At 41.2% G+C, this 72,089-nt stretch overlaps 3 protein-coding genes across 3 annotated transcripts; all 3 read left to right on the plus strand.

Moving 5' to 3' along the window:
• The first annotated feature begins 12,194 nt into the window (after positions 1 to 12,194).
• LOC125141061 (mucin-2-like) lies at positions 12,195 to 22,152 on the plus strand. Its single transcript, XM_047812604.1, has 2 exons — positions 12,195 to 14,309; positions 22,140 to 22,152. Exons 1-2 carry the CDS (start codon positions 12,616 to 12,618, stop codon positions 22,150 to 22,152), a joined length of 1,707 nt encoding a protein of 568 aa, XP_047668560.1. The 5' UTR covers positions 12,195 to 12,615.
• A 310-nt stretch (positions 22,153 to 22,462) lies between these two features.
• On the plus strand, positions 22,463 to 28,515 carry LOC113635236. The gene is made up of 14 exons (XM_047812605.1): positions 22,463 to 22,587; positions 23,082 to 23,236; positions 23,348 to 23,469; positions 24,118 to 24,179; positions 24,278 to 24,385; positions 24,568 to 24,722; positions 24,827 to 24,948; positions 25,597 to 25,658; positions 25,759 to 25,866; positions 26,067 to 26,221; positions 26,326 to 26,447; positions 27,967 to 28,028; positions 28,129 to 28,236; positions 28,437 to 28,515. Exons 1-14 carry the CDS (start codon positions 22,463 to 22,465, stop codon positions 28,513 to 28,515), a joined length of 1,545 nt encoding a protein of 514 aa, XP_047668561.1.
• A 3,163-nt stretch (positions 28,516 to 31,678) lies between these two features.
• On the plus strand, positions 31,679 to 42,408 carry LOC113646504. Its single transcript, XM_047812606.1, has 9 exons — positions 31,679 to 31,818; positions 31,923 to 32,044; positions 34,272 to 34,333; positions 34,434 to 34,529; positions 34,746 to 34,924; positions 35,017 to 35,138; positions 35,221 to 35,282; positions 41,796 to 42,097; positions 42,296 to 42,408. The coding sequence occupies exons 1-9, from the start codon at positions 31,692 to 31,694 to the stop codon at positions 42,406 to 42,408; spliced, it is 1,185 nt and encodes a 394-aa protein (XP_047668562.1). The 5' UTR covers positions 31,679 to 31,691.
• Positions 42,409 to 72,089: the final 29,681 nt, after the last annotated feature.

Raw genomic sequence — 72,089 nt, forward strand, 5'->3', positions numbered from 1 at the left:
ACAACAGAAACAACTGCAGTGACAACTACTGTTAACCCAAGCACAATTGCAGAAATAACCACTGCTACAACCTTGACATCTACAACAACACCAACAACTAGCACTGCAACAAGCACAATTCCCGAGACAACCACTGCTACAACTGAAGCATCCACTACAACACCAAAAACAGTATCTGACACCACAACTTTATACACAACACAAGCTAATACAAGCACAGCAACAACAGCAGCAGAAACAACTGGAGAGACAAGTACTATCACCCCAGCAAGTAAAATTCAGAGTTCAGAGACAACAATTGCTGCAACTGAAGCATCCACTACAAAACCAACAACAGAAACAACTGCAGTGACAACTACATTGACAATAACTAGCACTGCAACAAGTACAATTCCAGAGACAACCACAGCTACATCTGAAGCATCCACTACAAAACCAATAGAAACAACTGCAGTAACAACTACTGTTAACCCAAGTACAATTGCAGAAATAACCACTACTACAACCTTGACATCTACAACACCACCAACAACAGCAGAAACAACTGCACAGACAACAACTAGCACTGCAACAAGTACAATTCCAGAGACAACCACAGCTACAACTGAAGCATCCACTACAAAACCAACAACAGAAACAACTGCAGTGACAAGTACATTTTTAGAAACAACTGCACAGACAACAACTAACACCCCAACAAGTACAATTACTGAAACAACCACATCGGAAGAAATAAACAATGCTACAGCTGTCTCATCCACTACATTGACAACTAGCACTGCAACAAGTACAATTCCAGAGACAACCACTGCTACAACTGAAGCATCCACTACAACACCAACAACAGTACCTGACAGCACAATTTTATACACAACACAAGCTAATACAAGCACAGCAACAACGGCAGCAGAAACAACTGGAGAGACAACTACTGTCACCCCAGCAAGTACAATTCAGAGTTCAGAGAGAACAAGTGCTGCAACTGAGGCATCCACTACAAAACCAACAACAGAAACAACTGCAGTGACAACTACTGTTAACCCAAGTAGAATTCCAGAAATGACCACTGCTACAACCTTGACATCTACAACACCACCACCAACAGCAGAAACAACTGCACAGACAACAACTAGCACTGCAACAAGTACAATTCCAGAGACAACCACTGCTGCAACTGAAGCAGCCACTACAAAACCAACAACAGAAACAACTGCAGTGACAACAACTAACACCCCAACAAGTATAATTTCTGAAACAACCACAACGGAAGAAGTAACCAGTGCTACAGCTGTATCATCGACTACATTGACAACTAGCACTGCAACAAGTACAATTCCAGAGACAACCACTGCTACAACTGAAGCATCCACTGCAACACCAAAAACAGTATCTGACACCATAAATTTATACACAACACAAGCTAATACAAGCACAGCAACAACAGCAGCAGAAACAACTGGAGAGACAACTACTATCACGCCAGCAAGTACAATTCAGAGTTCAGAGACAACAAGTGCTGCAACTGAAGCATCCACTACAAAACCAACAACAGAAACAACTGCAGGAACAACTACTGTTAACCCAAATACAATTGCAGAAAAAACTGCACAGACAACAACTAACACCCCAACAAGTACAATTACTGAAATAACCACAACGGAAGAAATAACCAATGCTACAGCTGTATCATCCACTACATTGACAACTAGCACTGCAACAAGTACAATTCCAGAGACAACCACTGCTACAACTGAAGCATCCACTACAAAACCAACAAGAACAACTGCAGTGACAACTACTGTTAACCCAAGTACAATTGCAGAAATAACCACTACTACAACCTTGACATCTACAACACCACCAACAACTAGCACTGCAACAAGTACAATTCCAGAGACAACCACAGCTACAACTGAAGCATCCACTACAAAACCAACAACAGAAACAACTGCAGTGACTACTACTGTTAACCCAAGTACAATTGCAGAAATAACCACTACTACAACCTTGACATCTACAACACCACCAACAACTAGGTCTGCAACAAGTACAATTCCAGAGACAACCACAGCTACAACTGAAGCATCCACTACAACTCCAAAAACAGTATCTGACACCATAAATTTATACACAACACAAGCTAATACAAGCACAGCAACAACAGCAGCAGAAACAACTGGAGAGACAACTACTATCAACCCAGCAAGTACAATTCAGATTTCAGAGACAACAAGTGCTGCAACCGAAGCATCCACTACAAAACCAACACCACCTCCAACAGCAGGAACAACTACATTGACAATAACTAGCACTGCAACAAGTACAATTCCAGAGACAACCACAGCTACATCTGAAGCATCCACTACAAAACCAATAGAAACAACTGCAGTGACAACTACTGTTAACCCAAGCACAATTGACGAAATGACCACTGCTACAACCTTGACATCTACAACACCACCAACAACAGCAGAAACAACTGCACAGACAACAACTAACACGCCAACAAGTACAATTACTGAAACAACCACGACAGAAGAAAGAACCAATGCTACAGCTGTATCATCCACTACATTGACAATTAGCACTGCAACAAGTACAATTCCAGAGACAACCACTGCTACAACTGAAGCATCCACTACAAAACCAACAACAGAAACAACTGCAGTGACAACTACTGTTAACCCAAGTACAATTGCAGAAATGACCACTGCTACAACCTTGACATCTACAACACCACCAATAACACCAGAAACAACAACCACATTGACAACAACTAGCACTGCAACAAGTACAATACCAGAGACAACCACTGCTACATCTGAAGCATCCACTACAAAACCAACACCATCACCAACAGCAGGAACAACTACATTGACAATAACTAGCACTGCAACAAGTACAATTCCAGAGACAACCACTGCTACAACTGAAGCATCCACTACAAAACCAAACACAAAAACAACTGCAGTGACAACTACTGTTAACCCAAGTACAATTGCAGAAATGACCACTGCTACAACCTTGACATCTACAACACCACCAACAACTAGCACTGCAACAAGTGCAATTCCAGAGACAACCACTGCTACAACTGAAGCATCCACTACAACATCAAAAACAGTATCTGACACCACAATTTTATACACAACACAAGCTAATACAAGCACAGCAACAACAGCAGCAGAAACAACTGGGGAGACAACTACTATCACCCCAGCAAGTACAATTCAGAGTTCAGAGGCAACAATTGCTGCAACTGAAGCATCCACTACAAAAGCAACAACAGAAGCAACTGCAGTGACAACTACTGTTAACCCAAGTACAATTGCAGAAACAACTGCACAGACAACAACTAACACCCCAACAAGTATAATTACTGAAACAACCACAACGGAAGAAATAACCAATTCTACAGCTGTATCATCCACTACATTGACAACTAGCACTGCAACAAGTACAATTCCAGAGACAACCACTGCTTCAACTGAAGCATCCACTACAACACCAACAACAGTATCTGACACCACAACTTTAATCACAACAACTGGAGAGACAACTACTATCACCCCAGCAAGTACAATTCAGAGTTCAGAGACAATAAGTGCTGCGACTGAAGCATCCACTACAAAACCAACAACAGAAACAACTGCAGTGACAACTACTATTAACCCAAGTACAATTGCAGAAATGACCACTGCTACAACCTTGACATCTACAACACCACCAATAACACCAGAAACAACAACCACATTGACAACAACTAGCACTGCAACAAGTACAATTCCAGAGACAACCACTGCTACATCTGAAGCATCCACTACAACACCAAAAACAGTATCTGACACCACAATTTTATACATAACACAAGCTAATACAAGCACAGCAACAACAGCAGCAGAAACAACTGGAGAGACAACTACTATCACTCCAGCAAGTACAATTCAGATTTCAGAGACAACAAGTGCTGCAACTGAAGCATCCACTACAAAACCAACTACAGAAACAACTGCTCTGACAACTACTGTTAGCCCAAGTACAATTGCAGAAATGACCACTGCTACAACCTTGACATCTACACCACCACCAACAACAGCAGAAACAACTGCACAGACAAAAACTAGCACTGCAACAAGTACAATTCCAGAGACAACCACTGCTGCAACTGAAGCATCCACTACAAAACCAACAACAGAAACAACTGCACAGACAACTAACACCCCAACAAGTACAATTTCTGAAACAACCACAAAGGAAGAAAGAACCAATGCTACAGCTGTATCATCCACTACATTGACAATTAGCACTGCAACAAGTACAATTCCAGAGACAACCACAGCTACAACTGAAGCATCCACTACAAAACCAACAACAGAAACAACTGCAGTGACAACTACTGTTAACCCAAGTACAATTGCAGAAACAACTGCACAGACAACAACTAACACCCCAACAAGTACAATTACTGAAACAACAACAACGGAAGAAATAACCAATGCTACAGCTGTCTCATCCACTACATTGACAATTAGCACTGCAACAAGTACAATTCCAGAGACAACCACAGATACAACTGAAGCATCCACTACAAAACCAACAACAGAAACAAATGCACAGACAACTAACACCCCAACAAGTACAATTTCTGAAACAACCACAACGGAAGAAAGAACCAATGCTACAGCTGTATCATCCACTACAACACCAACAACAGAAAGTGAAATCTCCACTTTGTACACATCACAACCAACAACAGCAGAAACAACCACGTTTACAACAACTAGACCTGCAACAAGTTCAATTCCAGAGACAACCACAGCTACAACTGAAGCATCCACTACAAATCCAACAACAGAAAGAACTGCAGTGACAACTACTGTTAACTCAAGTACAATTGCAGAAACAACTGCACAGACAACAACTAACACCCCAACAAGTATAATCACTGAAACAACCACAATGGAAGAAATAACCAATGCTACAGCTGTATCATCCACTACATTGACAACTAGCACTGCAACAAGTACAATTCCAGAGACAACCACTGCTTCAACTGAAGCATCCACTACAACACCAACAACAGTATCTGACACCACAACTTTAACCACAACAACTGGAGAGACAACTACTATCACCCCAGCAAGTACAATTCAGAGTTCAGAGACAATAAGTGCTGCGACTGAAGCATCCACTACAAAACCAACAACAGAAACAACTGCAGTGACAACTACTGTTAACCCAAGTACAATTGCAGAAATGACCACTGCTACAACCTTGACATCTACAACACCACCAATAAAACCAGTAACAACAACCACATTGACAACAACTAGCACTGCAACAAGTACAATTCCAGAGACAACCACTGCTACATCTGAAGCATCCACTACAACACCAAAAACAGTATCTGACACCACAATTTTATACACAACACAAGCTAATACAAGCACAGCAACAACAGCGGGAGAAACAACTGGAGAGACAACTACTATCACCCCAGCAAGTACAATTCAGAGTTCAGAGACAACAAGTATTGCAACTGAAGCATCCACTACAAAACCAACACCACCACCAACAGCAGGAACAACTACATTGACAATAACTAGCACTGCAACAAGTACAATTCCAGAGACAACCACAGCTACAACTGAAGCATCTACTACAAAACCAACAACAGAAACAACTGCAGTGACAACTACTGTTAACCCAAGTACAATTGCAGAAATAACCACTGCTACAACCTTGACATCTACAACACCACCAACAACTAGCACTGCAACAAGTACAATTCCAGAGACAACTACAACTACAACGGAAGCATCCACTGCAAAACCAACAACAGAAACAACTGCAGTGACAACTACTGTTAACCCAAGTACAATTGCAGAAATAACCACTGCTACAACCTTGACATCTACAACACCACCAACAACTAGCACTGCAACAAGCACAATTCCCGAGACAACCACTGCTACAACTGAAGCATCCACTACAACACCAAAAACAGTATCTGACACCACAATTTTATACACAACACAAGCTAATACAAGCACAGCAACAACAGCAGCAGAATCAACTGGAGAGACAAGTACTATCACCCCAGCAAGTACAATTCAGAGATCAGAGACAACAATTGCTGCAACTGAAGCATCCACTACAAAACCAACAACAGAAACAACTGCAGTGACAACTACATTGACAATAACTAGCACTGCACCAAGTACAATTCCAGAGACAACCACAGCTACATCTGAAGCATCCACTACAAAACCAATAGAAACAACTGCAGTAACAACTACTGTTAACCCAAGTACAATTGTAGAAATAACCACTACTACAACCTTGACATCTACAACACCACCAACAACAGCAGAAACAACTGCACAGACAACAACTAGCACTGCAACAAGTACAATTCCAGAGACAACCACAGCTACAACTGAAGCATCCACTACAAAACCAACAACAGAAACAACTGCAGTGACAAGTACATTTTTAGAAACAACTGCACAGACAACAACTAACACTCCAACAAGTACAATTACTGAAACAACCACATCGGAAGAAATAAACAATGCTACAGCTGTCTCATCCACTACATTGACAACTAGCACTGCAACAAGTACAATTCCAGAGACAACCACTGCTACAACTGAAGCATCCACTACAACACCAACAACAGTACCTGACACCACAATTTTATACACAACACAAGCTAATACAAGCACAGCAACAACGGCAGCAGAAACAACTGGAGAGACAACTACTGTCACCCCAGCAAGTACAATTCAGAGTTCAGAGACAACAAGTGCTGCAACTGAAGCATCCACTACAAAACCAACACCACCACCAACAGCAGGAACAACTACATTGACAATAACTAGCACTGCAACAAGTACAACTGAAGCATCTACTACAAAACCAACAACAGAAACAACTGCAGTGACAACTACTGTTAACCCAAGTACAATTGCAGAAATAACCACTGCTACAACCTTGACATCTACAACACCACCAACAACTAGCACTGCAACAAGTACAATTCCAGAGACAACCACTGCTTCAACTGAAGCATCCACTACAACACCAACAACAGTATCTGACACCACAACTTTAACCACAACAACTGGAGAGACAACTACTATCACCCCAGCAAGTACATTTCAGAGTTCAGAGACAATAAGTGCTGCGACTGAAGAATCCACTACAAAACCAACAACAGAATCAACTGCAGTGACAACTACTGTTAACCCAAGTACAATTGCAGAAATGACCTCTGCTACAACCTTGACATCTACAACACCACCAACAACAGCAGAAACAAAAACCACATTGACAACATCTAGCTCTGCAACAAGTACAATTCCAGAGACAACCACTGCTACAACTGAAGCATCCACTACAACACCAACAACAGTATCTGACACCACAACTTTATACACAACACAAGCTAATACAAGCACAGCAACAACAGCGGGAGAAACAACTGGAGAGACAACTACTATCACCCCAGCAAGTACAATTCAGAGTTCAGAGACAACAAGTGCTGCAACTGAAGCATCCACTACAAAACCAACAACAGAAACAACTGCAGGAACAACTACTGTTAACCCAAATACAATTGCAGAAACAACTGCACAGACAACAACTAACACCCCAACAAGTACAATTACTGAAATAACCACAACGGAAGAAATAACCAATGCTACAGCTGTATCATCCACTACATTGACAACTAGCACTGCAACAAGTACAATTCCAGAGACAACCACTGCTACAACTGAAGCATCCACTACAAAACCAACAAGAACAACTGCAGTGGCAACTACTGTTAACCCAAGTACAATTGCAGAAATAACCACTACTACAACCTTGACATCTACAACACCACCAACAACTAGCACTGCAACAAGTACAATTCCAGAGACAACCACAGCTACAACTGAAGCATCCACTACAAAACCAACAACAGAAACAACTGCAGTGACAACTACTGTTAACCCAAGTACAATTGCAGAAATAACCACTACTACAACCTTGACATCTACAACACCACCAACAACTAGGTCTGCAACAAGTACAATTCCAGAGACAACCACAGCTACAACTGAAGCATCCACTACAACTCCAAAAACAGTATCTGACACCATAAATTTATACACAACACAAGCTAATACAAGCACAGCAACAACAGCAGCAGAAACAACTGGAGAGACAACTACTATCAACCCAGCAAGTACAATTCAGATTTCAGAGACAACAAGTGCTGCAACCGAAGCATCCACTACAAAACCAACACCACCTCCAACAGCAGGAACAACTACATTGACAATAACTAGCACTGCAACAAGTACAATTCCAGAGACAACCACAGCTACATCTGAAGCATCCACTACAAAACCAATAGAAACAACTGCAGTGACAACTACTGTTAACCCAAGCACAATTGCAGAAATGACCACTGCTACAACCTTGACATCTACAACACCACCAACAACAGCAGAAACAACTGCACAGACAACAACTAACACGCCAACAAGTACAATTACTGAAACAACCACGACAGAAGAAAGAACCAATGCTACAGCTGTATCATCCACTACATTGACAATTAGCACTGCAACAAGTACAATTCCAGAGACAACCACTGCTACAACTGAAGCATCCACTACAAAACCAACAACAGAAACAACTGCAGTGACAACTACTGTTAACCCAAGTACAATTGCAGAAATGACCACTGCTACAACCTTGCCATCTACAAGACCACCAACAACAGCAGAAACAACTGCACAGACAACAACTAGCACTGCAACAAGTACAATTCCAGAGACAACCACAGCTACATCTGAAGCATCCAATACAAAACCAATAGAAACTGCAGTAACAACTACTGTTAACCCAAGTACAATTTTAGAAACAACTGCACAGACAACAACTAAGACCCCAACAAGTACAATTACTGAAACAACCACAATGGAAGAAAGAACCAATGCTACAGCTGTATCATCCACTACATTGACAATTAGCACTGCAACAAGTACAATTCCAGAGACAACCACTGCTACAACTGAAGCATCCACTACAAAACCAACAACAGAAACAACTGCAGTGACAACTACTGTTAACCCAAGTACAATTGCAGAAATGACCACTGCTACAACCTTGACATCTACAACACCACCAATAACACCAGAAACAACAACCACATTGACAACAACTAGCACTGCAACAAGTACAATACCAGAGACAACCACTGCTACATCTGAAGCATCCACTACAAAACCAACACCATCACCAACAGCAGGAACAACTACATTGACAATAACTAGCACTGCAACAAGTACAATTCCAGAGACAACCACTGCTACAACTGAAGCATCCACTACAAAACCAAACACAAAAACAACTGCAGTGACAACTACTGTTAACCCAAGTACAATTGCAGAAATGACCACTGCTACAACCTTGACATCTACAACACCACCAACAACTAGCACTGCAACAAGTGCAATTCCAGAGACAACCACTGCTACAACTGAAGCATCCACTACAACATCAAAAACAGTATCTGACACCACAATTTTATACACAACACAAGCTAATACAAGCACAGCAACAACAGCAGCAGAAACAACTGGGGAGACAACTACTATCACCCCAGCAAGTACAATTCAGAGTTCAGAGACAACAATTGCTGCAACTGAAGCATCCACTACAAAACCAACAACAGAAACAACTGCAGTGACAACTACTGTTAACCCAAGTAGAATTGCAGAAATGACCACTGCTACAACCTTGACATCTACAACACCACCACCAACAGCAGAAACAACTGCACAGACAACAACTAGCACTGCAACAAGTACAATTCCAGAGACAACCACTGCTACAACTGAAGCATCCACTACAACACCAACAACAGTATCTGACACCACAACTTTATACACAACACAAGCTAATACAAGCACAGCAACAACAGCGGGAGAAACAACTGGAGAGACAACTACTATCACCCCAGCAAGTACAATTCAGAGTTCAGAGACAACAAGTGCTGCAACTGAAGCATCCACTACAAAACCAACACCACCACCAACAGCAGGAACAACTACATTGACAATAACTAGCACTGCAACAAGTACAATTCCAGAGACAACCACAGCTACAACTGAAGCATCTACTACAAAACCAACAACAGAAACAACTGCAGTGACAACTACTGTTAACCCAAGCACAATTGCAGAAATAACCACTGCTACAACCTTGACATCTACAACAACACCAACAACTAGCACTGCAACAAGCACAATTCCCGAGACAACCACTGCTACAACTGAAGCATCCACTACAACACCAAAAACAGTATCTGACACCACAATTTTATACACAACACAAGCTAATACAAGCACAGCAACAACAGCAGCAGAAACAACTGGAGAGACAAGTACTATCACCCCAGCAAGTAAAATTCAGAGTTCAGAGACAACAATTGCTGCAACTGAAGCATCCACTACAAAACCAACAACAGAAACAACTGCAGTGACAACTACATTGACAATAACTAGCACTGCAACAAGTACAATTCCAGAGACAACCACAGCTACATCTGAAGCATCCACTACAAAACCAATAGAAACAACTGCAGTAACAACTACTGTTAACCCAAGTACAATTGCAGAAATAACCACTACTACAACCTTGACATCTACAACACCACCAACAACAGCAGAAACAACTGCACAGACAACAACTAGCACTGCAACAAGTACAATTCCAGAGACAACCACAGCTACAACTGAAGCATCCACTACAAAACCAACAACAGAAACAACTGCAGTGACAAGTAAATTTTTAGAAACAACTGCACAGACAACAACTAACACCCCAACAAGTACAATTACTGAAACAACCACATCGGAAGAAATAAACAATGCTACAGCTGTCTCATCCACTACATTGACAACTAGCACTGCAACAAGTACAATTCCAGAGACAACCACTGCTACAACTGAAGCATCCACTACAACACCAACAACAGTACCTGACAGCACAATTTTATACACAACACAAGCTAATACAAGCACAGCAACAACGGCAGCAGAAACAACTGGAGAGACAACTACTGTCACCCCAGCAAGTACAATTCAGAGTTCAGAGAGAACAAGTGCTGCAACTGAGGCATCCACTACAAAACCAACAACAGAAACAACTGCAGTGACAACTACTGTTAACCCAAGTAGAATTGCAGAAATGACCACTGCTACAACCTTGACATCTACAACACCACCACCAACAGCAGAAACAACTGCACAGACAACAACTAGCACTGCAACAAGTACAATTCCAGAGACAACCACTGCTGCAACTGAAGCAGCCACTACAAAACCAACAACAGAAACAACTGCAGTGACAACAACTAACACCCCAACAAGTATAATTTCTGAAACAACCACAACGGAAGAAGTAACCAGTGCTACAGCTGTATCATCCACTACATTGACAACTAGCACTGCAACAAGTACAATTCCAGAGACAACCACTGCTACAACTGAAGCATCCACTGCAACACCAAAAACAGTATCTGACACCATAAATTTATACACAACACAAGCTAATACAAGCACAGCAACAACAGCAGCAGAAACAACTGGAGAGACAACTACTATCACGCCAGCAAGTACAATTCAGAGTTCAGAGACAACAAGTGCTGCAACTGAAGCATCCACTACAAAACCAACAACAGAAACAACTGCAGGAACAACTACTGTTAACCCAAATACAATTGCAGAAAAAACTGCACAGACAACAACTAACACCCCAACAAGTACAATTACTGAAATAACCACAACGGAAGAAATAACCAATGCTACAGCTGTATCATCCACTACATTGACAACTAGCACTGCAACAAGTACAATTCCAGAGACAACCACTGCTACAACTGAAGCATCCACTACAAAACCAACAAGAACAACTGCAGTGACAACTACTGTTAACCCAAGTACAATTGCAGAAATAACCACTACTACAACCTTGACATCTACAACACCACCAACAACTAGCACTGCAACAAGTACAATTCCAGAGACAACCACAGCTACAACTGAAGCATCCACTACAAAACCAACAACAGAAACAACTGCAGTGACTACTACTGTTAACCCAAGTACAATTGCAGAAATAACCACTACTACAACCTTGACATCTACAACACCACCAACAACTAGGTCTGCAACAAGTACAATTCCAGAGACAACCACAGCTACAACTGAAGCATCCACTACAACTCCAAAAACAGTATCTGACACCATAAATTTATACACAACACAAGCTAATACAAGCACAGCAACAACAGCAGCAGAAACAACTGGAGAGACAACTACTATCAACCCAGCAAGTACAATTCAGATTTCAGAGACAACAAGTGCTGCAACCGAAGCATCCACTACAAAACCAACACCACCTCCAACAGCAGGAACAACTACATTGACAATAACTAGCACTGCAACAAGTACAATTCCAGAGACAACCACAGCTACATCTGAAGCATCCACTACAAAACCAATAGAAACAACTGCAGTGACAACTACTGTTAACCCAAGCACAATTGCAGAAATGACCACTGCTACAACCTTGACATCTACAACACCACCAACAACAGCAGAAACAACTGCACAGACAACAACTAACACGCCAACAAGTACAATTACTGAAACAACCACGACAGAAGAAAGAACCAATGCTACAGCTGTATCATCCACTACATTGACAATTAGCACTGCAACAAGTACAATTCCAGAGACAACCACTGCTACAACTGAAGCATCCACTACAAAACCAACAACAGAAACAACTGCAGTGACAACTACTGTTAACCCAAGTACAATTGCAGAAATGACCACTGCTACAACCTTGACATCTACAACACCACCAATAACACCAGAAACAACAACCACATTGACAACAACTAGCACTGCAACAAGTACAATACCAGAGACAACCACTGCTACATCTGAAGCATCCACTACAAAACCAACACCATCACCAACAGCAGGAACAACTACATTGACAATAACTAGCACTGCAACAAGTACAATTCCAGAGACAACCACTGCTACAACTGAAGCATCCACTACAAAACCAAACACAAAAACAACTGCAGTGACAACTACTGTTAACCCAAGTACAATTGCAGAAATGACCACTGCTACAACCTTGACATCTACAACACCACCAACAACTAGCACTGCAACAAGTGCAATTCCAGAGACAACCACTGCTACAACTGAAGCATCCACTACAACATCAAAAACAGTATCTGACACCACAATTTTATACACAACACAAGCTAATACAAGCACAGCAACAACAGCAGCAGAAACAACTGGGGAGACAACTACTATCACCCCAGCAAGTACAATTCAGAGTTCAGAGGCAACAATTGCTGCAACTGAAGCATCCACTACAAAAGCAACAACAGAAGCAACTGCAGTGACAACTACTGTTAACCCAAGTACAATTGCAGAAACAACTGCACAGACAACAACTAACACCCCAACAAGTATAATTACTGAAACAACCACAACGGAAGAAATAACCAATTCTACAGCTGTATCATCCACTACATTGACAACTAGCACTGCAACAAGTACAATTCCAGAGACAACCACTGCTTCAACTGAAGCATCCACTACAACACCAACAACAGTATCTGACACCACAACTTTAATCACAACAACTGGAGAGACAACTACTATCACCCCAGCAAGTACAATTCAGAGTTCAGAGACAATAAGTGCTGCGACTGAAGCATCCACTACAAAACCAACAACAGAAACAACTGCAGTGACAACTACTATTAACCCAAGTACAATTGCAGAAATGACCACTGCTACAACCTTGACATCTACAACACCACCAATAACACCAGAAACAACAACCACATTGACAACAACTAGCACTGCAACAAGTACAATTCCAGAGACAACCACTGCTACATCTGAAGCATCCACTACAACACCAAAAACAGTATCTGACACCACAATTTTATACATAACACAAGCTAATACAAGCACAGCAACAACAGCAGCAGAAACAACTGGAGAGACAACTACTATCACTCCAGCAAGTACAATTCAGATTTCAGAGACAACAAGTGCTGCAACTGAAGCATCCACTACAAAACCAACTACAGAAACAACTGCTCTGACAACTACTGTTAGCCCAAGTACAATTGCAGAAATGACCACTGCTACAACCTTGACATCTACACCACCACCAACAACAGCAGAAACAACTGCACAGACAAAAACTAGCACTGCAACAAGTACAATTCCAGAGACAACCACTGCTGCAACTGAAGCATCCACTACAAAACCAACAACAGAAACAACTGCACAGACAACTAACACCCCAACAAGTACAATTTCTGAAACAACCACAAAGGAAGAAAGAACCAATGCTACAGCTGTATCATCCACTACATTGACAATTAGCACTGCAACAAGTACAATTCCAGAGACAACCACAGCTACAACTGAAGCATCCACTACAAAACCAACAACAGAAACAACTGCAGTGACAACTACTGTTAACCCAAGTACAATTGCAGAAACAACTGCACAGACAACAACTAACACCCCAACAAGTACAATTACTGAAACAACAACAACGGAAGAAATAACCAATGCTACAGCTGTCTCATCCACTACATTGACAATTAGCACTGCAACAAGTACAATTCCAGAGACAACCACAGATACAACTGAAGCATCCACTACAAAACCAACAACAGAAACAAATGCACAGACAACTAACACCCCAACAAGTACAATTTCTGAAACAACCACAACGGAAGAAAGAACCAATGCTACAGCTGTATCATCCACTACAACACCAACAACAGAAAGTGAAATCTCCACTTTGTACACATCACAACCAACAACAGCAGAAACAACCACGTTTACAACAACTAGACCTGCAACAAGTTCAATTCCAGAGACAACCACAGCTACAACTGAAGCATCCACTACAAATCCAACAACAGAAAGAACTGCAGTGACAACTACTGTTAACTCAAGTACAATTGCAGAAACAACTGCACAGACAACAACTAACACCCCAACAAGTATAATCACTGAAACAACCACAATGGAAGAAATAACCAATGCTACAGCTGTATCATCCACTACATTGACAACTAGCACTGCAACAAGTACAATTCCAGAGACAACCACTGCTTCAACTGAAGCATCCACTACAACACCAACAACAGTATCTGACACCACAACTTTAACCACAACAACTGGAGAGACAACTACTATCACCCCAGCAAGTACAATTCAGAGTTCAGAGACAATAAGTGCTGCGACTGAAGCATCCACTACAAAACCAACAACAGAAACAACTGCAGTGACAACTACTGTTAACCCAAGTACAATTGCAGAAATGACCACTGCTACAACCTTGACATCTACAACACCACCAATAAAACCAGTAACAACAACCACATTGACAACAACTAGCACTGCAACAAGTACAATTCCAGAGACAACCACTGCTACATCTGAAGCATCCACTACAACACCAAAAACAGTATCTGACACCACAATTTTATACACAACACAAGCTAATACAAGCACAGCAACAACAGCGGGAGAAACAACTGGAGAGACAACTACTATCACCCCAGCAAGTACAATTCAGAGTTCAGAGACAACAAGTATTGCAACTGAAGCATCCACTACAAAACCAACACCACCACCAACAGCAGGAACAACTACATTGACAATAACTAGCACTGCAACAAGTACAATTCCAGAGACAACCACAGCTACAACTGAAGCATCTACTACAAAACCAACAACAGAAACAACTGCAGTGACAACTACTGTTAACCCAAGTACAATTGCAGAAATAACCACTGCTACAACCTTGACATCTACAACACCACCAACAACTAGCACTGCAACAAGTACAATTCCAGAGACAACTACAACTACAACGGAAGCATCCACTGCAAAACCAACAACAGAAACAACTGCAGTGACAACTACTGTTAACCCAAGTACAATTGCAGAAATAACCACTGCTACAACCTTGACATCTACAACACCACCAACAACTAGCACTGCAACAAGCACAATTCCCGAGACAACCACTGCTACAACTGAAGCATCCACTACAACACCAAAAACAGTATCTGACACCACAATTTTATACACAACACAAGCTAATACAAGCACAGCAACAACAGCAGCAGAATCAACTGGAGAGACAAGTACTATCACCCCAGCAAGTACAATTCAGAGATCAGAGACAACAATTGCTGCAACTGAAGCATCCACTACAAAACCAACAACAGAAACAACTGCAGTGACAACTACATTGACAATAACTAGCACTGCACCAAGTACAATTCCAGAGACAACCACAGCTACATCTGAAGCATCCACTACAAAACCAATAGAAACAACTGCAGTAACAACTACTGTTAACCCAAGTACAATTGTAGAAATAACCACTACTACAACCTTGACATCTACAACACCACCAACAACAGCAGAAACAACTGCACAGACAACAACTAGCACTGCAACAAGTACAATTCCAGAGACAACCACAGCTACAACTGAAGCATCCACTACAAAACCAACAACAGAAACAACTGCAGTGACAACTACTGTTAACCCAAGTACATTTTTAGAAACAACTGCACAGACAACAACTAACACCCCAACAAGTACAATTACTGAAACAACCACATCGGAAGAAATAACCAATGCTACAGCTGTCTCATCCACTACATTGACAACTAGCACTGCAACAAGTACAATTCCAGAGACAACCACTGCTACAACTGAAGCATCCACTACAACACCAACAAGAGTACCTGACACCACAATTTTATACACAACACAAGCTAATACAAGCACAGCAACAACGGCAGCAGAAACAACTGGAGAGACAACTACTGTCACCCCAGCAAGTACAATTCAGTGTTCAGAGAGAACAAGTGCTGCAACTGAGGCATCCACTACAAAACAAACAACAGAAACAACTGCAGTGACAACTACTGTTAACCCAAGTAGAATTGCAGAAATGACCACTGCTACAACCTTGACATCTACAACACCACCACCAACAGCAGAAACAACTGCACAGACAACAACTAGCACTGCAACAAGTACAATTCCAGAGACAACCACTGCTGCAACTGAAGCAGCCACTACAAAACCAACAACAGAAACAACTGCAGTGACAACAACTTACACCCCAACAAGTATAATTTCTGAAACAACCACAACGGAAGAAGTAACCAGTGCTACAGCTGTATCATCCACTACATTGACAACTAGCACTGCAACAAGTACAATTCCAGAGACAACCACTGCTACAACTGAAGCATCCACTACAACACCAAAAACAAAATCTGACACCATAAATTTATACACAACACAAGCTAATACAAGCACAGCAACAACAGCAGCAGAAACAACTGGAGAGACAACTACTATCACGCCAGCAAGTACAATTCAGAGTTCAGAGACAACAAGTGCTGCAACTGAAGCATCCACTACAAAACCACCACCACCACCAACAGCAGGAACAACTACATTGACAATAACTAGCACTGCAACAAGTACAATTCCAGAGACAACCACAGCTACATCTGAAGCATCCACTACAAACCCAACAACAGAAACAACTGCAGTAACAACTACTGTTAACCCAAGTACACTTGCAGAAATAACCACTACTACAACCTTGACATCTACAACACCACCAACAACAGCAGAAACAACTGCACAGACAACAACTAGCGCTGCAACAAGTACAATTCCAGAGACAACCACAGCTACAACTGAAGCATCCACTACAAAACCAACAACAGAAACAACTGTAGTGACAACTACTGTTAACCCAGGTACAATTTTAGAAACAACTGCACAGACAACAACTAACACCCCAACAAGTACAATTATTGAAACAACCACATCGGAAGAAATAACCAATGCTACAGCTGTCTCATCCACTACATTGACAACTAGCACTGCAACAAGTACAATTCCAGAGACAACCACTGCTACAACTGAAGCATCCACTACATCACCAACAACAGTACCTGACACCACAATTTTATACACAACACAAGCTAATACAAGCACAGCAACAACGGCAGCAGAAACAACTGGAGAGACAACTACTATCACCCCAGCAAGTACAATTCAGAGTTCAGAGACAACAAGTGCTGCAACTGAAGCATCCACTACAAAACCAACAGCACCACCAACAGCAGTAACAACTACATTGACAATAACTAGCACTGCATCAAGTACAATTCCAGAGCCAACCACAGCTACATCTGAAGCATCCACTACAAAACCAACAACAGAAACAACTGCAGTGACAACTACATTGACAATAACTAGGACTGCAACAAGTACAATTCCAGAGACAACCACAGCTACAACTGAAGCATCCACTACAAAACCAACAACAGAAACAACTGCACAGACAACAACTAACACCCCAACAAGTACAATTTCTGAAACAACCACAACGGAAGAAAGAACCAATGCTACAGCTGTATCATCCACTACAACACCAACAACAGAAAGTGAAATCTCCACTTTGTACACATCACAACCAACAACAGCAGAAACAACCACGTTGACAACAACTAGACCTGCAACAAGTACAATTCCAGAGACAACCACTCCTACAACTGAAGCATCCACTACAAATCCAACAACAGAAACAACTGCAGTGACAACTACTGTTAACCCAAGTACAATTGCAGAAATGACCACTGCTACAACCTTGCCATCTACAACACCACCAACAACAGCAGAAACAACTGCACAGACAACAACTAGCACTGCAACAAGTACAATTCCAGAGACAACCACAGCTACAACTGAAGCATCCACTACAAAACCAACAACAGAAACAACTGCAGGAACAACTACATTGACAATAACTAGGACTGCAACAAGTACAATTCCAGAGACAACCACAGCTACAACTGAAGCATCCACTACAAAACCAACAACAGAAACAACTGCAGTGACAACTACTGTTAACCCAAGTACAATTGCAGAAATGACCACTGCTACAACCTTGACATCTACAACACCACCAACAACAGCAGAAACAACAACGACGTTGACAACAACTAGCCCTGCAACAAGTACAATTCCAGAGACAACCACTGCTACAACTGAAGCATCCAATACAACACCAACAACAATATCTGACACCACAATTTCATACACATCAGAAGCTAATACAATCAGAGCAACAACAGCAGCAGAAACAACTGCATTGACAACTACTGTTAACCCAAGTACAATTTTAGGAATGACCACTACTACAACCTTGACATCTACAACACTACCAACAACAGCAGAAACAACTACATTGACAATAACTAGCACTGCAACAAGTACAATTCCAGAGACAACCACTGCTACAACTGAAGCATCCACTACAACACCAACAACAGAAACAACTGCAGTGACAAATACTGTTAACCCAAATACAACAGCAGAAACAACTGCACAGACAACAACTAACACCCCAACAAGTACAATTTCCGAAACAACCACAACGGAAGAACTAACCAATGCTACAGCTGTATCATCCACTACAACACCAACAACAGAAATTGAAATCACCACTTTGTACACATCACAACCAAAAACAGAAACAACTGTAGTGTCAACTACTGTTAACCCAAGTACAATTTTAGAAATGACCACTGCTACAATCTTGACATCTACAACACCACCACCAATGGCAGAAACAATTGCACAGACAACTAATACCCCAACAAGTACAATTTCTGAAACAACCACAACGGAAGAAATAACCAGTGGTACACCTGTACCATCCACTACAACACCAACAACAGAAATTGAAATCACCACTTTGTACAGATCACAACCAACAACAGCAGAAACAACCACTGTTAACGCAAGTACAATTTTAGAAATGACCACTGCTACATCCTTGACACCTAGAACACCACCACCAACAGCAGAAACAACTACATTGACAACAACTAGCACTCCAACAAGTACAATTCCAGAGACAACGACTGCTACATCTGCACTATCCACTACAACACCGACAACGGGATTTGAAACCACAATTTTATCCACAACAAAAGCTACAGCAAGCACAGCAACAACAACTGCAGAACTAACTCGAGTGGCAACCGCTAGCAACCCAAGTACTTTGGAAACAATTACAATTGAAGAAATAACCACTCCTACAACTATACCATCCACTTCAACACCAACACCAGAAATAACCACTTCAACATTATACACAACTATATTGACTACTACTAACACCCCAACAAGTACTATTTCCGAAATAATAACCGCTACAACATTGACATCAACTACACCACCAACAACAGATTTTACCACCCCTACTTTAGACACAACAGAAGATACAACCATGGCATCATCAACAGCAGAATCAACTATAGTGACAACTATTACCACTGCATTAAGTAAAACATTAGAGCCAACAATAACAGAGGAAACAGAACCAACTACACAAGCACCCTCAGTAATGTATGTTAATGAAGTTTCTATAAGTATATATTCTATGTATTTTACATCTATGCATCATATATATATATATATATATATATATATATATATATATATATATATATATATATATATATATATATATATATAATTTAATCTAGCCACAGTGGTTGTAAAATACAGTGAGTTCTCTGCTGGTCTAAAGTGATTTCTGTGCTGTATAAATATAGATGGCTGCATCAGAAATTACATCTGGTCTAAAATGTGGCAAATATAAACATTGGCTATATTTAACACTTATTTTCAGAAGAGAGAGGAACATAGAGTTACAAATAAAAGTGGGGGTGGGAGTATGCATGTAGAGTACATTCTTTATAGATGAGGCAATCTGAGAGAGATTAGTGACTGCAAAGTGCTGGTAGAAGTAAGTGGAACCAGACATCATCGGATGTTGATGTGTAAGATGGCTCTGGTGGTCAGGAAGAAGAGGAGAGGAAAGATGAAAAGAAGACCAAGTAGTGGACGTTGAAAAAGGACAAGGTTTGGGTGGTCAGGAAGAGCTTTCAGATGACTGGGAAACTACTGCAGAAGTGGTCAGGGTATGAGGGTGTGTCTTCTGGAAGGAGAAAAGTAGATAAGGAAACATGGTAGTGGAACAAGCATTCAGAGGCTTACTAAAAAAAGAAGTGGGACATAGAAAGGACTGAAGAGAGTAGACATGTTTACAAGGAATTGCAGCACAGAGTGAATAGGGACATGAAGTGAGGGATGTGAAGGCCAAACAGAAAGCATACAAAGAGTTGTATGACAGGTTAGGTGAATCAAGAGTGGAGAGTCTGTTGGTCCAGATGACATACCTGTAGAGGTGTGCAAGTGTTCTAGTGCCGATCTTTAAGAGCAAGGGTGATGTGCAACTACAGAGGTATAAAGTCGATAATCCACACAATGAAACTATGGGACAGAGTAGAGGAAGATAGACTAAGAAAGTGGATATTTGTCTTTGTGAATTTAGAGAAAGCGTATAAGAGGGTGCTGACAGAAGAACAATGGTACTGTATGAGGATGTCAGGAGAGTCTGAGAAGTACATCAGATAAGTTCAGGATATTTATGAGAGGAGTATGACAGCAGTGAGATGTGCTGTAGATCAGACAGGGGAGTTCAAGGTGGAGGTGGGGCTACATCAAGGATTAGCTTTGAGTCCATCCTTGTTTGCTATGGTTATGGACACGATGACAGATGAAGTCAGACAGGAATCGCCATGTATAATTGTTTGACATTGTGTTCTGTAATGAGAGTAGGGAGCAGGTGGATGAACACCTGGAAAGGTGGATGTAAGGAATTCTCATCCGTCACTTGGACAGGTTAACCCTCTTTCATCTGCGCCTGGGCAGGAGAGCCTAAAATTCAGCCTGTCGTTCCTCTGCTCGGTTTCTGTTCTCCACAAGGCCTTGGGGAAGTCTCAATGAAACACACACGCGTCAGTCTTTCAAGAAGTTCCAAGAGGGAGGGTGTAGTGAGTGTGTGTGTGTGTTGGTATGTGTGTGTGCATCTGTGTTTAAGTGACCTCTCAGTTACCCCAATTAAGTCATATCTTATCAGGGAAGTGAACCTATACTTCCCTTAGTTCCCATGGTTGGTAACATAAAGAATGATTATGGCAGGGCCATCTGTGGTAAGGCTAATTATGGTAGGGACAAGAGTGTGTCTGTCTGTGTGTGTGAGGGGGGTGTATGTCTCTGTGTGTGTGTATGTGAGAGAGAGACAAAGAACAATGTGCTCTTTACAGACAGTCTATAACATTACCAGAAAAGATTGTTTTATGCAACTATTCTCACAGTGGAGGTCTGCTTTGGAAAGAGGAGGAATGAAAGTCAGTCATAGTAAGACAGAATACATGTGTCTGAATGAGAGGGAGGGCAGTAAAACAGTGAGGATACAGAGGGCTAAGACGGTGCAGGAGTTTAAGGATTTGGGGTCAACCATCCAGTGTGACGGGGAGTGTGTAAAAGAGGTTAAGAGGTGAGTGCAAGTGCATTGGAGTGGGTCTAGAAAAATGTCAGGAGTGTTGTGTGAGAGAAGATTTTCAGAAAGAATCAAAGGAAAGGTGTACAAGACAGTAGTGAGTGCAGCTCTGCTGTATGGGTTCAAGACTGTAGAAGTGAAGAAAAAACATGAGGCAGAGATGAAGGAGTGACAAGGATGGACAGGATTAGGAACGAGCACATCAAAAGGACAGCTCAGGTTGGCTGTTTTGGGTACAAGGTCAGAGAGACTAGATCGAGATGGTTTGGACATGTACAGAGGAGGGATATGGTTATATTGGTAAAAGGATGTTAGAGATGGAGCTGCCAGGTAAGAGGTCAAGAGGAAGAACAAAGAGATATATGGGTGTATTAAATGAGGATATGAAAGAGTGCAAGAGTAGAGGATGCTGAGGATGATTCATTGTGGTTTGTTCCAGACATTTGTTTTTAACTGTAAAAAATATTCACCATACTGCTTTATTTCATCAGATCTGGTTCAGCTGTGGTTCAGACTAGGATGGTCTTCAATTCCTCCTCTCCTGTTCCCAGTGAAAGTTTGGTCCTCAGTGTAATCCAGACTCTTCTGAGTGCTCGACTCAAAAACCTCACTGACTCTGTAAAAGTGCTGAACTTTACCTATGAGAGTATGTATTAATTTCTAATAACACAATCACATACTATATAAAACTGTATCAGGCTCTTAATTTTTTTTACCATCATCAGTGATTCTAAAGCACATTTGATTTGTTCCATAGAAACATCAAACACCAACTATGCAGTCATCTTCATATTCAACATCAGCAACATCAACATATCAGAGAACCCTGACTTCAGGAACAACACTTACATCATATTAGCGGGCATCATCAATAACGCTGTGGGTGTATATGAGCAAATGCTCAACAATATGTCTATAAAAGGTGTTGGATTACTGAGGTGAACTCTTTGTCACTGCATAAGGCATTCCACTCATAAACAAATGGATTATTTTATCACCACAAAACTGTTATTAGAGTAATAATTGGGACAAAGTTGGGTTTCTGTGTGGTTCGTATCTTAACCCTGAGTTTAGTTGCTGGTGAGCAGGGAGTTTTTAAATGGGAGCGGTATCACCACCACTTCACATTTATCCACAATAACAGTGATACAGAGAAAAAACAGACAGCACAGCTGCAACTAGATAATGATCACTTAATCCTAGTAGGCTAGATCTAAAAAAAAAAACCCTCGTGAAACACCTTCATATGAGACATTACCCACTACTGGTGAGTGTGACATCACATAAATTTAATGCTAAACACAGACAACACCAAACCTGATTAAATATTATTAATTTGTTAGTACTAATAAAATATTATTAATAATATTATAACAGATTCATTATTAAATATAAAATGATGTCTGAAAATCCTGTTGTTTCAATAAAATTATGTATATTACTTTGAAAGATGCAATCATTATACAAACAGAACAGTGAGATACTTGTATATTCATTTAAGATGATTCTTTATCTTTCTGTCTTCAGCTAAATACACTTCTAAATATACCTGGTGCAGAACCGTTCAAACCCTATAGTATTTCTTTCACGTAAGTTAATAGCACTATTCATTTATCCTTTCAAAAATATTTTTTGTAATTCTCGTTATACAACAAATTGTATTCTGACTTTATTCTACTATTAACAGGAGTTCACAAAACCAGGTGGATGGTTACATGAATTACATCTTCAAAGATGGAGACACCAAAACACCAGCAGCGTTCCTCAATAAGCTTAAAGCACAAAGCACACCTATGTAAGTGTCCTGATATTAATTTCAGAAGTTTACATTCAGTCAGTGTGTTCTTACCCTCTGTTTGTAAAGTCTGTTCTTTTATATATAATTAATAATATTCTTTCGAACATTTGAATTTTACAGAGAATTAAATCAGCAGTCTGACTGTAAAAAATAATCACCATAATGTTTTATTTCATAAGATCTGGTTCAGCCGTGGTTCAGACCACGATGGTCTTCAATTCCTCCTCTCCTGTTCCCAGTGAGAGTTTGGTCCTCAGTGTAATCCAGACTCTTCTGAGTGCTCGACTCACAAACCTTACTGACTCTGTAAAAGTGCTGAACTTCACCTATGAGAGTATGTTTGTTTTACTGATAACACAAATATGTATTACACAAATTATTCTTTCATCTCTATGATGTCTTTATCTGTATTTCAAAGTCATCTGATTTGTTCCACAGAAACTTCAGACACCCGCTATGCGGTAAAATTCACATTCCAGATCAGTAACATCAGCATTTCACAGAACCCTGAATTAGTGAATGATACCTACAACCAAGTGGAGAGCATCATCAACAATGTTGTGAGTGTACATCACTATGTGCTTAATGATATTCTCACAAATATCCAGAGATGACGTTGGATCCAGTTGCTCAGATGAATAAAAACAGTTTAATAGTTAGTTTAAAAGTCACCAGATCAACCCAGGGTTATCTGAGGAAGTACAGACTCACAGTGGGGTAAATCAGGGAAAGGTCAAAATACAGCAAAATGTAGATACAATAGTTAAAACTCTGCAGAAATCTGCAAGAGGATCATAAACAATAATCGAATAGAGGACTGCAATGGGGGAATTTAAAAGGGTCAGATATGTCTCACAGAAATAGTAGAAAGACTTTGCAATGGCAGACATCAAACATATTCCATATGTAGGGACATAAATGAAGTGAATTCCCTCAGGGATGCAAAGCAGTTCAGAACTCAGGTAACAGTGACACCTGTGGTCAGTGCGAGAAGTACAGGTCTAACCTTTCTGTGTTTAAAATGTATGATGTTCAAAGAGACAGGGAGGTGTTGGTCTCTCTGCTCACTCTGGTGCTGGATCAAGCAGTTTAGGGAATGAAGGGATGGATAGATCATGTCTGTATATTCTGTTGAAAGCAAACAGGAAAAAAAATCATCTGTTCTTTCGTCAAACACAAAAACTGACTAATTATTTCTCTTTCTACAGTTAAGCACACTTCTAAATGAACCTGCTGCCAAACCGTTCGAACCCCAGAGCTCTCTCTTCACGTAAGATCACAGCAGTGTTCTTTCCACTCTCAAAGAACAGTGTGTTAATTGTTATTGTTCAGTCAATTGTATTGTGACTTTTGTCTTCTACTGCTAACAGGAGTTCAGGAAACCAGGTTAATGGTGACATGACATACCACTTCCAAGATGGAGACACTATAACACCAGCATCTTTCCTGAATGAGCTTAAAGCACAATGCACACCTATGTAAGTGTCCTGATGTTAATTTCAGAAGTTTACATTCAGTCAGTGTGTTCTTACATTCTGTTTGTAAAGTCTGTTCATTTATATATAATTAATAATATTCTTTCAAACATTTGAATTTTACAGAGAATTAAATCAGCAGTCTGACTCTCAAAAAATAATCACGCTTAATAATCATTAATAATAATGCTTTATTTCATCAGATCTGGTTCAGCTGTGGTTCAGACCACGATGGTCTTCAATTCCTCCTCTCCTGTTCCCAGTGAGAGTTCTGTCCTCAGTGTAATCCAGACTCTTCTGAATGCTCGACTCACAAACCTCACTGACTCTGTAAAAGTGCTGAACTTCACCTATGAGAGTATGTTTGTTTTACTGATAACACAAATATGTACTACACAAATTATTCTTTCATCTCTATGACTTCTTTATCTGCATTTCAATGTTATCTGATTTGTTTCACAGAAACTTCAGACACCCGCTATGCGGTAAAATTCACATTCCAGATCAGTAACATCAGCATTTCACAGAACCCTGAATTAGTGAATGATACCTACAACCAAGTGGAGAGCATCATCAACAATGTTGTGAGTGTACATCACTATGTGCTTAATGATATTCTCACAAATATCCACAGATGACTTTGGATCCAGTGGCACAGATTAATAAAAACTGTTTAATAGTTAGTCTAAAAGTCAACAGATCAACACAGGGTTATCTGAGGAAGTACAGACTCACAGTGAGGTAAATCAGGGAAAGGTCAAAATACAGCAAAATGTAGATTCAGTAGTTAAAACTGCACAGAAATCTGCAACAGGATCATAAACAATATTCGAATAGAGGACTGCAATGGGGGAATTTAAAAGGGTCAGATATGTCTCACAGAAATAGTAGAAAGACTTTGCAATGGCAGACATCAAACATATTCCATATGTAGGGACATAAATGAAGTGAATTCTTTCAGGGATGCAAAGCAGTTCAGAACTCAGGTAACAGTGACTCCTGTGGTCAGTGGGAGAAGTACAGGTAGTGACTCTAACCTTTCTGTGTTTAAAATGTATGATGTTGAAAGAGACAGGGAGGTGTTGGTCTCTCTGCTCACTCTGGTGCTGGATCAAGCAGTTTAGGGAATGAAGGGATGGATAGATCATGTCTGTATATTCAGTTGAAAACAAACAGAAAAAAAATTAATCTAATATAGTGGTCCCCAACCCCCAGGCCGCGGACTGGTACCGGTCCGTGGATCAAATGGTACCGGGCCAAGCAAGGAACATTAAATTATTTCCATTTTATTTACCGTGGTGTATTTCTCTCGGGTTTGTGCGACTTTCCATGGACCAGAGGTTAACCGGGAGTTGAGAGACGTCACTTAAACACGCACCAATACCGCACATGCGCAAAATATCGTGATATCCGGGCGGTTTTAGTTGACGTCTGGAGCTGAGTGGCTGCAAGCGGTATCTAGCGGAATCTAGCATGTCTGTGCAAGAAGAAGATCAACTGCTGGGGATTGCAAATGACAGCCACCTTTAAACTACGTTCGAGACAACAACTCTGCCGGTGTTCTGGATTAAAGTCATGGTGGAATACCCTGAGATTGCCAACACAGCACTTAAATCCCTATTGCCATTTCCGACATGCTATCTGTGTGAAGTGGGGCTTTCTGCAGTGACAGCAACCAAAATAAAACAACGGAATAAACTGGACATAAGCAACACACTTCGGGTGTCATTGTCTCCTATTACCCCCAGATGGGTCCGTCTCGTTGCAAAGAAACAAGCTCAAGGTTCTCATTGATTTAGCATTCTAGTGAGTTAAAATGTTAAATCACTTATATTCATCTTTGGTGTAACTGTATTTTATTTTGAAGGCATGTTTAAATACATTTAAATTAAAAGTACTAAATCAAAACAATCTAAAATATAAACAATCAACCCCCCCCCCCCCCCCTAGCGGGCCACAGTAATGTTATCAAATGTTGACCAGTCCGCAGCGATAAAAATGTTGGGGACCACTGATCTAAAACAATGAACGATTACAGAAACAATAGAAAGGAATGTTCTTTCGTCAAACATAAAAAGTGATTAATTATCTTTCTTTCTACAGTTAAACACACTTCTAAATGAACCTGCTGCCAAACCGTTCGAACCCCAGAGCTCTCTCTTCACGTAAGATCACAGCAGTGTTCTTTCCACTCTCAAAGAACAGTGTGTTAATTGTTATTGTTCAGTCAATTGTATTGTGACTTTTGTCTTCTACTGCTAACAGGAGTTCAGGAAACCAGGTTAATGGTGACATGACATACCACTTCCAAGATGGAGACACTATAACACCAGCATCTTTCCTGAATGAGCTTAAAGCACAATGCACACCTATGTAAGTGTCCTGATGTTAATTTCAGAAGTTTACATTCAGTCAGTGTGTTCTTACATTCTGTTTGTAAAGTCTGTTCATTTATATATAATTAATAATATTCTTTCAAACATTTGAATTTTACAGAGAATTAAATCAGCAGTCTGACTCTCAAAAAATAATCACGCTTAATAATCATTAATAATAATGCTTTATTTCATCAGATCTGGTTCAGCTGTGGTTCAGACCACGATGGTCTTCAATTCCTCCTCTCCTGTTCCTCCTCACCAGCATCTTTCCTGAATAAGCTTAAAGCACAAAGCACACCTATGTAAGTGTCCTGATATTAATTTCAGAAGTTTACATTCAGTCAGTGTGTTCTTACCCTCTGTTTGTGAAGTCCATCTCCATCTTCTACCGCTTTATCCGGGGCCGGGTCGCGGGAGCAGCCGACTAAGCAGGGATGCCCAGACTTCCCTCTCCCCAGACACTTCCTCCAGCTCTTCCGGGGGAATGCCCAGGCGTTCCCAGGCCAGCCGAGAGACATAGTCCCTCCAGCATGTCCTAGGGCTTCCCCTGGGCCTCCTCCCGGTTAGACATGCCCGGAACACCTCCCTAGGTAGGCGTCCAAGGGGCATCCAAAACAGATGCCCAAGCCACCTCAACTGACTCCTCTCGATGTGGAGGAGCAGCGGCTCTGAGCTACTCCCGAGTGTTCCTCACCCTATCTCTACGGAAGCGCCCAGCCACCCTACGGAGGAAACTCATTTCGGCCGTCTGTATCCGGGATCTTGTCCTTTCGGTCATGACCCAAAGCTCATGACCATAGGTGAGGGTAGGAACGTAGATCGACTGGTAAATAGAGAGCTTCGCCTTGCGGCTCAGCTCTTTCTTCACCACAACAGACCGGTATATCGACCGCATCACTGCAGAAGATATACCAATCCGCCTGACGATCTCCCGCTCCATCCTTCCCTCACTCGTGAACTAGACCCCAAGATACTTAAACTCTTCCACTTGAGGTAGGAGCTCTCCGCCAACCTGAAGGGGACAAGCCACCCTTTTCCGGCTGAGAACCATGGCCACGGACTTGGAGGTGCTGATTCTCATCCCTGCCGCTTCACACTCGGCTACAGACCATCCCAGTGCACACTGAAGGTCCTGATTTGAGGAGGCCAACAGTACAACATCATCTGCAAAAAGCAGAGATGAAATCCTGTGGTCCCCAAAACGGACTCCCTCCGGCCCCTGACTGCACCTAGAAATCCTGTCCATATTAATAATGAACAGGACCGGTGACAAAGGGCAGCCCTGTCGGAGTCCAACATGCACTGGGAACAAGTCTGACTTACTGCCGGCTATGCAAACCAAACTCCTGCTCCGGTCATATACGGACCAGACAGCCCTTAGCAGAGGGCCCCGGACCCCATACTCCCAGAGCACCCCCCACAGGTCACCACGAGAGACACAGTCGAATGCCTTCTCCAAATCCACAAAGCACATTTGGACAGGTTGGGCAAACTCCCATGCACCCTCCAGCAACCTGGCGAGGGTATAGAGATGGTCCACGACCGGGATGAAACCCGCATTGTTCCTCCTGAATCCGAGGTTCGACTATCGGCCGAATTCTCCTCTCCAGTACCCTGTCATAGACTTTTCCGGGGAAGCTGAGGAGTGTGATCCCCCTGTAGTTGGAACACACCCTCCGGTCCCCCTTCTTAAACAGAGGGACCACCACCCCAGTCTGCCAGTCCAGAGGCACTGTCCCCAGGCGCCACACGATGTTGCAGAGGCGTGTCAACCAAGACAGCCCCACAACACAACAGAGACTTGAGGTACTCGGGGCGGATCTCATCCACCCCGGTGCCTTGCCACTGAGGAGCTTCTTAACTACCTCAGTGACCTCAGCTTGGGGGATCGATGAGTCCACAACCGAGCTTTCCCCTCCTGAGGTGCTGGACGGTTTGCCAGAATTTCTTTGAGGCCAACCGATCCTTCTCCGTCCTTCTCCATGGCCTCACCGAACTCCTCCCAGACCCGAGTTTTCGCCTCCGCAACCGCCCAGGCTGAAGCTCGCTTGGCCCTCCGGTATCTATCAGCTGTCTCCGGAGTCCCCCGAGCCAACCAGGCTCGATAGGACTCCTTCTTCAGCTTGACCGCATCCCTTACTTCCGGGGTCCACCACTGGGTACAGGGATTGCCGCCACGACAGGCACCGGAGATCTTACGGCCACAGCTCCGAGCAGCTGCGTCAACAATGGAGGTGGAGAACATGGTCCACTCAGACTCAATGTCTCCAACCTCCCTCGGGATCTGGTTTAAGCTCTGCCGGAGGTGGGAGTTGAAGATCTTTCTGACCGAAGACTCTGCCAAACCTTCCCAGCAGACCCTCACGATACGTTTGGGTCTGCCAAGTCTGTCCAACTTCCTCCCCTGCCATCGGATCCAACTCACCACCAGGTGGTGATCAGTTGACAGCTCCGCCCCACTCTTTACCCGAGTGTCCAAGACATACGGCCGGAGGTCAGATGAAACAACCACAAAGTCGATCATCGACTTCCCCCCAATGACGCCCCTCCAGGCATCACTGTCGCAGCGACCATTGAAGTGACCATTGAAGTCCCCCAGTAGAACGACGGAGTCCCCGGTCGGAGCACTTTCCAGCACCCCTCCCAGAGACCCCAAGAATGTCGGGTACGCTACACTGCCATTTGGCCCATAAGCACAAATAACTGTGAGAGACCTATCCCCGACCCGAAGGCGCAGGGAAACAACCCACTGGTTCACCGGGGTGAACTCCAACACATGGTGACTGACCTGGGGGGCTATGAGCAAGCCCACACCAGCCCGCCTCCTCTCACCACGGGCAACTCCAGAGTAGTAGAGAGTCCAGCCTCTCTCTTGAGGAGTTGGGTTCCAGAGCCCAAGCTGTGCATGGAGGTAAGCCCAACTATCTCTAGTCGGTATCTCTCAGCCTCCTGCACCAGCTTAGGCTCCTTCCCCCCCCAGCGAGGTGACATTCCATGTCCCTAGAGCCAGATTACGTGTCCGGGGATTGGGTTGCCGAGGCCCCTGCCTTCGACTGCCACCCAATCCACAATGCACCGACCCCTTACGATTCCTCCTGCAGGTGGTGGGCCCACGGGAGATCAGCCCCACGTCGCTCCTTCGGGCTGAGCCCGGCCGGGCCCCGTGGGGAAAGACCCGGCCACCAGGCGCTCGCATGCGAGCCCCAACCCCGGGCCTGGCTCCAGGGTGGGGCCCCGGTTGCTTCATACCGGGCGATGTCACGGACCTTGATATTGCTTTCCTCATAAGGGGCTTTTTTGTTTGTGAAGTCTGTTCATTTATATATAATTAATAATATTCTTTTGAACAGTTGAATTTTACAGAGAATTATATTAGCAGTCTAACTGTAAAATATAATCACCATAATGTTTTATTTCATCAGATCTGGTTTAGCTGTGGTTCAGACCACGATGGTCTTCAATTCCTCCTCTCCTGTTCCCAGTGAGAGTTTGGTCCTCAGTGTAATCCAGACTCTTCTGAGTGCTCGACTCACAAACCTCACTGACTCTGTAAAAGTGCTGAACTTCACCTATGAGAGTATGTTTGTTTTACTGATAACACAAATACGTACTACACAAATTATTCTTTCATCTCTATGACTTATTTATCTGTATTTCAAAGTCATCTGATTTGTTCCACAGAAACTTCAGACACCTGCTATGCGGTAAAATTCACATTCCAGATCAGTAACATCAGCATGTCACAGAACCCTGAATTAGTGAATGATACCTACAACCAAGTGGAGAGCATCATCAACAATGCTGTAAGTGTACATCACCATGTCCTTAATGTCATTCTACAGGCATTCCTGATCTTTTTTGTAACATCAGTTAATCATTAGTACTCTTTCGAGGGAATTTGACACTGTGTCAGGGCTGACACTATGGGAACGCTACTTTAAGGAAGTGGTCTCTGAAGCTCTGTGGGCACACATACCAGTTTTACGGCATAGGAAGGACACGTGATGAAGTGATTATGCACAAGTCCATATAATGGCATTTTCCGTCACATTACTTCAGCTTCTTTGTCTTTGCTTTGAACCTGGGAGCTCACTTTTTGCGATTTCTCCCGATCTGACCAAAAAACTATTATCACATATTTTTTTATTTAAGGACTCAATTTAATCAATGAGGAGCTCAATGTAGGAAATGAGGGGCAAGAATGAGTCAAATTGCCACTACATTCTCTGGTGTCGATTAGCTCCAGGAACCGAGCACAGGTGCTGTTATTTAGCTTAGATTAGACTGGTCCTATTAATAGTTAGTGTTGTCCACTCTAAGCTTGACTATTGCTCCTGCTTTCACCTCCATGCAGGCATATTCCATATCCACACACCTCCACACTGTGATGTTGAGGCTGTGGAATGACCCATATTCTGCCTGTTTATTTTCCTCTGCCTTTTAGGAAAGACCTACCTTCTTGTAGGATAAGCTTGTGTGGTGCTGCACACAATCGAAGATTTACAGGCCTACCAAGCTGACCTGCTAAAGGAGCTCATCAGTGGTCAGAAGGAATCCTAATGCCGGAGGGCTAGGGTTTCCACGGATGCCCTTTAATGGCCATCTCCAAAGCTGTCTACCCCACCACCTCATGTGGGGTTCAGCTGTGACCACCCATGCTCCTTACGTGTCATGGCATCCTGGGATAGCCCTTCCAGCTTGCTGTTTCAGGGCGAGGACGGCGAGAGGCTAACACCTCTCTCAGACCTCCTGGCAGCATGGAAGCTTCTGCCAGGTGTGTCACAGTTGGTTTTGGATAACGTGGTAAAAAACACTACAGAATCCAGTCAACATCCTGTCCTCCTCACTTAAGGTTGTGCCCACTGTTGTTGGGACAGACCAAAACTTTGTCGTGGACATTCTGAGGTTTGAGAGATTTAACGTATAATGTATAACACTGGTGGAAGTCTTACTGGATGTTGTTTCTGCCTAATTACTGACAACTCATCTCCAGTCCCCACTCCTCTTGTCATAATCTTAAGAAAACAACTGATGACAATGTCAGTCTCTGGTCAAGGTACAAGGTAAAAGCTTAGCAGGACAAGGCCTTATAAAAATCTTTAGATTCGAAATTTCCACCACACCGGAACCGAGCACAGGTGCTGTTACTTAGCTTAGCTTAGACTGTTCCTATGAAAGGTAAGAATTGTCCATACTGAGCTTGACAATTGCTACGGCTTCCACCTCCATGCAGGCGTCTCCCATTTCCACAGACCTCCACACTGTGCTGTTGAGGCTGTGTAGTGACACATATTCTGCCTGTTAATTTTCCTCTGACTTTTAGGAAAGGCCTACAATCTTGTAGGTTAACCTGGTATGGTGCTGCACACAACCACAGATTTACAGGCTTACCAAGCTGATCTGCTAAAAGAGCTCATCTGTGGTCAGAAGGAATCCTAATGCCCGATGGCTAGGGTTTCCAAGGTTGCCAAACCTCGTTCCTCCAAGAGAAACTTCTCTCATTTTTGAGGAAAGGGGCAAAGAACATGTTCCCCTCCCAGATCAGGACTCCGGCTTTTACAGACGGTATTTGGTGGCAGACCCGTCAGGCGAGAGGAGGCCGTAGGCGTGTCATTTCGGCACGGCGTAATAAGAAGCAATCCTGATGCTTGAGGATTCCTAGGAAGGTCCTTTTCAGGAAGGTTTCCCCTACATCCTGCCCTGCCACCTCTGGTGCTTTGGGGAGCAGTGGGCTACATGCCTGCTCCTCTTCCTTGCACAGATCTGTACCCTGAGATAGCACCTGCCAGTGCACTGTTTTAGAACACCAGGAGGGTTAGGTTTAGGGTTAGAGTTACATGCTGTGGCTTCGTACCCATCTTATGTGTGAAAAAGACTCTGTTTTCTACTACAGTATGAGAGTTAAATGTATCAACTGTTAAATTCTTGTGTAAATTTTCATTTTAATACAATATAATTAAACACATTGTGTATTAGTGAAATGATTTAATGTCTCACATTCATACTGATGAATTATCTTTCCTTATCCAGTTAAACACACTTCTAAATGAAGCTGGTGCAGAACCATTCAACCCACAGAGGTCTTTCTTCACGTGAGTTCAAAGTGGTGTTCTGTGCAGAAAATACTTTCTGTATTTTGAAATGTAAACCAAATTATATTGTGATGTTTGAATATATTTCTACTGTTAACAGGATTTCAGGAACCCAGGTTATAGGAGACATGTTCTACAACTGCCAAGTTGGAGACACTAAAACACCAGCATCTTTCCAGAATGATATTTCACCTGTGTAAGTGTCCTGAAATATAATTTCAAAAGTTATTTGTTCTAACAAAATGTGTTAAATGCCCCCCCATTCAATTATAATTAGTTGCTCACTTTGTTGTTCTATTCTAAACGATCCAGTTTTCATCAGCTATTATTTACTTAATGAGTGTTTAACTGTTCTTTATGTTCTACTTTTTCTTCATGTACTTTACAAGTTATATTTGCTTTCTGATTTCAGATTGGGGAATGTTCTGATATATATTCGTCTAGTTTTTAAGAATTTGACCAAAGTACCTAGTGAGGCTGATGTTCTCAATGCTTCTAATGCTCTGCTGGATGCAAAGATCAGAAGAGCACGAGATCTTGTAACACAAAAACTGAGTGATCCTGTGAGCATACAGGATGTCACCTATCAGAGTGAGTCTAGTTTATTAATCTCCCTAAATTAGAATTAAAATATATTAACTGTAATGTGTTAAATATAATTCTGTTCATTATCTACCTTTTAGAAATTGACAACCACTCATACATTATAAGCTTTGGATTCAAAATCAGCAATGTGACAATCTCCAAGGACACTCAGCTGAGGAATGGAACATATTCTTTAATCCAAAACATCATTAACAGCCTGGTATGTGTTCTGCTCTTGTCCCAAAATTACACCAAAAAATAAATTAAAAAAACAAACATTTAACACTGTTTATCTATTTTAGCTGAACACTATTCTAAATGTCAAAGGTGCTCCTGAATTTGTCTTCCCACAAGCAAACTACATGTAAGTATCTTGATTTTTCATCATGAAGTTTCTTGACCTCATCATGAGTCCTGCTTTACAAAACTGATTCAAAATTCAAACATGCAAGTATACTTGCCTCTTACCCTGAGAGATGGTGGAACCAGTAGAGCAGTGCTGGTAGATCAGAGGGTGTGCGGTGCAGTGCAAGGAGTGAGGAGGGCTTTGAGGTAAGAGGTAGCTGGTCCATCTTTGGCTTTGTAGACAAACATCAGTGTTTTGAATCTGATGCGTGCAGCTACCGGAAGCCAGTGGAGGGATCGCAGCAGCGGGGTGGTATGCAAGAACTTTGGCCGGTTGTACACAAGCTGTGCAGCTGCATTTTGGCAGACCTGAAATGACTGAACAAGTACCTGAGCAGCCTGTGTGGACAAAAATGGCCGAATCCTTCTAATGTTGTAGAGAAGAAAGTGACATGAGTGAGTCACATTAGCAACATGAGAGGAAAAGAACAGTTGATTGTACATGGTTACCCCAAGGTTGTGAGCTGTGACTGAAGGGAAGATCAGATCATTGTGCAAGAATATAGCAAGATCATGACCTGGGGACTAATCACCTTTGATGATCAGCAGTTCAGTTTTGAGAATTTTTATGAGCGTCCTTCCAGGTAGGAAGTAAACCATTCCCAAGCTGATACGCAAATCCCAAGACTCTTGAGGGTGGATAAGAGAGTCTTGTGGTTGATCGTATCAAACGCTGCTGAAAGGTCAAGGAGGATAAGGACGGATGACAGTTTGGCTGATCTAGCAGCATGTAGCTTCTCAGAGACATCCAAAAGGGCTGTCTCTGTGGAATGAGCTGCTTTTAAGAAAGACTGGTTGGGGTCTTGGAGGTTGTTCTGTGAGAGATAGACAGACAGTTGATTATAGACAGTTCAAGAATTTTTGAAAGAAATGAGAGAAGTGATACCGGTCTGTAGTTACTGATGTCTGATGGATCCAGAGCAGGTTTCTTTAGGATGGGAATAACCCTTGCTCTCTTGAAAGTAGTTGGTACCTGACCAGATGCTATGGATCTATTGACGATATTGGAAATGAAGGGCAGAAGGTCTTGCGAGATGGTCTGGAGCATAGTGGAAGGGAGTGGATCCAATGGGCAGGTGGTAGGATTGCAGGACTGGATGAGTTGTAAAATCTCTTCTGCTGCCACAGTTGAGAAATGTGACAACGAAGGTGTAGGGGAATCCATACTCTGAGATGTAAGTGCAGTCGGGGCTGAAGTGAAGGTCCGGCAGATTTCCTCAATCTTCTCCTGGTAGAAAGAAGCAAAGTTTTCTGCAGTCAGGGAGGATGAAGAAGGTGGATCAGGGGTTTGAGCAGAGAAGAGATGATGAAGTCTTGGCAGAAGTCACATCTGAGGAGAACTTGACAAGAAGTGTTTGGTAAGAATCAAGATCTGCATCAAGTTGTGATTTCTTACACTTACCCTCTGATGATCTTAGCTCTCTTCGATTGTTGTGCAGCACATCTGAAAGCCAAGGAGCAGAACAAGAAGTTTTCTTGGGTTTAGTGGACATAGGGCAGAGGAAGTCCATAGTTGTGGAAAGATATGAGAGGAAAGTATCTGTGGCTGAGTCCAAGGTTAGCGAGGAAAAAGACTCAGGATCAAGAAGGGAAGAAAGAGTTCCAGAAGCTACAGAAGAAGGGGAGACAGAGTGAAGGTTGTGGCGGGTAAGAGCGAGGGGGTGAGAGGTAGTTTTAAGTAGGATAGGTAGAGTGATGGTGAAGGATACCAGGTGATGATCAGAGACATGTACTGGGGTAGCAGTCACGTCTGTAGCTGAAGAAGGACAGGTGAAAACCAGGTCCAGGACATTGCCTTCTTTGTGTGTGGGGATGTAGCATGATTTTAAAGTGGTGCAAAAAAAAAAGTGCAAAACACAGGAGAAAATTGACAGTGGTGATTGTTAACACCATATCAGCTGTTTAGTGCAGAAACAGCCACGGGAAAGAAGCTATTTTTCAGTGTATTTGTTCTGGCTCTGAGACAACGGTAGCATCTGCCCAATGGGAGAATTGTTAACAGTCCATGGTTGGAGTGAGAGGGATCTTTGATGAGGCCCCTCGCCCTTTGCAAACAGCATTTTTTGAAAATGTTCTCCAAGGTGGGTAGTTCAATACCGATGATTTGTTGGGCGGTTTTCACCACCCTCTGAAGGGCTTTACGGTCTGAAGCTGTGCAGCTGCTGTACCACACTGAGATGCAGTTTGTGAGGATACTCTCAATGTTACAGCGGTAAAAGTTCTCCAGTATCCTGTTGCACAGAGGAGACTTTAAGTTTCCTCAGAAAATATAGGCGCTGTTGTGCCTTTCTGATCAGAATGGAAGAGTTCAGAGACCAGGTGAGGTCCTCAGAGATGTGTACTCCAAGGTACTTGAAGCTAGGTACATGCTCAACAGCAGTTCTTTTGATGCAAATTAGAGGATGAGTGTGATTGCCAGCATGTCTGAAATCCACAATGACCTCCTTTGTCTTTCTGGTTTTAAGTTCCAGGTTACTGTCCTCACACCATGCTACTAGTTGCTTGATCTCCTCCCTGTAAGCCGTCCCGTCGTTACCTTCAATAAGGCCTATGACTGTGGTGTCGTCTGCAAACTTTATAATGCTGTTTGAGGTATGGACAGGTATGCAGTCATAGGTGAAAAGGGAGTATAGTAGTGGAGACAATACACATCCCTGAGGGACCGCAGTGCTGATGGTGAGACTGGAGGAGGTGACAGTGTTCAGACGAACAGACTGTGATCTGTTCTTTAGGAAGTCCAGAGTCCAATTGCAGAGTTGTGTGCTGATGCCAAGTTGTTCCAGCTTCAGTCTTAGCTTGGAAGGGCTAACTGTATTAAAAGCCTAGCTGAAATCAACAAACAGCATCCTGGCATAGGTGTCAGGTTTATCCAAGTGAGTCAGGGCAGAATGAAGTACAGTGGAAATGGCGTCCTCAGTTGATCTATTTGGGTGATAGGCAAATTGGTAAGGGTCCAGGCTGGGTGGCAGACTTTAAAGGCTTTAAAGTGGGTGAGGACCAGTCTTTCGAAGCACTTAGTGATGACAGTTGTGAGTGCGATGGGAAAAAAGTCAGCCATTTCTGTTGCAGTGGAGTGCTTTGTCACCGGCACAATGGTAGCAGACTTGAAGCAGGTGGGGATGATTGCCTGGGCCAAGGACAGATTAACCCTCTGGGGTCTGAGGGTATTTTTGGGCCTAGAGAAGTTTTGACATACTCTGATATTTGTGCTTTTTTCAGTTGATATAAATGGCTAAAGTCTAATATCACTGTAATCAGCACAAACTGGACTACAATAATATGTGGGCAGCATGTATGTACATGATTGTGTTTTTGAGAAAACAATGCGTGGTTTATGCGTGGTTAGTGAAAAATTAAACATTATAAATCACTTGAATAAGGCCATAAAACACATACAGAACATTGGAATCTGTTAAAACTTGGTGCTTCTTACAGCATCGTTTGGGGCGTTGATCTTGTTTGTATAGCCCGCGTCAGGTAATTTCCATATGAATGGCGTGCGTGCCATAGGTGGGATCACCTTAGCGCTAATGAGGTTGAGCCAGAAAAACTGTACCTCTCTTTACTTGCATACAGATTACACAAAAAGACAATATTTGCTTTCGATTTTAATTACATCATTTAAAAGTAGACATTTCAGGCTTTCATTAGACATATGTATCATGTTCGTGTGATAAGTATTGGCAGAGTTATCAGTTCATATTTGTAACGTGTTTCAGGAAGATGGTCAAGGAGACAGAGATGTCTGAATGCACACCCTGGTTATTTTCATTTGCCAAAAGCACAGCATTTTGTTGTTATTATGAAGGCAGTCAAATAAAAGTAGACACTTCACAGTTTCGAATGATGTATTACATGTATGTGTATGATTATGAATGACGGAGTATTTTAAGTGGATTTCACGTTGAAGAGGGCACCGGCGCGCACCGGCGCGCCTTTCGACCCCAGAGGGTTAAAGATGTCCGTGAAGACCTCAGCCAGTTGCTCCGCGCATGCTCTGAGTACATGACCAGGGATGCCATCAGGGCCAGCTGCTTTCCTCGCATTCACCCTTCCGAGGGTGGCGCACACTTCGGAGGTGGAGAGTGTAAGTGGCTGCTCACCTGGTAACGGCTCTGTTTTGAGCAAGGGCTCCATGTTCCCCTTTTCAAAGCGAGTGTAGAAGAGGTTGAGCTCGTTGGGGAGTGAGGCAGAACTAGTTGCAGGTGTTGCGTTGGGTGGTTTGCGGTCAGTGATAGCCTGTATTCCTTGCCACATGCGTCAGGGGTCAGAGTTGAAGTGCTCCTCAATCTGCTGTTTGTAAGCATGTTTGGCTTTGCAGATTAACCTCCTCAGATCAGCTCTGGCGATGCTGTAGGCCCCCCGGTCTCCAAGACCTGAAGGCGGTATTGCGTGCTTTTAGCAGGAGACGGACCTCCTGGTTCATCCATGACTTCTCATTGTGGAACACTTTGATGTTTTTTAGTCTAGTCACCCGATCCAAAACCGAGCTATTGATGTGATCAAGGACAGCATTGGTGTAGTTGTTGATGTTGGTGATGGAATCAGTCATGGCCTGTGAAGCAAATTCACTAAACTCTGTGTGTGAGAACTGCTGCTGGAGAGAAGCGTCAGCCCCATCCAGCCAAACTTTAACAGTCCTGATAGTGGGTTTCACATGTCTGATGACTGGAGAGTACTTGGGCAGTAGAAACAATGGGAGATGGTCTGATTATCCGAGGTGGGGGAGGGGTGTGGCTCTGTAAGCATCGGCCAAACTTGTATATACACGATAGAGTTTTTTGTCTAACTGGTGAAACAGGACACATTCTGTTGGAATTTTGGCAGAACAGATCAAATTGCAGTGATTAAAATCACCAGCAACAATAACGGCTCCATCAGGAAGCACTGTCTGCAGTTTGTTGATAGCAGAACTTAGTTCTTTCATGGCTATGCTAGCCTTAGCATCTGGGGGGACATACACTGCTATCACAACAACGCATGTGAACTCACGTGGTAAATAAAAGGGTCTACACTTAATGATCAGGTATTCAAGATCAGCAGAGCAGTGAGAAGAAACAGTGACAGAGACAGAGCACCATGTTTTGTTTACATATATTCATAAGCCACCTCCTCTGTTCTTACCCGTGCATGCTGCATCTCTATCCGCCCTGAAAATCGGGCGCCCCTCAAGCTCCAGCACGCAGTTTGGGATGCCGGTGTTGAGCCAGAGAAGACCATGATATTGCAGTCCGTAATCAGTCTCTGTGTGAGGGTACAGATCCTGAGCTCATCCAGTTTGTTGGTCAGGGACTGAACATTGGCTAGAAAAATACTTGGAAGCGCTGGTCGATGTGGGTTTAGCTTTAACTTAGCCCGGATTCCTCTACATTTTCCCCTTCTCTGTTTTCGGTCTCTGTGTCGGCACCGGACACGTCCGGTCGGGATAAAGGGCTTGCTGTCTTGCGGATTTTTGGACAAATGTGAAAATAATGTCCAAAACAGAGTTTGTGCAGATGTGACCAATATCTAAAAGTGACTGTCTGTCTGAAAATCGTGCAAGCACGCAGAAGAATAGTGCGTAAGTAAGCACAAACATGGCAAATCTGTGAACGACAGAGTCCTTCTGTCAGGAAACGGGATGTCTTAACAGGTAAAAATCTAGACCTGAATGCTGGGATAAAATAAAAATAAATTTATTATGAAAACAAAATTTCAAACACATGGAAAACACTAAAGAGACTAGGCAACCGAAATAAGGAAACGGGAACCAGAAAATAGGACATAAAAAACACAAACGGAATGACTCAGCAAAAACACAGGCACAAGAAAATTGGTATATATACACAGAGACCCAAGGACTACCAAGCTGCAACCATTACCACTGTTTCAGGGATGCTATATAGTGGCTGACCCGGTTCTCTTCTCGGAAAAAAAAAAACGAAGCAGTTTCTAATCTCTCGCCATGTAGTGCGCTCGAGTCAGATGTAGTGCAGTTTATTGCTCAGAGAGTAAACATTTGAAAGTAGAATGAACAAGAGATGCTGGGCGGATAAGGTTTGTGTTTAGCCTAGCATGGTCACCCACCCACTTCCTGCACTTCAGCTTCATCGAGCACTATTTTTTGATGTTCTCCCTCTGGTCACTGGCATCAGGCAAAGCAGAGGACTGGAGGCCTGGTCTCTGCAGCAAGCTAAGGTCGCAAAGCTTTTCCAACACATCATCATGTAGGTTGGTTGTTGAATGATTTACTTTAACAACATCTGGAGGTCATAAACATGGACAGCGCTGTCTCTAGTGTCTATTTACTGTGAATAGTTTGGCTAAAAATGTAAATAGCACCTCAAAGAGTCATAGAATACACTGCCGGCAAAACAGAGAAACTGTGCCAACAGGGTCAAAGGACACCTTGGTCTGTTTTATTAATTTTAGGGGAAAACCCTTTTTAAAATCAGAATGATACACTCAATCTATATTTTTCCTTTTTCTCCAGATTTAATGGTACAGAAATTGTGGCTAATTCAGAATACATCTTTGTGGGAGGTGACACCAAGTGGACACCAAGTGGATTTCTATATGCAGTACTCAACATTAGCAGTCTGTCGACCCTCACTACTGCTGCTGCCCAAACAGACCCCCCTGTCCACGTAGTCCTGAGGCCCACAGTCCAAGCACAGAGCACCACCACTGGTGGAAATTCTGCATGGATCCTGGGAATCATTATCCCCTGCAGTATAGTCATTATTCTCATACCCTGCTGGATTCTACTCTGTGTAAGTGTCACCAAAATCGCTTGTAAACCATATAAGTTTAGGATGCTCTTTGACATGGAATATAAATATTCTTATTTTTATGTCAATAATTTGTTGCAGAATCTGACTAAGATTATTTATTTCGATTAAAGATGTTATTTTACAACAATAAAAATAAGCATAAATATCTAATCAGAATCTCTCCTCTACTCCCCCTTGTTTCTCTTTATTTAACTCTCAGTGTTTGCTCTGTGGCTGCTGTGCTGGTTTAAGGAAGCGCTACAGCAGAAGACGGTCCTACACCGTCCAATATGCAACAAGAAATGGACTCTTTTAAAAACAGATTATGTGTGAAATAATATACATGTGCAATAATGACCTTTATTTTTTTATTATGAATTTATTTTACTATATCTATCTATCTATCTATCTATCTATCTATCTATCTATCTATCTATCTATCTATCTATCTATCTATCTATTAAGATATATTTAACTAATCTATCTAAATATATGATTCTATTTTATTTAACCTTAATTTCCTAATTCCCCAAAGTACTGTTCTGAACTACTAATATTAAGCTGCATGTTGCAAATTAAAGAGCATATTTAATATGATAATGTATATAATTTTAATAAATAAATTTAATTCAATGACATATAAATGGCAGACTAATGTCATTTATAATAAAGCTCATCGTATTATTTTTTTCTTTAATATTACACAGCAACTTTGAAAGTCATATCACCATATTACAAACACAGCCTTCTTCCACCTTAGAAATATTGCCAAGCTGAGAAACATCCTGTCTGTATCTGATGCTGAGAAGCTAGTTCATGCATTCATGACCTCTAGACTGGACTATTGTAATGCATTACTAGGTGGTTGTCCTGCATCTTTAATAAATAGGCTACAGTCAGTACAAAATGCAGCTGCCAGAGTTCTCACTAGGACAAGAAAGACCATATAACCCCAATTTTATCATCTCTACACTGGCTACCTGTTAAGTTTAGAACTGATTACAAACTGCTGCTACTTACGTACAAGGCTCTTAATGGTTTAGCTCCCATGTATCTAACTAGTCTTCTAACACGTTGCAATCCTTCACGCTCTCTGAGATCACAAAACTCAGGACTTCTGCTAGTTCCCAGAATATCTAAGTCTACTAAAGGTGGTAGAGCGTTTTCTTATTTAGCTTCTAAGCTTTTCAACTGTTTGGGGCTCAGACACACTTTCCCAGATAGACATAACCCTTTAGTGAGACATACACATACACTCCCTGACAAAAGTCTTGTCACCTATCCAAGTTGTAGGAACAACAAATAATAACGACTTCTAGTTGATCATTTGGAATCAGAAGTATATATACACACAAAAATATATTATTTCTAAATGATTACCAAAATAAAATCTTATCATGCCTTGATTTTTAATTATTTAATTAGGACAGAAAGGTCAGACTGTTAGTCTGATATGTCATGCATATTACAATTTACAACCATAATGGAAAAACACTGTTTTTTCAACACTGTAATAACAAATTAAGTACAGATCTCAGTTGGTGCTGCCTGTTTTAAATAAATGTTGGGTTACATAATTCCATATTCATACATAATTCCATATTTCCTAAGACTTTTCTTTCCATATTTTTTTTAACTCTTGTATTTTCCTCAGGTCTATCCGACCCTGCTGGAAGGTTTAAAACCTGTTATCGCACACGAACGATCGGACGAAATTGTATACAAAACAAAAAGTGATACAGCTCCCACATACTTTAACACACAGGGGTGAGCCTGGTCTCATTGGAAAGAAGTGATTCTCTAGTTTCAGATACAAGTGTCAGATTGATTCTAGGCCTTACTGACACAAAGTTACAGAGGCTAGAATGGAAAATTTTGATTTTCGCCTGAGGTTTTTAATTTATCTTATTTCTCTGGAACATGTTAGGTAACATTTAACACCTGAGGGTCATAGCCACATGTCTTGGCTTTCACCAAAAAAAAAATCAAGTCAAAAGACCCAAAAATGGCTTCAATAAAACTATTTTTCTACGGACATGTCCATCCGGTCATGTGTTTCTTGTTTACTGTATAACTTTGAATTAAAAGACTGCATGCTCAGTTTAAATGGCCAAAAACCAGCACAGCCTCTCTCTCTACTATTCTGTTGTGTAAACAGGCCTGTAACCTGACACCCTAAGCTGTGAGAGTGTGAAAAGTTCAAGGATTGCGCAATAAACCCATCGCGCACGATTTTCGCGCAGAAGCCAGCATTAGAGAGGCGGGTCGTGGCATACCGTTGGAATCGTCTCCTTATTGGCTAAAGAGCTGTATAGGTCCCGGCCAATTTCATTGCTATTGGAAGGAGTAATTGTCAGTCAAGGGAGGGTTCCCAAAAATGATGTCTGACCTCATTGGCTTCTCAGCCGTCTATCTCTGCAATACAAGCACCGATTGGCTTAAGTGAGGGCTTGTTTGATTCGTTACGCCCTGGGCTATAAATATGACGTAAATTTAGAATTTTTGAATACCCCAATGAGAAGTTAGAGCCGAAACAAAGATGGTGGCGCACCACTGTTTCCAATTTTTCGGAATATTTGCGGTGCGACCAAAGCGTTTTGGATTAAAAGGCTTACAGATTTCAGTTCCTTGGACCTGTGTGAATTTTTGTGGAATATTTGTTTTGGAATATATTACCCCAGTGAAGAAAGGGATGCGTCTAAAGGTAAGGAAAAACTGGTCTAGCGCCACCTAGGTCAGTTTACTCCCAAAATTTTTTTCTAAGAGTATGACGGCTATGAATCATATTATGCTTTGTGCGTGGGCTTAAAAAAATATTGAGAGTATAAACTTTACTAGAAACATAGGTTTTTTCGTGTTTTTAGAGGATTTAATGCTTAAAAGTTACAATGAAATTATGCAGCTTCAGCCCCTAGCGGTAGTGTTCCACAGGTGGAACGGTGTTCAATAACAAGTTTTTGAAAGTTTAATGTGTCATAACTTGGGTTTTCTTCAACATATTTGCCTGACATTTACCAGGATTGTTCCAAATTATGAACTTTGCAAGTAAAATCAACTTTGTCTATTTTCCTTGAACTATGTGTTCGGACCACTGTATACTTTGCGGTTTGGATCTTCCAGGGTCAATTGGACCCAGCCACATTTAGTGGGGCAATAGGTCACACATTTCAGCACAATGAACATACATACAGACACAAAAATTCACACATAAAATGTCCACTAACACACACACACACACACACACACACCCAAAACACACACACATGCACACACACAAATAGGGCATTGCATGTCATTAGGCCTCCAGAAAAAAAAAGCTACACATTTGTAAATATTTCACACTTTTGATATACCTTTGCCTAGCAGAGGGCAAAATATGATCTACCAAAATGATGCTACACACACACGCACGCGCACACACACACACACACACACACACACACACACACACACACACACACACACACACAAATATACCAAATGTAAGGCTGATCACACAGAATGGTGATAATTGTATAATTTTTTATTTATAAGTATTCAAGTCAATTTGACATGGAAAAAAAAACAGGTTTAATTATTTGCTGACATTAAAAATGGTCAAAATGGTTTCAAAACAATCTCCTGGCTTTGAAATATACCAACCTTTGAAAATTGTGCGATTTTTGTGCCTCTGTAGTGAAAATAAATCAAAATTTCTTTTTTTTTTTAACTAAAAATTAGGGGTTTTTGTATATAAATAAGGTTTCATATATACTTCATTTTTTTAATAAGCAGTCAAAACAGACAAGGTCAAGTTGACTCGGTGTATAGAATACCAAAATAAATACATGGCATTATATTTGTATTATGATGAACTTTGCACAACGATCTTGGGGTAACCATGGACAATCAACTGTCCTTTTCCTCTCATGTTGCTTATGTGACTCGCTCATGTCGGTTTCTTCTCTACAACATTAGAAGAATTCGGCCATTTTCCCCCACACAGGCTGCTCAGGTACTTGTTCAGTCTCTTGTCATTTCTAGACTGAATTACTGCAATGCACTGCTGGCAGGTCTACCTATGAACACAATCTGTCCTCTGCAAATGATCCAAAATGCAGATGCATGGTTTGTTTTCAACCTGCCTAAGTTCTCCACACCACCCTGCTGCTGCGATCCCTCCACTGGCTTCCGGTAGGGATTATGAACACATCCGATTCAAAACATTGATGCTGGCCTACAAAGCCAAAAATGGACCAGCTCCCTCTAAAATAAAAGCCCTCATCACTCCTCGCACTGCACCCCACAACCCCCGATCTACCAGCACTGCTCCACTGGTTCCACCATCTCTCACGGTAAGAGGTAAGTTTACTACAGGACTCTTCTCTGTTCTGCACCGAGGTTGTGGAATGAACTTCCCCTAGAGGTCCGGACAGCTGAGTCACTGGCTATTTTCAAGCGGCGGTTGAAGACCTATTTATTCAGGAAACTAGCTCAACTAGCACTTCTTTCCTTATCTTTTGCATTATTATAAAACAAAACAAAAAAAACAAAAAAAACACTTTTTCATTGTAACTTTGAACAAATGTTTTAAACTCATGGTATCTTAAGTATGTAACCTTGTAAGCCAGCATTAATGTATTCAATGCTAGAGATTTAAGCACTTATGTATGTCGCTCTGGATAAGGGCGTCTGTCACATGCTGTAAATGTAAATGATGAAATGCCATTGTTAATGTAGAAAAAAACTTAATTTCTGCCAAATGCTGTAAATGTAAATGATGAAATGCCATTGTTAATGTAGAAAAAAACTTAATTTAATACAGAAATACTGCTTAAAAAGAGTAATGTACTGGTAACCCTGCTGCCTGTAGTCTACTGTGAAATCAAGAAAATACATTAATCTACTGTTCATTATTTCATAACATTAATCCAGTAATCAGTATAATTACCACAACATATTGTAAAACATAACATAACATAACATAACATACATAACAGTAGGAAAACTGTAAAATTAACAGTAAACTACTAGCAACATACAGAAACACAAGACATTGAATGGCAAGACTGTTTAGATAAAAATGCTGACCCATGTAAGTTAAAAACATTTGTTACACAGAGGCATTGTCAAAAAGGCACAGCAGTGAGTAGGTAGTGCAGATACAATCCAATTCTGTGCAAACATTGAGGTGCAAGATGCACATGATGCATTTCTTTTTTTATAGAGCTTTTAACAATAGATGTCTCAAAGCAGCTTTACAGATTTATATTTACTAAGGAACCCACCTATATCTGGGTTACACCAGAGAGTGTGATTATAAATAATGTCTGTTCTACATTTGTAACAGGTGCTTTAGAGCAATTTAAAAATCAGCATAATTTCAGGATTCAGTCATTTAACAGCAATTTCTTCCTGCCAAAGTCATCAAATGTTCCTTGACATGCTCTGAGCCAGAGTCTGACAACATCCCTGAAACATAAAGCACCCTGTCATCCACCTGGCAAAACTGAGTAAGCACATGGGTGAGTGGGGGCAAAAGCATCAAAAACAGCCAACTTAACTAAAAATCTCCACGTACATGAAACCCTTCAAATCCTGAAATCCAACAAGGTAAATTGTCAAAAAGCAGCTTTACACAAATGCAACTTGCTTTTAAATAAGACAACTAAACAAATTATACTATGCTGCAGTGGTCACCTCAAGACCAGAAATGTGGAGCATTTATGTATAGTGTATTTTAACTAGTTTCGTTTAGCCTAACAAACACTGGTGATCATGATTATCATTGCCAATACTTAATGACTATTTGGTAGTGGTGGCTCAACTGTTAAGGCTCTGGGTTACAAATCAGAAGGTCTAGGGTGAAGCCTTTGCACTGTTAACCTGTACTTGATGGGTCCTTGAGCAAGGCCCTTATCCCACTCTGCTCCATGGGGACCAGATCATTGATGGCTCTCTGTTCTGAACCCAACATCAAACAATAAATAATGCCAACATAAATCAAGCCAAGTCAAGGAGCTTTTTTGTCATTTCAACCATATATAGCTGTTGCAGTACATAGTGAAGCGTTTCTACAGGACCATGGTGCTACATAAAACAGACAGAGCTAAGATCTTAGTAAGTAGTAGTGTTGTAGTCAAGACCACCTAAACCGAGATCAAGACAAGATCAAGACTTTGAAGGGTCGAGACCAAGTCAAGACCAAGACCAAGACAGGCCGAGATCGAGTCAAGACCAAGACCAGTGCAAGTCCCCACACTGCATGACACATGATAAAATGTGGAATATGCATACGATTGGCACTTCTCTCATGTGTGTGGGTGTGTAAGAGAGAGGTTTTGATAAAATAATCAAAAGGTATTGCAGATATGTGGGAATTTATATTTTTCTTCTATAAGCAAATAAATGCAAACAAACACTTAAGAGCTGAAATTAACTTAACCATTTATTCAGAACTCCTTTTCCATGGTTTGCCATCCACCTAACACAATGCAGGTGTTTCAGCCATAAAATTACAAAAATTGTAATTGGGAAAACCTTAACCATTGATGACATTATATGCAAAACCTGAATGAACTGAAATGGCAAAACACTCCTAACAAGCTCACCACCAAGGATAAACATAAAGCTGTAGTTAATGAGAAAAAATAATCAAATATGATCAATGGGAAATTTGTTTAAAGTAGCATTTGGTTACATTTAATAAAAATTAGAGATTAGATTAGACATTTTGTGACCCAAACGTGCACAATGGGGTCTTATTATAATGCCCCCTCTACTAAAAACCCTATCCACTGGTACAGAAGAGGCAGGGACCGACAGCACCTTCATAGCCAGATTGTGGAGTTGAGGGTATCCGTCATGGTTTTTGGCCCAAAAGGAGAGGGCATTGTCAGTGTCAGTATCTGTATCATGGATCACATTTGCTAATCTGTGTTTCAATACTCGAATCCTGGGTTGTTGAGCTGCGCTTCTTGTGAGCCTTGTATTCAAGCATCCAAGCATTAAGTCTTGCTTAGTAGGCAAATTATTATATAATTATTATATATTTGGAATTTACATGTTGATAACGTTATTGTGTAGTTTTATTTTGCAACATGGAAGGAAACCCTGTTTTTGCATTTGATTTTTGATCAGTTTGATTTAACAAATATATCTCACATGTGATTTGACTTATGGTTTTGGTTAATATCACCCAGCACTATGGGGAGGGAGGGGTGAACATGAGTTTTGGTACAGCAAAATTTGCTATCATTACAGCAAAATTTGCCAGCATTACTCAATTCAATTCAATTCAAGTTTATTTGTATAGCGCTTTTTACAATAGACATTGTCTCAAAGCAGCTTTACAGAACATAAACATAGAGCAGAAGGTAAACATAATTAATGATAAAGGAAATAACGAATAATAAAAGAAATAAGAGTTAACAGAATAAAAATTCTAGATTATTATTAGATGTATATAGTTCACAGTGTGTATGTATTTATTCCCCTATGAGCAAGTCTGAGATGACTCAGGCAGCAGTGGCAAGGAAAAACTCCCTTAAATTGGTAAAGGAAGAAACCTTGAGAGGAACCGGACTCAAGGGGAACCCATCCTCATATGGGTGACACTGGGGGTGTGATTGTAATATACAGTCAAACAAATGTTGTATTGGTGTGAGGTTCAAGGACTTCTGATCTTCTGAGTACCACAGAGTCTAACTGGAGATGTCTCAGGATTCTTAGAGTCGGCCTCGGCTCAGTGGATGTCCAAAGGCTTCGTCCCACAGAGGACGATGGGAGCTACTTGCACTTAGCTTACCTTTCTTTATGCTTCCTTTCCAAATGTCGATAGAAGTTTGACATGGTCCCAGCCGTCTCAGTAAGTGTTGCGTTGCAGAACTTACAGACTGCTGTATGTTTTCTTTTGGATGCATTTTTACAGATGAACTCTTTGTGGTTTAGGTAGCCAAATTGTATAACAGAAGATTTGGCTGACATCTCTCTGACAGCCACGGTCACGGTGACTTGCTCTCCTGTCTCCCGCTTTCACGTGTGTAGTGTGATGCGATGTGGGGGTTGGGGATTGGTGGTGCGGTGTGGCGCAGGTGTCGTGGCGGGACAAAGGCGAGTGGAGATCCAAATGCAGTAACGAGATTTAATGACCAAAACAAGGAAACAGGTACACAGACAGGCAAAACAAGACCGAACACAGAGCTGACAGGAAACAGGAACATGGAAGTGAACAGACAACATACTACACCAAATAACGACTAACACCAGGGAAGTGGACAAACAGAGTAGATATAGTGAACAAGAACCAATCACAAGGCAGAGACAATCAAAGACTAGGACAAAACACCTGGGGAAGAGGTTGAGTGCAATTAATGTCCATGATAACAAATAAGTGGGCGGGGCCAACAATTAACAGCAGGGAATGACAGAAGACAGAATCAAAGGAAAACACAGACAGACTCATTACAGAAACACCCCCCCCCCCTTACGAGCGGCTTCCAGACGCTCCCAAGTCCGCAGAAACCAGTCCAGGAGGGTGGAGCGAAGGCGCAACCAGGGTGGGAGGGCGGGTCGAGTTTGTGTAGTGGCGGCACCAGCCAAGCAGGAGGCCAGGGTGGAGCTGTGAGAGCAGGAGGCCAGGGTGGAGCCGGCAGAGCAGGAGGCCAGGGCGGAGTGGGCAGAGCAGGAGGCCAGAGCAAAAGGCCAGGGCAGGGCCGGCAGAGCCGGAGACCAGGGCAGTGCTGCAGGTGGAGACAGAGACCGGAGCAGAGCTGGGAGCCAGGGTGGTGCCGCAGGCGGAGCCAGAGACCAGAGCAGGACTGGAGACCAGGGTGGTGCTGCAGGCAGAGCCAGAGACCAGAGCAGGACTGGAGACCAGGGTGGTGCCACAGGCAGGCCCAGAGACCAGGGTGGTGCTGGAGGCGCTCTGAGCCTGTAAACAGGGACGGGAGGTAGAGGGGCTGGAAAATCCAGTGAAACGAAACACAGGACAGATAAAACAGGAAAATTGGCTGGTTCAGGCCAGGCAGAGAGTTCAGGGAGCTTGGGTGTAACCATATCGACTGCGTTCTCTGACTCAGTCAATTCGGTCGACCCGGCTGGTTCGGCTGGTTCCGTCAACCCAGCTGGTTCTGTCGACCCAGTCAGTCCGGTTGGTTCAGTTGACCCGGTCGGTTTGGCTGGTTCCGTCGATCCGTTCGGTTCGGCTGGTTCAGTCGACCCGGCTGGTTCCGTCGACCCGGCTGGTTCCGTCGACCCGGTTGGCCCATCTAAGTACATGTAAGTACAGTGTACATCTGCTCAGTAACACAGAGAATAAGGGTGCTAGTAACCCAAAAAAATAAAAGTTTCAAGACATTTGTACAGAGGAAAACCATAAACACAAACAATAAACATTATAATGTCAATAACATTACTGAAAACACTGTTATCACATTATCACAACTCAAACCTTTGTGTATGAAATGGATTTGTCCACTTATGCACTGACCAATCAGAAGTAACCCTTGGAACTTTTCTCTGTCTCAGTACATAATGACCTTGACCCTGAGGAGAGGAGGCAGAGAAGGGCACAGCAGCACTAGTGTCAGTAGCAGAGTCTGGTAAGCAATTTTCAGGGAACATTGCATCTGAACATTTATCAACATTTCCATAGTCTACCCCAACCTCATGGTCGGTCTCAACGGATCGGTCATTTGGAGAACCAAATTCCCCATCCCAGGGAAGTGCACTCAAATCATCAACGTGGGAACCTGTTTCAGGCATGCCTGTGTCCCACATATGAAATGGCTGCAGATTCACAACATGGAACACACCAGCATCCTCTTCAATGTCCACATTGGTAAGTCTGTAATTGACATCAGACAACTGTTTTGAAACACGTAATGGCCTAGTGTATTACGGAGATAATTTGGCCGTAAAACTCACGTCCGCATCAGATTTAGGGTGGGTCTTAACTCTCACCATATCACCTACAGCATAGGAAACCATACGGCGTATCTTGTCATAGTAACGTTTTCGTTTTGCATGGCTGGCACTTAGCACAGCCCTGGCGTGATCGTGCGCATCCTGCAGTGAAGTTATCAAGCTTTCCGGGTAAGGTACCTCAGGGTTATCAACACCCACAGAGTTTGTTTGTGTCAACAGGTCAAGCAGTGTTTCCAACTCACGATCGTATAACATAGTCAACAAAGACAATCAAATACTCATTTCCATTTTGGAATGGAACATGGACAAATTCCACTCCAGTGTATTCCCAAGGCTTTGTTGGTTCAATTGGAATCATCAAGCCTGCAGGTTTTCTTTGACTTGGCTTAGTAAGCTGGCACAGGGCATGAAACAACATCTACATTTACATTTACATTTACAGCATTTGGCAGATGCCCTTATCCAGAGCGACGTACATAAGTGCTTAAATCTCTAACATTGAATACATTAATGCTGGTTCACTAGGTTACATACTTAAGATACCATGAGTTTAAAACATCTGTTCAAAGTTAATGAAAAAGTGTCAAAGTTTTTTTTTTTTAATCTTTTTTCAAAAGATAAGGAAAGAAGTGCTAGTTGAAGTGTTTCCTGAATAAGTAGGTCTTCAACCGCCGCTTGAAAATAGCCAGTGACTCAGCTGTACGGACCTCTAGGGGAAGTTCATTCCACCACCTTGGTGCCAGAACAGAGAAGAGTCTTGTAGTATACTTGCCTCTTACCCTGAGAGATGGTGGAACCAGTCAAGCAGTACTGGTAGATCGGAGGTTGCGGGGTGTAGTGCGAGGAATGATGAGGGCTTTGAGGTAAGAGGGAGCTGGTCCATTTTTGGCTTTGTAGGCCAGCATCAGTGTTTTGAATCGGATGCATGCAGCTACCGGAAGCCAATGGAGGGATCGCAGCAGCGGGGGGGTATGCGAGAACTTTGGCAGGTTGAAAACAATCCGGGCAGCTACATCTCTCTTTATATCTGCCACCATTTTTGGCCAAAAGGACCTCTGTCTCAGCCTAGCCAAAGTTTTCGTCACACCAAGATGGACCGCCATTGGGTGGTCATGGTAGTATTGTAATACCGAATGCCACATCAGAGTAGGCACAAAAAGCTTAAGCTGTTTCATAGGATTCAAAGTACAAGCTGCCTTATGATCCTCGAAATAAAGAAGACTATCTTGAACAACGTGGTCCTCGTCTGTCCCACCCTCTTCAAGACTTTGGAGAAGATCGCTGATCACTGGATCATCCTTTTGCATTTGCCTCACTTGCTCCTTGTCGGTTACCATGACTGAGGAGAGACACCTTAAATCCAAACCACCTATGACTGCATGAGCCGGCAGATTGTCAATGGGGTCAACACTTTGCGACAGCCGGTTACGTGACAACGCGTCAGGTATGCTATTCCGTACACCTGGCTTGTGGACGATGGTGAAATCAAAATCCTGTAGTCGTAAAGACCACCTAGCCAAACGACCAGAGGGATTGTTCGACTCATCAACCACTTCAGACTATTGTGATCTGTATAAATAGTAACATGTAGGCCCTCAACATAGGGTCTGAAATGTTCCATAGCCCAAATTACTCCTAAACAGTCCTTCTCAGGTGTAGAATATGACCTTTATGATTTGTGCAATGTTCTGCTCGCAAAAGCAACGACAATGTCTCGCCCCATGCCCCCAAGTCACAGGCATCAGTATGAATGAAAAACAGCGAGTGAAAGCAGGGAAGCACAGAATGGGCTCAGAGATAAGGCAACATTTTAAGAAATCCATCGCAGTTTGGCAGTCATCATCCCAGCCAAAAAGAGTTTCTTTCCGGGTGAGTTTAAAGAGAGGCTCAGCTTTTTGTGCATAATTTGGAATGAATCGACTGTAATAGCTGGTAAGTCCGAGAAAACCCCTCACTTGTTTTACATTTTTGGGTGTTTTGAAGTCAGTCACCGCTTCAACCTTTTTTGGGTCTGGATGCTCAAATGTTGGGGACGCAATGAAAATGTCATCAATATAGACAGCACAGCACTTATAGATCAAGCTGGTGAGCACATTGTTCATTACCCTCTGAAATGTGGCTGGAGTGGCATTACAGAGACCAAAAGGAAGAACTGAAATAGGCCACAGTGTGATATGAAAGCAGTCTTTGGTCTTGAATGCTCATCCACCGAGACCTGCCAGTACCCTCGCGAGAGATCAAGGGTGGAAAGATATCTCCCCTAGCCAAGAAATCCAACGATTCATCTACCCTGGGAAGTGGGTAAGAGTTTTTCAGTGTGAGATTATTAAGGCCTCTGTAATCGACAGAGAACCTAGCAGTTCCACAAGGCTTTTTTGACAATTACAACAGGCACAGCCCATGGGCTCGAAGAAGGTTCAATAATGTTTTGCTCCAACATCAACTGAATCTGTTCCTCAATTATTTGTTTCTTAGCTGGAGAGGTACGATACGGTGGGAGGTGGACAGGTTTAGCATCACCTGTATCGACGTGCTCAGCCATAGAGGTGTGACCTAAATGTCCATCAAACAAACTCCAAAAATCTTTAAGGAGACTCAACAATTGTTCTTTGTGTCATCTTTGCAGACAAGCCAAGTCAACCTTCTCCTCTAGTATAGAGGGGCAGACATCCAAGAACATCAGGCTTTCAGCTTCAGGAGCCCTTATCTACTCAGGCAGAGCCTCATTACAAAGTTGTGGGCTACTTTCACCCACAGTCACGGTCCTTGAAGGGATATGAATGCTTACAGAAGCACGCAACATGAAATCCATCCCCAAGATAAGAGAAGAAGAAAGATTAGGGATAAAAAAAAACGGTGGTAAAAATGTTGTCCTTGGAATGTTTAGCCACACAATGCCAGTGGGACTATAAGCAGTGTTGTTGGCTGGTGGAGCAGTCCATGGCTGAACTTTCTCAAGACATTTTACAACTTCAGAAACCATGTTTGCATGGACCCCTGAAATTGGGCCCCTGAAAGCTTTGAGATAAGCCTTGTACATTTTCACTTCTAGCACATGTATAGATGTGGCCTTTTAAAAAGACCACATCCGGCAGAAAAATGCCGTGAGGACTTCCGGCATTCTGCGAGAGCCTATCGAAGGGGGGTCAAATGGTCGGTGCGGGAAATTCAAAAACCTGTAGAGGGCAGTTGTGTTTCATGTAGGCTGACGAGTCGACAATATGTATTATTTTCTTTTGCCGGTTACATAAACAGTCACATCTGCGACCATCTCCGCTGTCACGGCTGGGTTTTTGGTACCGCTCGATGCTACTTTGGATTTCCTCGTGTTTAAGTCATTATTTATATATTTTATAAAATACAATGTTATCTAAATACAATATGTGATGCTGAGGGTTTTTTTTTTTAATTAAAAATAAGCTCCAGTTCATGTTTTCTTTTTAGTCTGATTATTTGCATTGAGCATATCGCAATATAGAGGTTGTCCTTATGTAGTTATGTACTAATTTAACATTTTTTGTCTGATGATTTGCCATTGAGGCATATGGCAATAGAGAGATTAACAGCCTGCGTGGCGCAGATCGATTGACACATGAGATCAATGCTCTCGCGGAACTTTTATGTCATAGATTGATTTGTCTGCACAGTGCTGCATGCAGTCAAATACATGTAAACAATACGCCTGTTTCATTACATTCAGGCCGAATACAGATGCCCCTACACCAGAGGCGGCTCTACACCTTTTTTAGGGTGGCTTCAGCCCCCATGTGTGTGATCTCAGCCACCCTAAAACTATAAGGATCATTTTTACTTTCATAAATAAACAATAAAAATGACATTAAAATGCAGAACATGTCATCGATGGTCAAGAAAATTATTTATCAGTTTGATCCAAGAGCGATTTTTTTACTTTGCTTTTACACGCGTGTTGTAGTCTTTCAAAAGTGCGTCTTCAGCTGTCTGCTTTATTTGAACGGAAAAGCACAGGTACGCGCAGCGTGCACGCGCAGTCAGAGCTGGAGGCGTTTATCTATAACGTTAATCGGCGGAAAGAAGCAAAGACGGCAACCAAAAGCAGTGAAATGTCACTATTCTTATTACCAGAGTTGTCATATAATATATAATATAGAACTCTTCTTGTTTTAAATTCTCACTGAGGGCTAAAACCCCCTAAAGAAGAAATCCTAGAACCGCTCCTGCCCTACACTCGTAATATATTCATTTATTAAAGAAAAAAAACGGCGTCACCCTCATGTCCATGTGTACATGTGTAAAATAAAATATGAATTATTAAAAACATAATTATGTATTATTTATGTCTCCCCGCAGTCTTTATTTTAGCTGCTTCATAACATTTAGCCTTGATATACCACTGACACAACCCCCAATACTAATCCATCTCCTCTCAGGGATTCAAAAGAAAACCTGTTTTTTTCCTGTTTTCACCATGTTGTGGGGTGATTGCAGTTACTTTGTTTAATACAAAGCACAAGCTTTTTCTTGCAGTTACTTTGTTTAAATGCTATTTACTGCATAACTTAAAAGGTATTTCAGATGAATGTTTATAACTTATAAAAAATGGGTCAATATTGCATAACTTAACCCTCCTGCAGACCTTGTCTGAATTCCTATGCAAATTAGGAGCGCCGAGTCAACTTGACCTTGTCTGTTTTGACTGCTTACTGAATATGATAGCCTTTTTTGTCTAACTTGTTTAAAACATATTACCATATATTTTGCAAAAAATGTTGTAATATTTGGTATAATAAATCATTAATATGCAAAAATGCCTCATTTTCTAGTATATAAAAAACAGAAATTTTGAATTATTTTTACTCTAGAGGCACAAAAGTTAATGTACAATTACAGGCTGGTATTTTCCCTTATGAAAAAAAGTGCAATAAGAATTCTTGGCCGAACATACACACCGCGTGTCATCACAATAAGACATTTTTTGGCTTAGATAGAAGACACTTCCTGTTTCTCTGAATACGCCATAACTTAGTCGCCTCGCCATGGCAGCATCGTTCGAGATATCAAAAATCCCTTCACAATTTAGCAATGTCGCAATTAACAGTGCAATGTCGCGGCATCATGTTGACTACTTTTAGAGTCAATCGCATGAATGTCCTAGGAGGAGTATTTAAAAGTTCATCACATGCAACTGTTGTGACTGACACACTTCCTGGCGCCTGTTGGTGGCATTTCTTGTTTCTATATTAGACATTTCTTGTTTCTCTGAATTCGCCATAAATTCGTTGTCTCGCCACGGCAGCACCGTTCGAGATATCAATAACCCCTTCGGAATTTAGCAAGTGCAACGTTTCACCATCATGTTCACCACGTTTGGTGTCAATCACATGAATTCCCTAGGAGGAGTATTTAAAAGTTCACCGCATGCACTTAAAAAACAATCCAAAATGGCCGACTTCCTGTTGGGCGAAGCTCATAGTTTAGAGCGCGAAAGTTGTTCGGGTCGATGAGATCTATATGCGTACCAACTCTCATACATGTGCGTACATAATTGCCTGATCTGTGCACAAATGTTTGTTTATTCATTACAGGGGGCGCTACAGAGCCCCCCTGCCACGCCCGTATTCCAGCCTTTGGCCGAGCCTAGCATCGTACGACTCTGATGTGTGTGCCAAATTTCAATAGTTTTCGAGCATGTTAAGGGGCCCCAATTGGCCAATGTGTGAAAATAAATAAATAAATAAATAAATAAATAAATAAATACATACATACATACATACATACATACATACATACATACATACATACATACATAATTAATAATAATAATAATAATAATAATAATAATAATAAACCCGAGCAAAAACAATAGGGCTTTGCACCATCAGTGCTCGGGCCCTAATAATAATATAATAATAACAACAAAAAATTGAATAACATGGTTTAGACTTGTTAAGTACAAATTTACGATCAATACAGAACACAGCAGTGTCTTAATGAAATTAAAATTAGCCAGTATTTTTGCACCTGTAAATGTATAAAACGAATGCAATACAGAAGGCATTGCAAATAATTGATTTTAGAGATATTTCTATAAATATCTCTAAAATAAATGATTAAAGTAACTTAATAAAATCTCTTAATGTCACTTATGTTATGTTATGCCTAACTTGAACTGTGATTTCCTTTATATTTTATATTGCTATTATTTGAGTAAATGTAGGCAACATATAATAATAAGAAGAAGAACAAATGTTAATTTAAAAAATCCCATAGCCAACAGTGTTTCATAGTCTTTATAATTATATTTTATCGTGGATGTTTTCTCACAATTCTGATATAATGTGAAGTAAAATAAAAAATATAAAATTTTTAAATGTAAATTAATAATATAAACATATTATACAATCTTAAAAAAACTTTGAGTGTTTAAAAGAAACAGGGTTCTTATGCGCCACCTGGTGGATATTCTGTGAAGCGAAACACATTAAGGTGATTGCTAAGATAGCCCCCCCCCCCCCCCCCACCCCGAACAGAAGTGCAGAAAGCCACGGGAAACTGCGGCACTAATTGGCGAATGCCGCGGGAGTAGACTTTCGTTCTTAGAGGCCACATCTGTATCGGCAGCCGACGCCTGTAGACGGCGCTGCATTTCAACAGGAGGAGCAAGAACATATGGTGTAGAAGAAGCAGCAGGTATAACTTTTGGAGGTAACTGAGTTGCAGCAGGCATCATTAAGTCTTGTGTATAGTGGTCAATAATACCTTTCTGAAGATCAAGGGACTCATTTAGGCACCTCATCATAACCTCATTTTTCATTGACTCCACCTGCCCCTCTAGGCCATCAGCAGATTCTGGAACTCTGCCCCTGTATTGGAGCTCAGGTTTCAGATTGGTTACGTAGGTCACTCACTTTATTAACCCGTTTGGCCATAATAACAAGGTCAATCTTTTTTTTTAGCAAAATAAACAAAATCAAAACAATGAATCAAAAAAAAAATTCCAACTTGCATCAGTATGTGAATAACACTGTGGTAAATGTAAATATACCCAACAATACCCTATGTGAGAAACTAATAGGCAATATATGAATAAATGAGGCATATACTCAAATATCTCAGTGAAACAATAACAGTGGGAACAATTTCATAGCTAAGGTTAAGTTCAAAGTCTCTCAACATAAAGCAGTCTTTTTCAGTCTAACTTTAGCAAGTTGCTGTGTAGTGTCTCAGTTGAATAAACACAAAGTTATTCTGTTCCGTATCTGAAAACCACAAACAATTCCAGAAAGAAAGCAAATGACTCTAAATGCAGTTCAAAATAGGATAAATCCGATGCAAGAAAAAAGTCTCGTGTCCACTTTGACCAGTTCAACATACGCAGTTCCGTAGACGGTTTGAAATTCCTACGAACAGTCAAAGTTCAAACATAGCAAAATGTCAGAAAATTACCATGACTCATTATCATGACTCTCAGTTCATGTTGCACATTAGATCCACAGAAATCTGTTGTCGCAAATCCACAGAAGCATGACGAAAAGGGCATACAAATTAGCAAAACAAAATGTCCACTACCGTTGAGTAGGCCACATGCAGGCTTTGCAGGCCTCAGGCACTCACAATACCGTCAACATCGTCCGTTTTTTAAGTCTTTATTTATATAGCATATTTACAAACAGCCACACGGCTGACCGAAGTGCTTCACAGTGCGTTTGACATTACACATAAACTTAAAATACACATATACACAATAAAATAGAGTTCTAAAAGCTAAAATAAGAATTATTAAAAAAATAGAAAAAAAAAAAATAACCAGTGATATAAATGATATAAATAATATAAATATAGGACCATATTGAATCCGGAGTGGCCGCTGTGTGCTACTGCTGCACTGCTATCTTGGAATGTACATATGTACTGATGTTGATGTGTTTGCTATGAAGTGAGCACAGATGTCCACAGAGGAAGAGTTATCTCGAGTTTCATTTCGAACTGATCATCCACACCCATTCGAAATGAACCATGCATCTCTCGCTAGCCAAATCCACTGATGATGGCTGGGAAGCCTTGGGAAAATGGATGTTACAGGTTACTACGGATTCATGATTGGGAAAATATGACGTAGGTCTGAAGATTCTGAAATTGCCCTCTAGTGACCAATATCCAGAATCCGATTACAGGCCAAAAAAAGGCCCAATATTAAAGGCCCTTAAAACCAGAAGCTATATCAAGTATAAGACCAGTGTTCAACTCCCTGTTAAAAATGGAGTTACTGTGCCATGTGAGACGTCTCCTGTGTTAACACCACTATTCCCAGTAAAGAAAATATGAGCTCCAGGGGAGCCAGAGGAGTGAAGATTTATAAAAGGTTTAAAAGCAGTTAATGATTCTGTTATCCAATGAGCACCAAATGTCCCAAATCCATACACTATCTTGTTCTGGATTCCAGCAGACAGTGCATGTTTTTCTGTTGTCCATTTGGCCAATGCATTCTTTAGTGTACCGGTACACCCAAATAGTCAATTTTGTTTTGCATTTTCTTTTAAAGTTAAAGCTTATACTTTTACATGCTTATGTCAGGGCTATGGTGAATCTCCCACAATCTACAATGAAGCACTAAAGAATAAGCTAACAGTTAACTAACAAATCTGTGTTGCTTATTTAAGTAGATGATATACTTATAGCCATACCAACTAAAGAACATAAGTAAAAAACAATATTACATTTACATCATTTGGCAGACGCCATTATCCAGAGCGACTTACATTATCTATTTTTTTTAATAAACTGAGCAATTGAGGGTTAAGGGCCTTGCTCAGGGGCCCAACAATGTTTCCCCTTGGTGGATCTGGGATCAAACTCACAACCTTCTGATTTGTACCCCAACACCTTAACAACTAGGCTATCACACACCCCAATAAATTTGTCTGTCACCTAGCTAAAGAGGGCCACAAAGCAAGTCTGTCAAAACTGCAATTTGTTCAACAAGAAGTGAAGTTCCTAGGACATCTAATTTCAGCAGAAGGTACAGTAAAAGACACGAGTCGAACAGAATAGAGGCAATTCAGAAAGTTCCCAAACCAGTTACAAAAAAACAGTTAATGTCTTTTTAGGCATGCATTCATACTGTAGGATGTTCATATCCAATTATGCTGTTTTAGAGGCACCACAGAGTGATGTTGCTCATGGACAAGGCCTGCAAGCACACAGCAAGGTGACGTGGACTGAGACTGCAAATGCTTCATTTATAATCAACTATAATCAACTCTCTCTCACAGAACAACCTTACAACATTAGAAGGATTCGGCCATTTTGTCCACACAGACTGCTCAGGTACTTGTTCAATCTCTTGTCATTTCTAGACTGGATTACTGCAATGCACTGCTGGCAGGTCTACCTATGAACGAAATCTGTCCTCTGCAAATGATCCAAAATGCAGCTGCCCGGCTTGTTTTCAACCTGCCATACCACCCCGCTGCTGCGATCCCTCCACTGCCTTCCGGTAGCTGCACGCATCCGATTCAAAACACTGATGCTGGCCTACAAAGCCAAAAATGGACCAGTTCCCTCTTACCTCAAAGCCCTCATCATTCCTCGCACTGCACCCCGCAACCTCCGATCTACCTGGCACCAAGGTGGTGGAATGAACTTCCCGTAGAGGTCCGGACAGCTGAGTCACTGCCTATTTTCAAGCGGCGGTTGAAGACCTACTTATTCAGGAAACACTTCAACTAGCACTTCTTTCCTTATCTTTTGCATTTTAAAAAACAAACAAACAAAAAAAACACCTTTGACACTTTTTCATTGTAACTTTGAACAAATGCTTTAAACTCATGGTATCTTAAGTATGTAACCTAGTGAGCAGCATTAATGTATTCAATGTTAGATATTTAAGCACTTACGTACGTCGCTCTGGATAAGGGCATCTGCCAAATGCTGTAAATGTAAATGTAAATGTAAGATCCCAACCAGTCTGGCTCATTCAACAGAGACAGCCCTTTTTTGATGTCTCTGAGAAATTACATGCTGCTAGATCAGCCAAACTGTCATCCCATCTTCATCCAACTTGACCTTTCAGCAGCGTTTGATACGGTCAACCACAAGATTCTCTAATCCACCCTCAGTTATTTTGGGATTTGCGGCTCAGCATTGGAATGGTTTGCTTTATACCTTGAAGGACGCTCATATCAGATAAGATGGAGGAGAATCACATCTGCTCTACGTAGACTTTCCACTGGTGTCCCTCAAGGCTCAGTACTTGGTCCTCATCTTTTCTCCCTGTATACTCACTCTCTTGCTGAAGTTATTTCCTCACATCCAGAAACAACATCCAGACATCCCAGTTCACCAAACACTCTATGACCATGAGCCCTCCAGATCTGCTCCTTTACCTAAGAAAAGCTATTCATAAAAAGCTAGACTAAACAAAGGTGTTTTTAGCTTGGACTAAGACAGAGTCTACAGCAGGGGTGGGCAATTAATTTTTACAAGGGGCCACATGAGAAACCTGAATTGTGTCAGAGGGCCACACCAATCATAACTTGAACTTAATTCTGCCGAACTTAACGAAATTTCCTCCATTGTAAAATGCACTAAATTGTATATTTTGAATAGCTGGTATTGATAATCAGAAGAATAAAACTATTCTGTAAATATTTCTATAATGTGAAATTGTCGTGTGAAGGTCAAATTCATTCATCCATTCATTCATTCAAATTCATTCATCCATTCATTCATCCATTCATTCATTTTCTACCGCTTATCCACTACCTCCGGTCACGGGGAATCTGTGCCTATCACAGGCGTCATCAGGCATCAAGGCAGGATACACCCTGGACGGAGTGCCAACCCATCACAGGGCACACACTCTAAAGGTCAAGTAAGAAAACAGAAACAATTATTGAATCAGTGCAATTTATTTTTAACTTGTTAATCTCCACAAACAATGAAAAACGACAAACAACTTAAAAAAAACCTAATTTGACCTCTTCAGTGAGAATAATCAGTCTGTTCTGGGCTTGAACAAGGGCATTGAAATCTGGCTGAATATCTGAGGTGGCTATGCGAAGGACAGCTGAGACGTGGTCATTAGTGATAGAGAATCTGTGTTTGGATTTGTTGAACTTCATCACTGAGAATGTCTGTTCACATACATAGGTAGATCCAAAGAGGACTAGAATCCTCTAGACTAGAATTTCCGGTGCATCCCTATAATTTATGATTGGCCTCACGCGGGCCAGACAGGGACATACTTTTCTAAACATACAAAGGTTTTATTTGGTGCTCCCCACTATGTTTCTCCATATACAGTATATGCTGCTCCTTGGTGCAATCATTCATAAACAAGGTATTTGCTTCTATCGTTCTTTCCTTATCCTTTGCATTTAAAAAAAAAAAAAAAACCTTTGACACTTTTTCATTGTAACTTTGAACAAATGTTTTAAACTCATGGTATCTTAAGTATGTAACCTAGTGAACCAGCATTAATGTATTCAGTGTTAGAGATTTTAGCACTTATGTACGTCGCTCTGGATAAGGGCGTCTGCCAAATGCTGTAAATGTAAATGTAAATGTAAATGTTATGCTGTTGACACACATATATGTTTCAGCTAAGTCAGATGTGAGTCAACAGCTTAATAAGATTGAAGATTGTGTGAAAGACAGTGGATGCTTACTAACTCCTGCTTAATTCTGATAAGACAGAAGTGTGTTTACTTGGACTACAGGCAGCCAGAAGTAAGCTATCTGTCTTTCTATTTCATCATGTGTAGGAGTAAGACTGTGTATTCAAAAATCACAATCACTAAAATCCCTTAATGAACAGAATAACTATCAGAATAGCTGTGTGGATGTGTAGTTTGAAGTTGTAAGAATGCAGCGGTTTGGATAGTATTGTCCCTCAGTCATATTTGTCACTGGGAGTGGTGATGCATAATCCACCTTTTGTACAGGTGTTAAACCTTAATATAAAACTTGTTTTTCCTGCTACTGAACTTCTGTTGCTACACTATTCAACACATATTCAAATGAAATGCATTTATCTTCAAATATCCACAAACATGTATGAATAAAATCCATCTAAAATCTTTTCCTAAAAAAGTCTTAGTAAACTTCAAACAGTTCCTAAATCAAGTCCTAACAACTCTGAACCAGGCAAAACACCGATACAGTCATAGGCACACTGCATGAACACTTGGTTGTAACTGGAAAAGAAAAAACATTTCACTACATGCCCTACTGTGTATGACTGTTTATGCAGTTGAGTTTTATTTACATTTCTGAAGGCTCCATATGAGACGGTTTATACGTGTAAGTATATCAATAAAAGAGGTCATAAAACCTGGAAATTGCACATTGAATTTTTATTTGAAAATTGGCAGACACAAACTGATCATACATTAACAATGCATCTGTTTATGCATACAGTCACAGCAAGGAGCTGCTTGAAGACTGCAGAGAACTGCTGGACCAGCCAAAGTTGGTGTTATTAACAATAGACAACACTACAGTATCTTCTTGGTGAGTTAGTCTTCTGTTAACTACAATTACTTTAATAAAAATGAATAAATATATGAATAGGTAACATACACTTATCATTTTATTATGAACACAAGTGTATTATTCAGAAATATAAATGTATTTTGTAACGTATTGTATGTTATACATATATGAGGTTATGAGGACATCTAGTGGTCATCTGCTACAATGACATCCAGAGTTCTGTTACTGAAGTCAGGAAAATAAAGTTATGTGAAGGTGCAGCAGCTCGTGTTCATTTGTCTGTCTAAAGAACAGAACAAGGTGTCAGAATAAAACTGATATAAACACAGAAAAAGAGGATGGCACAGTTACAGCCACCACCACCAATGTTGATTCTGCAAAGAAATCTCTCAGAAAATTGGAAGAACTGGATACAGAGGTTGGAACTTTTGTCGCTAGCTAGCGGACTAGCAGAGAAGTCTGAGACAGTGCAGTGTGCTACATTTCTGCACGTGGCCCACATGGCAGGGGAAGAGGCCATAAAAGTATGGAATACATTTGAGTTCTCAGAAGAGGAGAGAAATAAAATACAAGTACTAAAAGACAAGTTTAAAAATTACTGTGAGCCTCATAAAAACCTACCATACCTCAGACAAGTGTTTTTCACAAGATCGCAAGGGCCTGCAGAAACAATCGACATGTACGTCACTGATCTGAAAAGCAAAGCAAATGACTGAGTTTGGTGATCTGCACCATTAATTAATTTGTGATAGGATTGTTTGTGGCATAAGCGAGGATCAACTAAAAGGCAGAGGGATCTCACAGTGGACAAGGCCATAGACATTTGCAGGGCCAGCGAGATCACGTCGAGTCAGAAGAAAGCACTCAATGATGAAGTAAATGTACACAAAGTTGAATCTATAAAGCCAAAGAAAAGAGACACCAAATCATAGCAGATGTCAGTGATGAAAAGGGAATGCAGCAGAGTACAGAAAATGTCCAGTCTATGGGAAAACATGTAAGTCTTATAGGAAGAAAAATCATTTTGCAAAGATGTATAATGCCAAAGACCTGCAGAGTCAGAGTAAAAGAATGCACATGATTGAACAAGATGGTAACATGTTTATTGGTACAGTAACAGTGGAGGCCCTCACGACCAGACTGTGTAACAGTTTCTTCCCACAAGCCATCAGACTTCTTAATAACCAAACTGAACTGGACTGAGCACAACATACACACATCATCTGTATGGACTGCACACACCTACACCACATACAAACACTTCTAATATATATCTATCAACTTGTTTACACGTTGCTTACATTCATCAAACTGTTTACATGCTGTTTTGCACACTTTTTTACTTTTTTGCTCTTTGCACACACTGTCTAACATTTCAGTCATTTTGCTCATACTGTACAATATTTCAGTTGTTGCTGTTTTTGCACAATCTTATACACTCTCTCAGGGACCTGCTGCTAAGAATCTGTGTTCATTGTAGTATTACTGCAAGGAAAATTGTCTGAACTTACAGTATTTACATACAGTATGTACACTGGGTGGCGCTTTTTCTGTTTATTGTCTTTTTTTAACTTTTTTGTCTGCACTGTCTTTTGTCCTGCACTGTCTTGTCTGTCTTATCTATCCTGTCTTGTCTGTCTTGTCCTGCAATGTTTACGCCAGGTTGCACAGTTGCACTTTACATGGCTAGGACTAAATTACTAAGTTCTATCCCTGTCTTTGTTTTATGTAGCACCTTGATCCTGGAGAAACGTCTCTTTTCACTGTGTACTGCAATTACTATATATGGTTGTAATGACAATAAAAGCTTCTTGACTTTCTTTACTTGAGTGGAAAAAGTAATGTCCATCAACTCAACTTCTTACTGTACCCTCAAACTCAAACGACCTAGATGCAATGATTATCAGCATAGACGCTATATTCACTAGCACATTAGACACTGTTGCCCCAGTCAGATTACAGAAGGTTAGAGATAAAACACTTGCACCATGGTATAATAGTCATACTCACACCTTCAAGAGGGAGACCCGTAACCTCGAACGGAAATGGAGAAAAACTAAATTAGAGGTTTTTAGAATTGCGTATAAGGACAGTATGTCCAGCTATAGACAGGCTCTAAAAGCTGCTAGGGCTCTGAGCACCTGAGCAAACTCATAGAAAATAACCAGAACAATCCCAGGTTTTTATTTAGCACAGTGGCTAGTTTAACAAAAAAACAGAAATCTGAACACACTATTCCATCACATTTCAGTAGTGAGGACTTTATGAGATTCTTCACTGATAAAATCGAAAGTATCAGGAATAAAATAGGTGACGCTCAACATACGAGAGCAACCAGTGACACAATCTCACCTAAGGCTTTACACAGCTTTACAAGTACAGGACAGGAAGAGTTAGATAAACTTATTACTACAGCTAAATCAACAACATGTTCACTAGACCCCATCCCAACTAAACTACTGAAAGAAGTGTTACATAAAGCTGGTGAGCCTCTTCTTAATATCATTAACTCCTCGTTATCTTTAGGTTATGTGCCGAAGTCTTTTAAGTTGGCAGTTATTAGGCCACTCATCAAAAAACCTAACTTAGATCCTAATGAACTACAGACCTATCTCACACCTTCCGTTTATGTCTAAAATACTAGAAAAGGTTGTGTCTGTTCAACTGAGCTTCTTCTTACAGGAGAGCAACATCCTTGAAGAGTTTCAGTCAGGTTTCAGGCCCCATCATAGCACAGAAACTGCACTTGTTAAAGTTACAAACGACTTGTTCTTAGCTTCGGACCAAGACTGTATGTCACTATTAGTTCTACTTGACCTTAGTGCTGCATTTGACACTATAGACCACAACATTCTTCTAGATCACTTACAAAATTATACAGGTATTCATGGACAGGCTTTAAGCTGGTTTAGATCCTACCTGTCAGAGCGATACCATTTTGTAGAATTAAATGGTGAATCCTCCAGTTCATTACCAGTTAACTATGGGGTCCCTCAAGGATCAGTTCTCGGACCTCTGCTTTTCTCTATATACATGCTTCCATTAGGGAACATTATTACAAGACATGGGATTAGTTTCCATTGTTATGCTGATGACACACAGTTATATATCTCATCAAAACCAGATGAAATAGTCACAGTGTCCAAATTAACTCAATGCCTTAGAGAGATAAAAGACTGGATGAGCTGCAACTTTCTATTGTTAAACTCCGATAAGACAGAAATACTACTCATAGGTCCAAAAACCAGTACACAGAAACTCTCACAACTTAACTCCCATTTAGAGGGATGTACTGTTACTAGTAGCTCGACAGTGAAAGACCTGGTGTTTATTAGACAGCAACTTGTCTTTTAAAAATCATATCGCCCATACTACCAAAACAGCCTTCTTCCACCTTAGAAATATCACCAAGCTAAGAAACATCCTGTCTGTATCTGATGCTGAGAAGCTAGTTCATGCCTTCATGACCTCAAGACTGGACTATTGTAATGCATTACTAGGCGGTTGTCCTGCATCTTTAATAAATAGGTTACAGTTAGTCCAAAATGCAGCTGCCAGAGTTCTCACTAGGACAAGAAAGTATGACCATATAACCCCAAGTTTATCATCTCTACACTGGCTACCTGTTAAGTTTAGAATTGACTACAAACTGCTGCTACTTACGTACAAGGCTCTTAATGGTTTAGCTCCCATGTATCTAACTAGTCTTCTAACACGTTTTAATCCTTCATGCTCTCTGAGATCACAAAACTCAGGACTTCTGCTAGTTCCCAGAATATCTAAGTCTACTAAAGGTGGTAGAGCGTTTTCGTATTTAGCTCCCAAACTTTGGAATTGTCTTCCTGATAGTGTTCAGGGCTCAGACACACTTTCCCAGTTTAAATGTAGATTAAAAACTCAACTCTTTAGTCAGGCGTACACATAATACATCCTATAGTATCATGCACTAGTACATCAGACCGGCACATTTTTATGAACAGCAGATATGTTAATCCCTTTCCACTGCTTCTCTCTTTGTACCCATCCCGAGGCATCCAGACATTGTACCAGCCCCCAACATCCTCTGTGGGACGAAGCCTTTGGACGTCCACTGAGCCGAGGCCGACTCTAAGAATCCTGAGACATCTCCAGTTAGATTCTGTGATACTAAGGAGATCCATGATCCTTACACCAATACAACATTTAACTGACTGTATATTACAATCACACCCCCAGTGTCACCCATATGAGGATGGGTTCCCCCTTTGAGTCCGGTTCCTCTCAAGGTTTCTTCCTTTACCAATTTAAGGGAGTTTTTCCTTGCCACTGCTGCCTGAGTCACCTCAGACTTGCTCATAGGGGAATAAATACATACACATTGTGAACTATATACATCTAATAATAACCTAGAATTTTTATTCTGTCAATTCTTATTTCTTTTATTATTCATTATTTCCTTTATCATTAATTATGTCTAAATTCTTCTCTATGTTTATGTTCTGTAAAGCTGCTTTGAGACAATGTCTATTGTAAAAAGCGCTATACAAATAAACTTGAATTGAATTGAATTGAATCAAATAAAGAGGCTGAACAATGGGTCGAGACAATCCAGATAAACAAGAATGATGTAAAAGTGAAAAAGTGAAAATATCAGTGATATTCTCAAGGATTTTGACAATGTATTTGAAGGACTAGGATGTTTACCCAGAGAACACCACATACAAATGTCAGACCAGTTGTGCACACACCAAGAAGGATACCTGTAGCTCTGCGAGAGAAAGTGGTTGAACTACAAAGACTGGAGCAGATGGGGATCATCGCAAAGCAAACTGAGCCAACCGAATGGGTCAACAGCATGGTAACTGTAGTCACATTAAAGAAAATGTGCATTTGTATGGATACTAAAGATCTCAATCCGGCAATAAAAAGAGAGCTTTATCCAATGCTGACAGTAGAAGATGTGGTCTCAAGAATGTCAAATGCAAACTTTTCTGTGTTAGACGCAAATCAAGGGTTTTGGTAGATAAAGCTGGATAATGAAAGTTCAAAGCTTTGCACAATGAACACACCAATTGGGCGATACCATTTTCATAGGTTACCTTTCGGTATATCCTCAGTATCAGAAGTCTTTCAGAGATCCATAGCACAAATGATAGAATGACTGGAAGGTGTGTTAAATTCAATTCAAGTTTATTTGTATAGCGCTTTTTACAATTGACATTGTCTCAAAGCAGCTTTACAGAACATAAACACAGAACAAAAGGTTATTATAAAGAATAATATAAAGATTAATAGAATACACAATTTTTAAAGATTAATATTAGATATATATAGTTCACAATGTGTATGTATTTATCCCCAATGAGCAAGTCTGAGCTGACTCAGGTGACTGGGGGGAGGAAAAACTCCCTTAGATGGAACCTTGAGAGGAACCAGATTCAAAGGGGAACCTCATCCTCATATGGGTGACACTGGGGGTGTGATTATAAAAATACAGTCAAACAGATGTTGTATAGATGCAAAATATCACATGGAGTTCACATCTTTTTAGTATAGCAGAGTCTAACTGTAGGTGATAGATCTCTAGATGCCTCAGGATTCGCTGAATCAGTCTCATCTCAGTGGAGGTCCAAAATCTTCAGCACACAAAGATGATCGGAGCTGGAACAGTTTCTGGATGCCTCGGGATGGGTAGAATGTCATCTATAAATAATATCATAAAGAATATCATCTGTAAATACAGTATAATCGATGACATGCTGGTGTGGGGAGCCTCAATTGTAGAGCATGATGAAAGGCTAACAAAGGTGCTGTATTGTGCAAAAAAAAATTGTAATAATTAAACTCAACAGAAACAAGTGCAAAATAAGAATGACAGGGATCAAATACATAGGACACATACTGAGTGCTCATGGAATGAAGCCAGATGAAGAAAAGATGAGGGCAGTGACTGAAATTCCACCACCACAAAGCAAGCAAGAACTGCAAAGATTTCTAGGAGTAGTGCAATATCTGGCAAAGTTCATTCCCAGTATGTCTGACAGAGTGGCACTGGGAGGATGCTCAACAGCAAAGTTTTGAAAAACTGAAATATTTGGTTACTCAAAATCCTACTTTAAAATTCTTTGATGTGAACAAACCGGTCACAGTGTCGGTCGATTCCAGTCATTGCACGATCTATGATGCCAAGATCAATACAGCCATAATGGACATTTTGAGAGGAAAACAGTCATGAAGATAGTCTGTTATTCCAAGCAAATAAGCTCATTGTTCCAAATCAGCTAAGACAGAAAATGTTCAACAAAATACATGAGTCACACCTGGGAATTGTCAAATGTAAGGTAAGAGGCCTTTTGAGACATTTTGTACTGGCCAGGTCTGTCGACACAAATTGAGGATGCAGTATCCAGATGCGCTACCTGCAATGAAAACAGGAACAACAATCAAAAAGAGCCAATGTTCCATATGATGTGCTATGAAAAAATAGGTACAGACATTTTTTCCAGTAATAGTTCAGCATTTCACTTATGTATGAATTACTTTTCAAAGTATATTGAGGTAAAATTACTCATGGACACGACAAGCTGTGGAGTCAACAGGGAAATGAAATCCATCTTTGCAACACATGGAATTGTGGATATACTGTAGTAATATCTGACAATGGATGTCAGTATGCTGAATTTTCATGTCTTGCAGAAAATGGGGATTCAAGCATGTGACTTCACATGCACAATTTATCACCTGCACAATTACTGATGGGGAGACATCTCAGAATGAAGCTGCCTACAGTACATCATCTGCATGATGACATGGCTAAATACTTACCTGATCTGCAACCTGGAGAAGGAATAAGGATGCAAAAGGTCCTCCACTTTGACCAGGAAGTAAGGCTTTTTTGAGCACATTTGTAATAACAAATACAAAATTGTTATGTAGAATGGAGAAGACCATGGTTATCAGACCTTAGCTCATAAATTGTTTTGTAGAATGGAGAAGACCATGGTTCTCAGACCTTAGCTCATAACTATAACTTGTTATGTAGAATGAAAAAGACATTGGTTCACAGACCTAGGTCCTGAGAACTAAGGGGAGGCAAATCCATAAATGGGCATATGGGAAAAAGGTGATGGGCAATAAGGGGAAATTAGGTCAGTGTATTTAGAAAACATAGGAGGTGATGCCGATAAATAAGGTGATATGGCACCTGGGACTCCAAGAAATACTGGGAACCAAAGAGGAGGCTAGGAGCGCCAGGGTATATATTGAGAGGATATCTGGGGCTCGGGGGTGAAGGGGTGTGTGTCAAATTCTTCTGCCCAAATTCTTCTGGCACGCATTTGTGCGTGTGGTGTGTGTGCGTGTTTTTTATTTTTGCAAGAACATTTCGAGAGTTTTTGTTTTTGATTGATTTTTGCATGACATGCTCTTTTTGGGGTTTTCATATGTTACTTTCAACTTGCCAATTTCTCTTAGAGAGTTGTTGGCTGATTGACCACAATAAAGAAGTTTGCTCATTCTCATCCAGGTCTGAGGAGTTTTTTCAGTGTTTTTTGTAGTAATTATAGAGTTATCAGTTAAGTTTAACTAAAACAGTCTTTAGTAACCAAAAAGTTTAAGAGAGGAGGACACCCTGCGATGTGTCGACTTGGAGACGG

This window comes from Tachysurus fulvidraco, chromosome 4, assembly GCF_022655615.1.
Source record: "Tachysurus fulvidraco isolate hzauxx_2018 chromosome 4, HZAU_PFXX_2.0, whole genome shotgun sequence".
In the NCBI taxonomy this organism is placed as follows: domain Eukaryota; kingdom Metazoa; phylum Chordata; class Actinopteri; order Siluriformes; family Bagridae; genus Tachysurus; species Tachysurus fulvidraco.

What these genes read in the sequence shown, in the direction of transcription:
- LOC113635236 (XM_047812605.1), top strand. Translation starts at nt 22,463, where the DNA reads ATGTGTCTGAATGAGAGGGAGGGCAGTAAAACAGTGAGGATACAGAGG. An exon ending in GCTGAACTTTACCTATGAGA is followed by an intron (nt 23,237 to 23,347) that starts GTATGTATTAAT and finishes TTTGTTCCATAG; the next exon opens with AAACATCAAACACCAACTAT. An exon ending in AGAGCATCATCAACAATGTT is followed by an intron (nt 24,949 to 25,596) that starts GTGAGTGTACAT and finishes CTCTTTCTACAG; the next exon opens with TTAAGCACACTTCTAAATGA.
- LOC125141061 (XM_047812604.1), top strand. Translation starts at nt 12,616, where the DNA reads ATGACCACTGCTACAACCTTGACATCTACAACACCACCAACAACAGCA.
- LOC113646504 (XM_047812606.1), top strand. Translation starts at nt 31,692, where the DNA reads ATGGTCTTCAATTCCTCCTCTCCTGTTCCCAGTGAGAGTTTGGTCCTC. An exon ending in GCTGAACTTCACCTATGAGA is followed by an intron (nt 31,819 to 31,922) that starts GTATGTTTGTTT and finishes TTTGTTCCACAG; the next exon opens with AAACTTCAGACACCTGCTAT. An exon ending in AAGTGTCACCAAAATCGCTT is followed by an intron (nt 42,098 to 42,295) that starts GTAAACCATATA and finishes TTTAACTCTCAG; the next exon opens with TGTTTGCTCTGTGGCTGCTG.